Consider the following 57,157-nt stretch of genomic DNA (forward strand, 5'->3'; position numbering starts at 1 on the left):
CAGTGATCCTCAGCTGCTAGGGCAGTGCTGCATTAAAACAGGCTTCTGGAATGGGAATCATTGCATGGAAACCGGTTCAGCTACCCAGAAATGCAGGTGAGAGCTCTGCCATACTGTATGTGAGCGTCATCCAGAAACGCTGCCATCTTCACCAGACCAAAGGATGGTTGGAGTGTAAAAACCGCCCTGTGGTCTGAGGAATCCATATTTTAAACTCCTTTTGGGAACATCCTCTAGACTAAAGGTAGTCCAGTTTGTTGTCAGAGCTCAGTTCAAACGCCTGCGTCTGTGGTTGTATGGTGGTGTCTCCGTTTTTATGGACTGGGCAGTTTGGACACCTGGAAAAGGAAGCATCAATATAGAGGGTATGCATTGACGTCACTTCCCCACTGGACCAGACCCCTTACTCGCACTGAGTGGCAAAACATCAGGAAAAATGGCTGCAACTAGTGGAGAAGACGGGATAACAGCTGATTATGGGCTTAAATTAAAGGCATTTGGACTTGACAGTGACCCGTACAGTTACCCCAAGAACCAGTGGTCCATGGACATTAATATTTGGTACAGTTACCAAGAACCAGTGGTCCATGGACATTAATATTTGGTACAGTTACCAAGAACCAGTGGTCCATGGACATTAATATTTGGTACAGTTACCAAGAACCAGTGGTCCATGGACATTAATATTTGGTACAGTTACCAAGAACCAGTGGTCCATGGACATTAATATTTGGCCACGAATCCAGTTTCCTGATATTTATATGTACTTAATTTCTACGCCGGGGAAATACACGAAGCAAAACTTGAAGGCTTACAAAAGTCTTGACGCTTGGTCCGACTTCAAGGCAGGATTTGTTGGCGAAATTAAAGTGATGAGGACACCGAACTTTATGATTTGACCGTTTAACGTTAGCTACCCAAAAATCCAACATTACCTGATACCAAATGGGAACCGCAAATCCACGTTTCGGTGGCTGGAATCCAGTTGTTTCTGTGAATTGCAGGGATCCATTTATCTCTCTTAAGCTTATTTTTCAGCAGTCTGTAAAACGATAACTCTGATTTCTTGCTAAATCTATGAGTAAAGTCGATCCCACAACAGCTCTTTCCCATTTTAGATGTTTTTAAGTGCTCAAACTGAAAGTCTACGCTGTCACTCAGTCTTTCTGACACTCAGTCTTTCTGACACTCAGTGGGCGTAACCCGCTGTGACGTCATGCGCATTCCCTCTATTGAAAGGTATTTAGAGGTTTTAGGGGAAACAAATGCCCATCCAATCCCATCCAGAAAATGCCTTCTTAAGGGAAGGCCTTGCATCATTCAGCAAGACAATGCTATGCAGCCTTATGCTGCCATTAGAAAAGCCAGGCTTTATTCTATTCTCTATATCAGTCCTGTCCCCTGAGTCCAGCAGCTGGTCTCCTCCATTCCCAGATGTGCATGAACTCTTGTTAAATGAAGAGCAGATGCTACACAGTGGTGATCATCGCGCTGTCCATTTTTAAGATGATTTTCTTGGCATCAAATTCAAAATAACCTGAAGTTAGTAAGTTTTTGTCTCAGTGTTATAATGTTACTTCTCTGTGTTGACAGAGGGGTAACATTCAACCGTTGAGCTCAGCATAATAGATAGTCATGAAGCTGGGGGTTGCCGTTTTATTGTGAATAAAAATGTATCTACCGGTAAAACTTTCTAATTACTGTATTTTACGTTCTGTTCAAGTACTTTTTTAAATTTTATATATAGATTAAAAAAATTAAAATACAAAAGAAATAGAAACGTGGTGTTTGGGATCAGCAGTAATTCCATGTCTTCCCCGTTACAGATGCCTGCGCCACCAAGCCAGCCAGAGACATTAGTCTGTTTCTCCAAATAATGAGAGCAATTTGTGTCCAGTGAGCTTGTAATGGACGTAGACGGAACCAGCGTCGCCTGTAAGTTAAATGGCGACCATTAGAAGTGACCTTCCTCAGGCGATACGTCCACTCATAATCAACACTCATTTAGAGTAAACTAAAGACAGCTTGTGGCTCCATTTCCCCCCAAAAGACAAAGATTTGGATGAGATTAAGGTAGGGTTGGCATTGCAGCCATTTCACAAGCTCTCTGCAGCATTTCAGTGGACGGCAGGGACGGCGAGGAAGCAGAGGAGGTCAGAGTCCCTTCCTCTAAAAGCAGGCAAGGTAAATCAACGCTTCAGTGTGCTATTTAAGCAATATTGAGCAATTCCTCTTCCTCTGCCTCAGAGCTGCTGTCACACACGACAGAGGGGTAACAGTCAAGCGTTGAGCTCAGCATAATAGATACAGTCATGAAGCTGGGGGTCAGTTCCTCTCCCCGTCACATACGCCCACACACAGAATGGTCGCAGAAGGACAGCTGCTCTTCCTGTCCATGTGCAGACACTGCGCATCTATATATCTATGGGGTTTGATAATGTTTCACAGACTCAGCGATTGCACACAAAGACACATTTGCTCTCAAACTACTTCTCACACCCCAAAACTATCTGTCCACCCCTCTGTCACTTTTATGGTCTGCCACAAGGTGTATTTTAAGATACACAGGAAATGGCACTGTCATAGCAAGTAAGAAGTCAGGCGGTATTTCTGGTAGGGGCCTCAATCCCACCAGAACAGTGTGTTCAGTGGGTTACGAGACAAGCAAATGCACTGCGTCTTGTAAACGAGTGCACCAGTTTTATATTTGCACTGTTGGCTAAAAGAGGAAGTAAGGTTTAAATGCACAATACTATAGGAATATCTTTTCTTAGCATACTTCCCTTTTGCGTTAACTGAAGGGCGAGGGTTGACTGGGTTAAAATAGCTCAAGCTAAAACCTACGTGCTCTGTTTTATGCAGCGTCCAGATTAGTTTCTCCTCTGAATCCCAGTGCAGATGTCTGGCTCTTCTGCCTTTTTAGCCGCCTGCTTTCTGTCTCCTCAGAGACGGATGGACAGAGACAACTGAAACTGGATCATACGTCGCTAAAGTCGCAGTCAATGACCTTTGATGTACTGGTTTACTGTAACGCATGTGACACAAGTCCTCAGACGAGTCAGGCACAGACTTAGATATAAATCATAAAAATCAGTTCCAGCCAACTAATGAATAATTAACATCACAGTAACCCTCACCCCTTATGCCCAGACATATTAATAATGTATTCAGCAGAAGACTTATTTTCAATTTGTCCGCTAGAGACCGGAGGAAGCCTTGACCTCCACATATATCCATAATAAGTGTGCCATGTATCACAGCCGATGTAGACGCGTGACCATCTTCACAATGTTTTCCTCTGTGGAAAATGCTCGTTTTGGGTTTATCTCACCGTCCTTTGAACTGGGAGAAGGAAATGTTGGGCGGTATGTTGGGCTGGAAATGGTCTTTCACTGACGTCTTCTGATGTCTGCCAACGTCACTTTGCAAAGCTGTAGAAAGAAAAAAAAAAGGTCACATTCACACCAATACTGAAATGTGAGAAATCATGGCCTGTCAAACTGGACATACTTGTTGGATTTGAGCCTTAGTTTCTCACTGTCATATTTGCAAGACCTGATAGTGCCTTATGTTCCTGGCGGAGCTCTCCGCTCTCAGAGTGCAGGTTTACTCGTAGTTCCTAGAGTATCCAAATGTAGATTTGGAGGGAGGGTGTTCTGCTATCAGGCACCATTACTATGGAACCAACTTCCAATCTGGGTTAAGGAGGCTGAGGCTGGACCTTTAAAACCAAAATTTTTAAGGTTTAACCCCTTCTGGCCACCTCAGTGTCTGCTGTTTACAGTATATAGTCGTCCCTGTAGTTCACCAGTTAGCCATTGTGGCTGTGTCTCTCCTTTCTCTATTCTTCATTCTCTCTGTCTGTTTTCTCTTTTCATGCTCTGTCCATCTGATCTTCAGCAGGAGGGTCCCCCCTTATGATCCAGGTCCTGGTCCAGGTTTCTTCCCCCCTTATGACCCAGGTCCAGGTCCAGGTTTCTTCCTTCCTAAAGGGGAGTTTTTCTTGCCACTGTTTGGCTTAAGGTTCTCTCCGACTATGGGAGTTTTTGCTCGGGGGTCATGTTCTGGGTCTCTGGAAAGCGCCTAGAGACAACTTCTGCTGAATTGAATTGAATTGAATTGTCTTTGGGGATCAATAGCTGAGACTGACATCCACCAAAACGTTGGAATAAAAAAATAGCTAAACCCTTCACTAAAATTAAAAAAAAAAAAAGGAGAGTGCAGCACTCAGGAACCCTTGGACTTGGCCCAATTCTCTGTCCGCAGTGTGGCGGTGGGGGAGAGGGGGTGTTCAGCAGCGTAGATGCAGAGAGAAGGTATTAGGCATTAAAGTGAACTCATTTTCTGAACCAGATCCAGGCACATTAATACACATTTACTCACTAAAAGCACTGCATCTGCTGCAGTTCAGTGTCATATATTCAGGAGCAAAGCAGGATTGCAACCTGATCTCAAGTGTAGCAGAGTTAGGCACGATCAATAATGAGCGTGAGACTGAGCCTGGCTTTAAATTTCCCCAAATCAATCACTATTAGAAGTTGATTCAGACCTTGTGGTTAAGAATCAGCAAGGCAGCTTTTAACTATACAGATAGACAGTGACGCAAGAGCAGCTGCCAGAACTGTGGAACAAGTCGACAACAAGCTGGCTTTTTATGGTAAATACAGTTTCATTTCATTTTTTAATGTGCATCCAACTGACATTTAAGAGCTGCAAAACCATATCTTCCCATAATAGCAAGAATATCAAGTCAGGGAAATGATTCAGTTGTTATTCTTCCCTTTTCTAAACAGTTCAGAGTTGTGGCTGTCTCATTTACTTTGTCTCCACAAACTCTTTATCGGGGACAGGTCAGTACCACAATCAGGTCATTTCAGTACCTGCACACTGCACACTCTCAAAGTCATGCCTTTGTAATGTGTGCAGAGTGGGGTTTTGCATTGTCTTGAAAATGCATGGGGGTCCATGGAAAATGTGGTCTTGAGGACAGAATCACAGACAGTACGCACGTAATACTGTCTGTAATGATGTTAACAGAAAGTTTAAGTGTACTGCATTTATTTTTTTAATTTACAGTCTTCATAATGCTCTTTTTTCTGATTTGGAATTGTAAATGAAGCCTTAGTAAAAACAAAAGTGTAGTAATGAGCATATTTCCAGAATTCAGTGTTAGATCTGGTTTTTCTCACTGCTTTCATGCATTATTTAATTCCACATGTCAAAACACTTCTGGGCTACGAAAGACTTCATCTTACAGTCATCGTGCAGTGTGGAGGCAACTAATCTACTTTACAACACAACAATTCAGCAAACTGAAGCAGCTCCCACGGCCTGACATGATAGAGGTGATAATGTTGCAGTTAAAGGAGCACAACTTCTGTCACAGTGGAGCTCTAATTGCTGCTAAGCAGCTAAACTGATTTTTGCAGCTTCACCTAAAGGAAAAAGATATCAAATCTCAGTTGTCTATCTGCTCACCATCTTTTTCCTCCCACCATCAAACGCTTCAAATGACGGTGCCGTCAGCAGTAATTTTGATTAAAGCAAACGAGCTGAAGGTTGAGCTGGCTTCATTAGGAGGCAGGGAGTGAAAATGTGCTCATTCATGCTGCAGTGTGGCAGAAGGTCCCCTGGAGGTGTGGAAGTGTTGGTAAAGGGGATGACGACATCCATCCTTTCAGAGTTCAAAAGTCAGTCATGTCTTCCTGTTTCACAGGAACCAGGCTTGCACGAGCGGGCACAGAGTAAGTCAAGCGGCCGTGACTTCCACAAAAACGATGCATGTTTGATTTGACTCTCCTCTGACTTCCGCTTGTGTTCGTGGTACACCAGAGCCTCATTAACCTTGTCCTGTGCTTAACATGGAAGCAGCAGTCGCTGTCATCCGTTAAAATAAGTCTCTGCCATGGCTATGAATGGCCCTTCAAAGTCAATCTGGCACTAAAGGGAACATGAGAGTTTTTTTTTTAAATGTTGTAAAAAGATAGATAATACAGATTGATAGAAGTAAAACTGATGCGGAAGACAAAAGTCCCATTGGAAACTAGGTAAACACAGATTAAAGGACACTAAATTTTACTCAAAACTACTGTATTTCCCACACTATAAGGCGCGCCGCATTATAAGGCGCACCTTCAATGAATGACGCATTTTAAAAATTTTTCCATATATAAGGCGCACCGCATTAAAAGGCGCACTAAATATATGGTAAAATACCATCCTATAGTGGCTGGGGTTGAGTTACGTATCTACCTGATGGAGCTGCGCTACAGGAAATGCTACAAAAAAACAAGAAAAGTACTGTATGTCAAACTTTATTAACAAAATAAAAACCAGCTTTGCTCCGTCTCGTCAAAGTCGCCATTATGGGAGTCAGCGTCACTGCTGTTGTCTTGAACGTCTGTGACGATTCCTGACATTTTCAGCGCCGTTACTTCGGCCAGAGCCGTCTGGGAGATTTGCGAGGCCCTGTGCGAAATGACTTGGGGGGGCCCTTGCGCGTGAGCGTAGCGATTCATACATTTAGGTCTGTAATGGAACGTGACTGTTGATATTTATAAGGGAAAAAACGAAAAAAAAAACGAAAAAAAAAATATATTTTTTTTTTTTTTTTTTTTTTTTTTAAACGGCCCATAGCGCGAGGCCCCTTGGGGCGCGAGGCCCCGTGCGGCCGCACGGTTCGCACACCCCTTGCGGCGGCTCTGACTTCGGCAACACCAACTAGATACAACCCCCCTGACTACAGTAACATAAATTACCGTAATGATCATATATAAGGCGCACTGCATTATAAGGCGCACTGCCGGTTTTTGAGAAAATTAAAGGCTTTTAGGTGCGCCTTATAGTGCGGAAAATACGGTAAGTTGAGTTAAGTAGGCACATAAAATGTGATGTATACTGTCCTCAGGGTTTTAATTTCTCCCCTGTGGGACTAAAGACTGCTGTCTGGTACCTAAAGGGAACCAGGAGAGGGCTGCAAACCGCAGCTTCCCAGTCATAGATGATGTTTCAGATCTTTCAAAAGAATCAGGGACAGGATCAGCTGTCGTGAAGCTTTGGAAGAAGAAAAACCTGCACTGTTCTGTTTATCATCTAAATCAGACTAAATTTTGAAACGCACCACTGGACTGACACCAAGTGCATAATCTGACATTATCATCCATTATTAATTTCATGTAAAATTTAAATGAGGATGAAGCAGATGCTGAGACACATAGCATATGGAAATATCAGTCATTATTTCAGAACATCCAGACCATGGAGATAGAAGTCATAATTAGTTAAAAAAATCTAATTAGGCTATGTCCTCTTCAAAGCCTGTAATTTAAAGTTTTAAAGTACTTTCTTTGAAATGCAGTGCGGGGTCAAGTGTCTGGGGATGTGGTTGGATAAACTGTGGCTCATAGGTTCCATGAACTGTTACTCACATCTTCATGCCAGTCTGGCAGGAAGAAAGCAATACTGTACGTCCATGCATGAGTCCATACTATTAGTTTGCGATATATTTGTGTCTTTGTAGAAGAGAAAGGGAGCTGATGAGAGCGGTTCAGTGGCAGCTGTCTGCAGGACTGTCTGCATGGACAATAGTTGGCTGTTTTATGATTCAGCATACTTACATCAGAAGAGACTGAAGTTTGCCATAATGATGGCGTAAGCCGTGCTCGGTTTCCGCCTGCAACTGTATTCAAAGAGCAAATGAGCAACTAGATTGTGCACATTCTCATTTGAGTCCAGTACACAAATGTCAAAGGTAAATGATGATTTCAAGAATGATCAAGAGCAAAAAGTTTATGAACGAGGCATCTGACGTGTTGTTTTGTTGTTTAAAGGTTAGGCCAACATTTTGGGAATTATACCATTTCCATTGAGCCCAGAGTTTGACAAGAGGGTAATAACGCTCTTTTCTCTGTGCGTCCAATAGCCCAGTCGCTAGTCTAGCTTAGGATAGTGACTGGAAGTGGGTGGCTACTCCTAGCCTAAGTAGCCTAATTAAATCAACTTCCAAACAACTCCAGAATGTTTATTTATATGTTGTTACTTTTACATTTACTTGATTGTAAATTTAGTCTATCATTATTTAGATTAATATCTTACTAACCCCTATTTTCTTACTTGCTTCTGTGCAATAAATATGTGCAGAAGTCCATTCGTTCCTGTTGGATCATGTTTTGGGTCTCTGGAATGATCCTGGAGACAACTTCTGTTGTAATAGACGCTATAGAAATAAAATTGAATTGAACATTTTATTGAATTGGGAACCTCTTGTTATCTCTGATGTAATTGCGAACCCCCTCCTTCTGGTGTTTTTTGGAACATCATTTATCTTATGTACTTCAAATTTCAACCCATGTAGGAGATTTTGGTGAGAACACAATGTGCTAGCATCCAGTCCTAGCTAACACAACATGAATAGCTACCTGGTATCTTTTAATACAAAACGTGTTTTGACTGTAGTGAAATTGTTTAGGCTGGAAGTGCATGCTGTTAAAGAAAGAAAAAAAAGTTTCTCCCATGGAAGCAATGAGTCAGTGACATTAGCATGATCAGCATTGTGTGCAGAAAATCCATTTGTAAAGTATGTGCTGTCACTGCACACCAGTGGGCTCCGTATTCATATGGATGACTGAAGGCAAGTTGAAACATGGCATTAGGTTGGGCAAGGCAAGTTTATTTGTAAAGCACAATTCAACACAAGGTAATTCAAAGTGCTTTACATCAACATTAAAAGCAGCAAGACGCAATTGAAATAAAATGATAAGAAAAGAGGTAAAATAATAAAAAGCACAAGTTGTTAAAAAGTAAGGGCAGTAGAGTACAGCAGGTACATCTCATTCTTACAATGGCAAGAATTACGTTTCTATACGGTCAAAATGTACAAAGACCGGGTCAGATACAGTATTATAAAAGTAATGTGCCGATTTGTGCGGTGAATTAAACCAATTTGACAATTCTACGTCACAATGCCTGGATTCAAGGCTTATCCATCACTAGTGTAACTTTGCACGGTTTTCAAAAATCATAAGTATTTAATTTAAGAGTACGCTTAAATAACAAATAAAATGAAATAAAATGATAATGGTTAGATGTAGCACTCGCCTTCCAGTGTTAAACCAGGCTAGCAGAGGCTTTTTCAGAGTGAGAAGAGAACATATATCCTCTCATCTCATGATATCTTGTCTTATCTTGACAGCAAATAAGCTATTCCCAGTAAATTACAGAGATTACATATCTGAAGCTGCTTCAGTTGTGCAGGAAAAAAAGGAATCAGTGATTTTTTTCTGATTATACACGAAGGGTTTAAAAGTAAATGTATGTTCCAAAGATGGTTTATTCTATTTTTCCACCTCTTTTTCGTGGATCAAGGTGCAGTTGTTTACTGTAAGCTTGATTGAGTTTGTGTTGGGAGGAAATACCCTTTAATAATATGTCGGTTATTATGCTGCATGTGCCAGGAAACCTGCGGGAATTGCATTGGTCTTCTAGATAAGCTGAGCAGAAGTGCGAGAGGTTAATGACAAAACCCCTCAGTTCCTCTTCACTTAACTTCTTTAAAGGTACATCCTCAAGCGGTAGGAACAGGTTCCACTCAGTCAGAGGTTCCGGTTAAACGAGACAGTAATAATCACATGACACACTACTCTGAATCATGAAGATCTGATTGAGGACATCTCATGACGCTAATGGTGAGAAAATTACTTAACTGCTGTTCTAACATTTTGCTGCTTTTCATGAATGGCACTTGCAGGAAGCAAAGATAGAAAACACTGTCTGAGTGCCGCACAGATGCTGAAGCACTTGACAGATCATAAATCTGACTCATACAAGTACTTGATTATAGGTTTGCATAGTAACTTTTCTGGGAACTGAAAAAAAAAAAAAAAAATCATAAATCTACAAATATCTTAGATATCAGGTTTTGAGGCAGGTAATAAATGTCACTGATGTCAAATAAATCCTGGTGAACTATTGCAGTGTTTGATCATATTTCACAGGTTCCTCGAGACATTTTGCATTTGGCCCAGATTATACATGAAGAATATATTACCACAAACGTAAAATCTTTTGGAAAGAAAAGTCAGTTTTGCACTCATTTATTTCACTGATGTCAAGCAGATATGATATTTTTCTCATACAGCATTGTAGTTTTTAAATTTGCAGCATCTCAAGTAACCTTTTCTCAGATGAATTTATGCATATTTACAAAATTCAGAGAGCTGGTTTGGAGTGTGATAGTTTTTAAAATTATTAACTTGTTTTTATTTATTTATTTAATTTATTTTTATTTCAACATCCATCTATCCATGCATCCATCTATCCATCCATGCATCCTGCTGGAGCCTCTACTCTCTGGAAAAGCAGATGTACACACTAGACAGATTGCATTCGATTGAAGGAGTTTCACATTTGTTATTTAGATTACATTTTTACAATAAATTAATTACTGACGAGGGTGGAAGTATGGCTATACATACTGTATTGGGACTATATGGTGATCTTTTATAATGAATTCGATAAATAAAAGTGTCAGAATGCAGCAATAAGCTTTCATACTCTGTTCAGTTTTGAAATGGACTGAGTTGTCCTCTGGTCCAGTGGAAGCTGATTGGGGTCCAGCCCTCCTGCAACCTTCACCACGATTAAGCATGGAAGGAAAGTGGATGGATTAAACCTCCTACTGGTCTTAAACCTAAAGTAAGAGAACAAATGCGATATGGATATTCTTCAGTGGTGTTTTGAAAACTGAAAAAATATTAGTTGTTGCTTTATACAATGTTATGACCATATTTTGATTCTTACATTTCCAAAAATGTCCTGCTCTATCCAGCTGGTCTTCAGCAGGAGTTTCCCCCCTTATGATCCAGGTCCTGGTCCAGGTTTCTTTCCTCCTAAAGGGGAGTTTTTCTTGCCACTGTTTGGCTGAAGGTTTTTCTCCCACTAGGGGTGTTTTTACCTGCCATTGTTTACGTTATATTTATGTAATAATTGCTCGGGGGTTTATGTTCTGGTCTCTGGAAAGATCCTAGAGACAACTTCTGTTGTAATAGACGCTATATAAATAAAATTTAATTGAATTGAATTGAAAAACTGCACATGATGTGCCAAAGCGTCCTTTAAGACTGCATAAAATCAGGTAAAACAGAAAGTACACATTCTTGCAATTCTCAGGTTAGTATTATAATAAAATAATAATAATTAAAACAATCGGATAGTTATCAGGTCCTAAAATTAGACAAACACTGCCTGAGATGAACATGTGTCATACTACACTGTGAGTGTATATTTAAAGGGGACCTATTATGAAAAACACGTTTTCTCTTGCTTTAACATATATAAAGTGGTCTCCCCTCAGCCTGACAACTCAGAGAAGGAGGAAAGCAACCAAATTCTGCAGTGTCTGTACAGCCGCCCGGATGAGCCGTCCAGTGTGGATCTACGAGCCGTTCAGATTCTGTGTAACCGATGTAAATGCGATTTACATCGGTTGGCCTCCGATGCGTGAAACCACGCCCACAACTAACTCCACCGGCCGGAGCTTCCGCCATTTTTTCGTAGCGGTGTATCGCGTCATTCAGGCAGCCAATCAGCACAGAGCCTCATTATCATAGCCCCGCCCACTCAGAATCCTGCATAGATAATGAGGTTAGAGAATGGGAAGATTAAGACATGGTTTAGAGGCTGAATTTCTCATTTATTTAGCAAAAACAATCAAAAGCTTGTTTTTAAGACATTCAAGGCCTGTTTAAAATAGGTATTAGATGCCATAATAGGTCCCCTTTAACAAAAAAACAGTTGAAATGCAGAAGTAAAGCTTTGCTCAAAAGCAGAAGCGGCCTACGTATGCTCCATGATTTATCAGATTGTGGAACCAACATTATAGGTTTTTTCACGTCATTGTGTAAACAATTGGCTCCACTCTTCTATACGTCGTTGCGGCCGTTCAGTGCGGTTTGCCGATATTAAGCTACGCAAAGATTTCTTAAGTTCTCGCCACAGTATTTCATTTTTTTTTTTTATTATTCAGAATCACACGAGCATTACAGCAGCACAACACAAGCATACCAACATTATATCTCTACTGCCATCCATTTTTCTTTTTTTTTTCTTTTTCTTGCAAACAGAAAAAAGAACAAAAACTTAAACATGGGGGGGGGGTTCATTAAGATAAAGAAAAAAAAAAACTTTATATAAAGACACATAGGTATTTCTTTGGTTGAATTTGCGATTGCTGCTGTGGGATGGATGACTGTACATCTCTGAATACCAGCTCATCCTCCTTCCGGCACCTTGTTTAACAGCGTGTAGGAGGTGTTTGGGGTGATATGATCACCAAATGTGGTGCTGTATTTTTTTTTTCTATTTTTCTTTTTTCACATGCTGCATTTTTGCTTATGTTTTGTTTACATAAGTAATGAGGCTGTGCCCCCTATAAACAAAGAGAAACGCCATATGTACTAACCCAACCCAACCCAAAATGTTGAAAGAGCCATATTGGACCAAAAACACAAAAAAACAAATATGTCTGGAGCCGCAAAAAATGAAAAGTCTTGTATCAGCCTTAGAATGAAAGCAAATGGGGAAAGGCGAAATGTCGAGGAAATAGTCAAAATTTTGAGAAAAAAGTTGAAATGTCAAGATTAATGTTAAAGTACAAATCTCGAGAAAAAAGTCGAAATGTCGAGAAAAAAGTCAAAATGTCGAGATTAAAATGAGAGAAAAAGGGAAAAAAAGAAGAAAAAAGAAAAAAAGAAGAAAAAAAAGAAAAAAAAAGAAAAAAAGGAAAAAAAAGGAAAAAAGAGAAAAAAAGAGAAAAAAAGAAGAAAAAAAGGAAATAAAAGTTCAAACATTTTCTAAAAATCTCCAGCAGCCACTAGGGAGGCGCTAAAGAGCCGTATGTGGCTCTAGAGCCGCGGGTTGCCGACCCCAGTACTAACTGATAGTTCTAGGAAGAATCTTTGAGGCCTGTGCTCATTCATGAGAGGTGGGATTTTCTTGTCGCTTCAACATGGAAGGAGGTTTGTTTGTTTGAGTGACAGTTTTCCTCTTCCTTATTTGTCCTTGTCCTTGTCTTGTTTGTGCAGTTTGTTGATGGGCAGGATTGAGGTCACTGACTCAACCATTATGTGTTGGCATCACAGTCGAGTAAAACAGGCTCATTGTAAAGCTGTGATGCCCTGGAGACCCGAAAACAGGCTACTATGGGAACAAGGAGTGTTTTCATGGGTTTGGGGATCGAAGAAGCTCCGGGAATATGTGAGTTTTACAAAGGCCATATGTGATGAATGTCCAAGTTCAGGCCTTGCTCTCTGTCCATGCAGTGGTTCTGGACATCCTCAGAAGTTGTTTTTGTCTTCGGAACAACGTGAAGGCGACCTGTGATTGTCAAAGAGACCCTGCCACCAATAATCTTTGTCCTCTGAGACAGCGGAGAAAATTGATTGCTCACACCTTAATGGCATTGTAAAGCATGTGGATTATGCGTCAGCTAATGATTGCACATTGGCAGAAATGATATGCGCCCTCGTGGGCATTGTCTTGTGGGAACATCTGAACGCTCCTAGGGAAACATGAGCAGGTTTTCAATGTCAGAAGCCTTGGCAACATATAGACACAGCGCACAGTGGCTGCTCTGTGTGCACCAGCGTTTGTGTATCAGACGGGGAAACCACACAAGGCCGGAAATGTCTTAGATTGTCAGGGAGAGAGAAGGCTGGACCAATCCGAGCGGCTAAATAATGTCTTTGCATGTAATTAAACCCTTTACTGCAGTAAAGTCTTCCCTTTATGATTTGATCCATGCATCATCAATTTAACTGTAGATTAGAGAGGTTTTAACTTGAACTGGGATCCAGTATCAAATCATTTCATCACATGGAAACCATGGCCTTTATATTTAAGCATAAGTATAGTGTTAAGCATTTTCATACACTCAGGTCTGGAGTTGAGTGAGCTGAGCAGAAACACTGATACCCCAGATTATTATTTTAAAGTTGTATTATTGTGATTTACGTAGGGTAGTTTTTGTTATTCATACTGAAGATCTTGACATGATTTGCCAAAAATGAGGGTCAGTCAACAAAATGATCTGAACTACCCTTTTAAAATGTTATCATTCAATTCATTACAAAAGTAATATTATTGAGATCTAAATATGTTGTTATATCGTTATTGAACGCACTGTATTTTTTATTTGTTGCATTGATTGACTGAATGTGCCTATATTTTCAACACTGTGCCTAGTTTTATGTTTTACACTATGTAATACCTTTTACACTGTACAATATGTTTTTATACAGAACTTTGTATTTTTTTCTTTATCCTTTTGAAGAAAAAAAAAAGTCTTTGACAGATCACCTGTTTTGGCGTATTTGTTACAAGGTGGTGGTGGTGTGTGAGGGGGTATATGTGAGGGGGTGTGTGTGAGGGGGTATATGTGAGGGGGTGTGTGTGAGGGGGTATATGTGAGGGGGTGTGGTCCAACTTTCTAATTGCGGGGTAAAGGGGAGGTAATTATCAAATGTTTTGTCAAATCTTTATAATTATAATCTAAAATTACCAGGTAATATTATGGAAACAACACACGCTTTCTTTTACAGTCCAGTTTCACTTTAATTAATGGGTAAATATCAGGTAATTATTTCTGTACTTAATGAGGAAGTACCAGGTAATATTATAGAAACAACACACGCTTTCTTTTACAGTCCAGTTTCACTTTAATAACTGAGTAAAAGCCAGGTAAAAATGTCTGTACTTATTGGGTAAATACTTAGGAAATAGAATTACTGGGCAAGTAACTACAAGGTAAGTACCTGCCAATTGCCAGGTAAAACACGGTAACTATCAGGTTAATTACAAGGTCAATAGAGTCATTTACACCCTCGGGGGTACATGCACCAATCCATTGATAATACATAAATCAATAATGAATGGGTAAATACCCGGTAGTTATCCATGAAATGTATAGTAAATACAAGGTAACTACATGGTCATTGAAGTGTAATTAGCTGGTAACTACCTCAAATATAGGTTATAATTTCCTGGTAGTTTGCAGAAAAATACTTAGTAATTACCTGGTACTTACTTAGAAATAATTCATGTAATTTCAGAGTAATTACATGGTAAATTGACTGGTAGTTACCAATATTAACCTAGTAAATACCTGTAATTTCCCTCATAGTTCCCATCTAATGTCTTTATAATTACCTAGTAATGTTTAGTTTAAACAACCAGGTATTTACCATGTAATTACATGGTAAATACACATAATTACATGGTACAAGAAAATACGTAATAATTACCTAGTACTTACTGGGTAAATTACCCGGTAGTTGCCATGTAATTACCTTGCAAATACAAAGTACTACTAGGTAATTACAGTGTAATTACCATGGTATTACCTGGTTATTACTGTACTGTAAAAGAAAGGGTTACCAAAGTAAGAAATTAAACGTAATTATTTACATCGGTTACAAAACACAGGCTCCAACAAAACCGAACCTCTGATGTCTTTTTGACAACAACTCATTGTTATTTTAACCCTGTAATGTCAGATTTCTTGTGTTGGATCCGTTCATTTCTGAGACCTTTGAACAACTCTCCTACAAAAAAATGAATGAATAAAAATGGCTTTAAATTGCTTTATATATATATATATATATATATATACATAGTATGTATTACTGTAATTATGATGCAAAAAGCTATTAACTAATACTGACTGACAAAAGTGGGGGTGTTTTAAATTCAAATACATAGAGAGACGTTAAAGAACTTCAACAGTCCCAAACCGCTGAAAGTGATCCAGCGCAGAGTCGGCTCCAGAACAATACCAGACAGGTCTGACACAGGCTTGCTTCCTCTTTTTTTGTTTCTATTTTTTTTTTTTACTTGACTTCCTGTTGAAAAAAGCACAAAGTGTCTTTGCAGGACTTATGTTTGATTTGTTTGTACACTTTGCCGCTCTTTATCATATTCAGTGATTCCAGTACAAGCAGCCGTCACTTGTCGGGTTAACTTGAGAACTTTATGAAGAAAAATGAGGATGTGTTGACGCCGTCTGTCCATGTGACCAAATCTGACTAGAGCAATAGCAGGGGGAAAGTACGTGTGTGTGTGTGTGTGTGTGTGTGTGTGTGTGTGTGTGTGCGTGTGTGCGTGCGTGTGTGTGCGTGTGTGTGTGTGTGTGTGTGTGTGCTTGTGTGTGCGTGTGCTTACGTGTGCGTGTGCGTGTGTGTGTGCGTGTGCGTGTGCATGTGTATGTGTGTATGTGTGCATGTGTGTGTGCGTGTGCATGTGCGTGTGCATGTGTATGTGTGTGTATGTGTGCATGTGTGTGTGCGTGTGCGTGTGCATGTGTATGTGTGTATGTGTGTATGTGTGCGTGTGTGTGTGTGCGTGTGTATGTGTGTGTGTGCGTGTGTGTGTATGTGTGTATGTGTGCGCGTGTGTGTGTATGTGTGTATGTGTGCGTGTGTGTGTGTGTGTGCGTGTGTGTGCATGTGCATGTGTGTGTCTGTGTGTGTGTATGTGTGTGTGTGTTTGTACTACTCATGTTATAATAATAACGCGCTTTTAAAAGATCTCAAAGACGCTTATGACGACATTGTTCTATTTATGCCGTCACATTGACGCGGTCCGGCCTCCTTGTGGTTCCACCAGGAACCGTCACCGGACCCCCTGTGAGCCGGTCCAGGTCCGGTGGAGCGTCAGTCAGTCAGACTGCTGCAGTGCTGTGTGTGTGTGTATGTGAGAGTGTGAGTGTGTGAGTGTGTGTGCGTGGCTCTGTCTGGAGCTGCTCTGCACCCATGCACCTGCTCTGTAGGCTGCAAACACAAGACGAGTGATGCATGTGAAGAAGAAAAAAGAGAAAAAGAAAGTCAGACAGGAAGAAGCCTGAGAGATCACTGACAGCGGTGAAAGAGTTGAGTTTGAGCTAGTTGCCACAGGTTTGCTCAGCGCGAGGGCACGGGTGACAGATGGTGATGAGCACACGCTGAGCTTTATCTCATGCACACTTTATTTCTGGGGTAAGTTGCTGTTTAAAATATGAATACTGTTTGTAGGTTTAAAAAAAAACAAAAACAAAAGGGAAGCTTGCGGTTTCATAACCTTGAGCACAAAGCTAAATGACTCTTAAGATCCTAAGATAGCGAAAATACTTTGTTTGCAAAGTTTTCTCTTTTGTTATACTTTATCCTTTGAGCACAGCAATAAAACTGCTTGTCAAGAGCGTGTGTACGTGTGTTGTATTTCTCTTTCTTGTACACCGCTATATTGTCAGCTATTCAGGAAGCCCCCTCCCCTGTGTTCGTACTGTCCATTGTGAGCGTGTGTAGGGGGGATGTGCTGAGAATTACGTTTGATATGAAACTATTTAGGGAAACATGGGAGCGGAAAGTGTGTAAAGGAAAGAATAATACAGAGAAAACCGAGGTACGAGGCATTACTCAACAATACAACACACGTCAGACCTGCTTGCTGCTTTAATGCTGAAACCCAATAACTTGTTTATCGCAGCCGTCCGGACTCTGACAAGCTGCAGCGGGGCTGCGTGGAGAGCTGTCAATGAAGATAAAGTCAATTCTTTTTGTCTTCTCTACTCAGGTGGCCAGTGGATGAAGTCTGCAGGCACTGAGGAGTGGAAACCAATGGATGCCATGTTGTACGGGTCGATGCAGGCAGGACCTCTCCTACGTAGAGGGCAGAGAGTCGGGCCCCGGAGTTGATCCTCTCACTCTCACCCCACTGGAAAAGAGCAACCTGCAACTGGACCTAAACACACATGTGCACAGCTGGATGGACCTGTGCAGCGAGCGACAGCGGCGCTTTCTCTTCTGTCTCCATCATTCACTCTCCACAACAGATTGTAATATCTGGCCGCGGCTCCTATGAGAGCCAAAGGCTTGGGAAGGTTTGGCCACCCCAACTGTTGGGACTGAGAATGACATTTGTTGCTTCCACCTAGCTGGATTTCTTTCACCGTTGTGCACAGCAGAAGCGTTTCCCACCAGCATACATACACCAGGAACTGGGACAGCACTCAACAGGAACTCTCGGCACCATGCAGTCCGACGACCTCTTCATCCGCAAGTTTCGCCGTCAGAATGTGCGGCCGCCCGTCGCCACCGTCAACTTTGACAAGCGGGAGGCGGGCGTTGTGGAGTGGCCCCCCAGGAGGGAGGGCAACGCCACAGAGGCCGACAGCCTGACGCCCAGCCGCGCGGGGCTGACCCTGCGCTCCGTGGGCCGGGGCCACATCATGCAGAGGAGTAACAGCGACGTCACCTTGGGAGACTTGGACTCCTCGGCCAAGGCGGGGGGAAAGGTGGTCCGAGCGGCGGGGGAAAAGGCTGGCGCGGGGGGGCAGGGGGAGCCCGGCGTGCTGCTACACAGGGAGTACGGCAGCCTGTCGTCGCTGGAGAGGCAGAGCCAGGCCCAGGAGCCCGGCGCGGAGCACCCGGGACCCCTGAGTCCCAACGCCCTGCGCTTCAAAGACCCTTTCCTGCTCCTAGGACTCCGGGACAACCCTCCGGAGCCCGAGGGCTTCTTCCGAGGTCTGTCCACTTCCACGGTGGACTCCCCAAAACCTGCAAAGCCACCCAAGCCTGAAGGTCTTGGTAAAAAATCCAAAAGTACCCCTCCTCAGATCCCCCAACAAGGTCCCTATGACAACCTGGGAGGCGGCGCCTGGGTGAGGAACTTCGCCCACTACGATGTTCAGAGCTTCCTGTTTGACCTCACCGAGGCGGCCACAAACAGAGACAGCATCGGACGCAAAAAGAACATCACCTCGGGGGCTTCGGCCGCCTCCCAGCTGCGGCCCCTCTCCCAGGCCAGCCCGGCTTCCCCCGCGCAGGGCGGGGGGGCCAACGGGGGCAACGGGGACGACTTGGAACAGTCGCTGCTGGACGAGGGAGACGGCAACGACAACGAGCTCCTGCTCAGCTGCCCCCACTTCCGCAACGAGACGGGGGGAGAGGAGCAGGTGGGTCTGGGTGGGTCCCCGGCCAGGCGGGGGCTCTGGTCCAGCCTGCGGACCCCCAACGATGCCGTCTCTGTCCTGGAGGAGCCCAGGGAGAGCCACGTGCAGCCGCAGGGCAAGAGCAACTACTTCATAGAGCACGCCGACCTGGGCGCCCATTACTATCGCAAGTACTTCTACATGAAAGGTGGGTGGTGCACCACAGCAGTGCAGCTGCTTCTGTTTGTGTTTAGTTTATTTGTATAGCACAATTCAACACAAGGTAATTCAAAGTGCTTTACATCAACATTAAAAGCGGCAAGACACAATTAAACAGTAAATAACAAATAAAATGAAATAAAATTATAAGAAAAGAGGTAAAATAATAAAAAGCACAAGTTATTAAAAATAAGGGCAGTAAAGTACAGCAGGTAAGTATTTAAATTAGGAGTACACTTCAGTAAACAGTAATGTTTTTAGGCCTGATCTAAAGGAGCTGACAGTTGGAGCAGACCTCAGGTCTACAGGAAGTTTTTTTTTTTTTTTAATCACAGTCTTTTTATTAAAGGTTTTGTATATCACACAAAAAAAAGACAAAACAAGTAGAACACGAAACCCACTACCCACCCCAGCTCATAATAACACATTAATCTTGTACAAGAGAATATGCATTGTTCCAGGTTGTAGCAGCTTGCTATTTTCCACCTGTAGTCCCTGGGCAGGTTGATGGAATAGTGCATAAAAATGAGTATAGAAAAAAGAAAAAATAGGTAAAAGAGCAGAACAAAGCAAAGAGACAATAGATAAAATAGATAAATAAAAACATGGAAGCAGATTCAATAGAGCATGGGATCTGTCAGATGTTGGCAGCTAAGATTTAAAGCTAGGCTGCCCCCCCAACACACACACACACACAACACACTCATAAATGTACACACACTTGTCTTGACAGTAACCAACACTTGGCCAGATGTGAGAAGGTGTGGGGACTTGTACATGAAATAATGTCGGTTGGCAGAGTTTTCCATTGAGTCATTGCAATACAGGAGAATAATGACTTCCCAAATGCAGTTTAGCGTTGGGGTCCACGACACTCCCCCCTGGTAACAGATCTGGTTGTTCGTGTAGACTTCTCAGAGAGTAACACATTTTTTCAAGTGGGGAGCTGCAGCAATATGGATAATTTTAAAAAGTAAGCAGACATTTGAGTGCTTTATCAGATTCTCAAAGTTTTAAATTTCATATTTGTTGAGTATACAGGACTGTCTCAGAAAATTAGAATATTGTGATTTTCTGTAATTCAATTACAAAAACAAAAATGTCATACATTCTGGATTCATTACAAATCAACTGAAATATTGCAAGCCTTTTATTATTTTAATATTGCTGATCATGGCTTACAGTTTAAGAAAACTCAAATATCCTATCTCAAAAAATTTGAATATTCTGGGAATCTTAATCTTAAACTGTAAGCCATAATCAGCAATATTAAAATAATAAAAGGCTTGCAATATTTCAGTTGATTTGTAATGAATCCAGAATGTATGACATTTTTTTTTTTTATTGCATTACAGAAAATAAAGAACTTTATCACAATATTCTAATTTTCTGAGACAGTTCTGTATGACAGTGATGGTAGCGACGTGGTTTTTTATCATGGATTTTTAGGGCACCTTTTAGGGCACTTGTGTATTTTGACAGTTTATCCACTACACTTCAAGAACTTATCTTTTCGTAGACATGTTATTCACTGCAGGTATTAAAACATATAAGATGTGGTAATGCTCCGATATCATGTAATAGATCTTATTTCAGTGTTTCAGGCTGTTGTGTCATGTGCGTGTGTGCGATCGTGACTAAAAGGCCTACTATTGTTTGTGTGTTTGCATATCAGGTCTATGTCAGGAATCAAATGCAATCTCATATTCTTCACATTTCACATTAATCAAGTTCAATGTGAGTTAATAGTGAAGTCTGAAAGAAAGTCAGTAAAAATGTTGAATTTAGTTAAGCGGGACAAACTTCAAAACTCCATCAAAAGCTTCGTAAATATGTTTATACAATAAATAAATCTTCTTCTAAAATAAGGTATCAGCTTTATAATTTTACTTTAGAGTGGGTGTATTTTCCATTTCTTTAGTATAAATGCACCGGAGTCGATATGACGGTTTTACGGAAGGGCCGGCTTGAAGAAAATGTTATTAACTCTGGGGAGGGCTTTGCTTTGAGCAGTAATAGAAATCGCTCTCTGGGTCAGAAAACTGGGACTGAGTCAGGATTTAACTCTGAGGGATTTCCATTTCTGTTTCACGCAGAACACCAGAACTTTTTCGGAATGGATGATCGTCTCGGCCCGGTGGCCATCAGCTTCCGACGAGACGAGAAAGAAGGATCCAGTGGAGCTCAGTACAATTACAGAATCATCTTTCGCACCACAGAGGTAAACCTGACGGCCTTGAACATGACTTGATACCCACATCAAATTGGTGGCGGTGTAAGTCTGAGGAAGGTAGTTTAGTTCACGTTTTATGGTCATGGGAAAAGTCCAACAATTCTGGACTAATATTTATGATAATCTGTGTGAGAAATGCAGAGATACAAATGCCATTTAGCCCTAGATTATTTATTTTGAGTGATCATTCATTCCTGACAGGACAGGATAAACATATTAAAAGTTATGTCCAAACTAGTATCATGATTGGCAGACAAATAGAGGGTCTGCATTGACGTCACTTCCCCACTGGACCAGCCCCCTTACTAACACTGAGTGGCAAAAACAGCTGCAACTAGTGGAGAAGACGGGATAACAGCTGATTATTGGCTTAAATTAAAGGCAGTTGGACTTGACAGTGACCCGTACAGTTACCCCAAGAACCATGGACATTAATATTACCGTTTAACGTTAGCTACCCAAAAATCCAACATTACCTGATACAAAATAGGAACCGCAAATCCACGTTTTGGTGCCTGGAATCCAGTTGTTTCTGTGAATTGCAGCGATCCATTTGTCTCTCTTAAGCTTATTTTTCAGCAGTCTGTAAAATGATAACTCGGATTTCTTGCTAAATATATGAGTACAGTCGATCCCACAACAGCTCTTTCCCATTTTAGATGTTTTCCAGTTGCTCAAACTGAAAGTTTACGCTGCCATTCAGTCTTTCTGCCACTCAGTCTTTCTGACACTCAGTCTTTCTGCCACTCAGTCTTTCTGACACTCAGTCTTTCTGCCACTTAGTGGGCGTAACCCTCTGTGAAGTCGCATCTGTGACGTCATGCATATTCCCTCTATACTTATCAGGGGATGGAAGACGGAGAGAGTGCCCTCTCCTCAAGAGTGGGGCACGAGTTGCAGCATTCGAAAAAATTTCATATAAATGTCTGGGAAGACTGGATCTATATGAAGCAAAGTGGGGCAAATACGTCAACCTTTTAAAGGGCTCCTGAAGGGGAATATATAGTGGAGAGATGCAAGTTTTAAGTTGTACATAACGGTGCTCCTTCCTATTCTTATTTTTTTTTTTTTATTTATTTATTTTCTGTGAACCAATTATCTCTTTGATACGGAAGAGAATTAGGGCCAGGCAGGAGAAAAAATAATTGAGAGGGGAAGATTTTTTTTTATTGCGCACTTTGAGAAAAAAGTCGAAATGTCAAGATTAATGTTGAAATATAATTTCAAGAATAAAATCGAAATTTCATGAATAAAGTCGAAATTTCAAGAATAAAGTAGAAATTTTGAGAATAAAGTTGAAATACAATTTTGTGAATAAAGTCGAAATTGTACTTCAACATTATTTCGACTTTCTTCTCGACATTTTGATTTTCTTCTCGACATTTCAACTTTTTTCTCCACATTTTGACTTTTTTCTCCAAATGCATAATGAAAAAAAAATCTTCCTCCTCTAAAATATTATTTTTATTTTTCTCCTGCCTGGCCCTAATACTCTTCCGTACTTTGATGTATTGGTTACTTTACTTATTTGATGTATTTACTTTCATAGGAGTTATTTTCTGTGTCTATCGTTGTTCTAGTTATGTTGTTATGTCTACATTGATACAACAGTGTAATAGCTGTACATGACGGTACACAGTGGCAGATGTTGGTAACCAGCAAGGCTTGGGAGGGGTTTGTTTGTTGGGGGGAGGAGGGGATTACTGTTGTTATTGTATTGTTGGAATAATGAAAATAAAAAAAGCTAATCACAAAAGACAAGAACATGACATGATGAGATGTGTTAATGACTACTACCGTCTCCAGATGAAAACGCTGCGAGGATCCATCCTGGAGGAGTCGGTGCCGTCGGCGGCGCGTCACACCACCCCCAGGGGCTTGTCTCCCAAGAGGCTGCTGGAGTTCATCATGCCAGAGCTCAACCTGCAGTGCCTTCGCCTGGCGTCCAACTCCCCGAAGGTCCGCGACACCCTGCTCAAGCTGGACGAACAGGGGGTGAGTCGCTCGGCATCACAACACATGTACTCAGTACTCGAGTTGTAAAAAGAAATCGGGGGGGTGGTGGATTTTATCATATGGGGACAGATAATTTGTGCTGATTACAAATAATATAATATATTACAAATAATAGCACTGACCAAAACACCTGCAGAAATACTGCAGGAATGACATAGCAGCAGTTAAATGCAGCCTTCTGTAAGCTTTAAATATCCACTGGGCTTACATCAAATACATCAAAACACAACAATAAAAAACAGTTTTCTGATCTTATCAATATGACTCTGTCCTTCACAGGATAAGTAAAATGATCACTGCAAAAACTCACAATCTTAACAAGAATATTTGTCTTATTTCTAGTTAAAATGTCTCATTTTAGTAAAAAAAATCTCATTACACTTAAAACAAGACTTATCACTGGAAAAAACAACAATGTTCACCTGTTTCAAGTAGATTTTCACTTGAAATAAGTAGAAAAATCTGCCAGTGGAACAGGATTTTTTTGCTTGTAATGAGAAGATAAATCTTGTCCCACTGGCAGATTTTTCTACTTATTTCAAGTGAAAATTTACCTGAAAAAGGTGAAAATTGTCAAATAAGTTGTTTTTCTGGTGATGACTCTAAATGTTGAAATAGCAGTAAAACCACATTCATTGATGAAATGACATAAGGGATGGAAAGGAGGGATGGCAGTTTTACAGGGGGGATGATTTGGACTGTTTTTATTTCAGGGGGAGATGCCATCCCCCTCATCCCCCCTCAACTCCAGTACTGCATGTACTAATATCATCAGTTTCTTCCCCCAAGCTGTTCTGATCAACTCTCACAATTAATAGAGTCTCAGAGAAACCAACCAATCACGTGCAATAACAACAATAGCACTTACATGCTGTAACAATGCACCTTCCGGCAATAATCATGTCTGCCTCACTCTGCTGCACCTCTCACTTTTTTGTATTTTTGTATAATTTGTTTTGTATAATTGTATTTTGTTATTTTATTCAGAGCCGTCATTTTTCTCTACCTCATACTGCTGCACCTTCAGTTCTTTAATTGTATATATGTCAATAAGTGCCACATTTGTTTATTTACTGTTTGATATTCTAAATCTAAAGAGCAAAATAACCGGAGTCAAATTCCTTGTTGGACAATGTTCGAACCTGGAAACCAATAAAGATGATTCTGATTCTGATTCTGATTCTGATTCTGAATCTGATTCTGATCAGAATGTCAACAAATGTAATCTGTAGTAAAAACTTAAATTGAATCTTTTTCTTCCTCTTTTTACTATTCTTATTATAAAAGTGAGTTTACATGAATAAAACCTTCTATTAAAGAAAAAAAAATACATTAGATAGAAGCATAAATTTGGATTAGGAAGGCACAATATTCTAATTCTGTACTCTATGTTACTCCACGTCCCAAACTGGCTTAACAGTGAACTCTCCAACAGACTCAACTCGGATATAATTTCTTCATCTATCTCTGCTATGAGCCTTTTGAATTAAATTAAACACTTAAAAACACTTAAATACACAACAACAAACAAACATCACTGCAAACAGCATTTCTTGTGATAATTGGCATCATTTTACTGCAGATGATGAAGTAACGGGACCATAATTTACAAAATCTTGAGCTTCAATATTTCATTCTGCACAATTATTGCTCAGCTTTAATGAAGTTGAAAGAGTTCAGCACCAAGCTTAATTTACACCTGCATTACAACCACATGAACCTTTCCTAGGAAGGTCTTTTCAAGGCTTGAAATCCAGAGCAGAATCGCAGATATCGTGTATAATTTCACAGAATCCTGCAAATGTACAAGTCCAAATGTGAGAAAGTCAAGCACACATTTGTAGCGATGTAATTTAACAATGTTTTATAACAATGAGAAACACAGTCCATGGTTGGGAATGCAGATTCACAGAAACCTGCATGGTGGATGAACCTGAGCAATTATGGAAACATTCAATCAAGAGGAAAAAAAACAAAGAGAGCGTATTAAGAATAATCATAATTAGTACTTTGTTGAACCTAATTCGTCAGTTGAATTCCACGTTCCCTTTCCTATGCATTCTTAATCCTCTCATTTGACTGACTGTTTAGTGCCAGAAGGAAGTTGAAACTTTTGTAAAAACATTTTTGAACTATCAGCTGTGGATTCCAAACGGGGATCCTCTATTACAACAGTCTGAGTGGTTAACCAAAAAAAACAGACTAAATTCTAAAAGCGTATTCAACTGTGCTTTTCTGTCTTCCAATGTAGCTGAATTTCCAGCGAAAGGTTGGCGTGATGTACTGCCGGGCCGGGCAGAGCTCCGAGGAGGACATGTACAACAACGAGAGCTCCGGGCCAGCGTTCGAGGAGTTTCTGGACCTGCTTGGGGAGCGGGTGCGGCTGAAGGGCTGGGAGAAATACAGAGCTCAGCTGGATAACAAGAGTGAGCCCAACACATGCACATCACCCTGATCTATTCATCATACTCCGCTTTGTCACGGCGCGGTGATCAGAAGGACATCGGTGTCCTGCTCAAAGCTGGAGATAAGTCCCATTTAGCCCAATCTGAGTAATGTCTGCAAAATCACATTATCACTGATTATCAGGGCTGGGGATCCATTCAAATGTCAAGAATCGTTTCGATTCCGATTCTTAAGATTCAGAATCGATTATCAAGATTTGATTCGATCCGATCCAATTCGATTTCATCCGATTCGATAAAACAGTTTTTTGAGCTGTTGCTTGAATTATATGACTGTAGTTATGCAACATATTAATACTAGTATTATACTAATCAGCTCCCAGAATGCTGATAGAACTGCTTTCAGAAACATCGTGTGGCAGAATTATCAAACAGATCCAGGGAGGAAACAGAGACGTATGAAATCGCTTTTATGTTTTCCATTTTCTGTGTTTTTCGGGTTTTTAATTTTTGAGAATTTGGTCTTTAGCATTTTATGCAAAGTTAACCCCAAATCAGTATATAAAGTAATGAAATATAGACAATTCATGCAATTTTAAGAGAAAACTTTAATGCTTTCATACTTTTAAACATATTTAAAGGCAAAAACATTGTGTCCAACAAAACATCCTTTTTTTGGGCATAAACAAAAAAATACCAAAAGTTGTAGGCCTAATGTAATGATGAAAAAAAATCGATCTTTAGACGTACAAATCGATTTTTAGGAATTAATATGAGAATCGATTTAGAATCAGAAAATCGATTTTTTCAACACAGGCCTACTGATGATGTCATGGCTGTTGTCCCGTCAGCAGGACAGACGTCAGGACGTAGGCCCGGCCGCGACGCTCGTGTCGGTCCTCAGTTCAGGGACCATGACTGACCTCTGTACCATGTGTGTGTCTTCATGGTGTGTGTTTGTGTGTGTTTGTGTGTGTTGCGGATATGCAGCTGACTCCACCGGGACGCATTCCCTCTACACGCGCTACCAGGACTATGAGATCATGTTCCACGTGTCCACTATGCTCCCCTACACAGCCAACAACACCCAACAGGTAAAACGAGCCCCAATGAAACAGAGAACAGACAAATGGTGTTCTTACATCGCAGAAACGTTCCTTTTTGAACATGTCTAAGGGTGCTTTCTCACTTCCGAAACAGGGGGCGTTTCCCCCTAAAGATCGGTTGGTTTGGTACATGTGAACACAGCAATCGCGCTCGGATGTGGGACAAAACAAGCGAGCCAAGATCTCCTAGGAGAGGTGGTCTCGGCTCGCTTCCATTCCAGACCTGGAGCGGTTTGTTTGCAGTGAGAACAGAATCCACACAGCAACCCACACAACTCCATTCATGTGTATGTGCGACCGCGGCGCAAGGAGAAGAGTCGGTGCAGCCTCCACCCCTTTCTCTCCTATTGGACACAACTTTCTCTATTCCCCCTTTTCTCTCTTCTCCTTTTGGACGTGCCGAGATGTCGTCACAGCGCGGTACGGTGAAATTAAAAAAAATTCAATTCGGGCAGGCAGGCAGGCATAAACGCCGCGGCAGGTGCCGCCAAGCTAGGCGGCAGAGCGGTCCGCTCCTGCGGCGCGGTAGCACATACACAATGAATGGGAAAGCCAGCGGTGGTCTGCGCTTTGCGCCCTCTATGTGAAAGGGGTTATAACCATTGTGATTTTTCCCGGGGTACGGAAGGGGAAACTCCTTCTGCGTTAATTTCTGACCAATGAGAGAACAGTTGGTTCGCGCATGGCATTTGTTAACAGCTTTGAACCGCTACAGACGGTTGCCTTGTGAACACAAACGCCTCAAACTAAAAACAAAACAACTGTATCGATTTAGCCCCTGAATCGGAACAAAACAAACGGGCCACAGCTCTGAAAGCACCCCTAAGTCTTCTCTCTCTTGTTTGTCCTGTTCTTGTAAAGACTGCTGTTTCTGAACCACCTGTCCTCACCCATTTCTGTTTATGCTGTGAAAACGCTTTAGAAAAGGCCTCTGTGCCCCGATCCAAGTGTGACATCAAAATCCTGCCCCCCAGTGTTCACTCCCGGCAGAAAAGGGTTTCAGCACGTATTTGAGTTTTGTGACATTTGTTCAGTTATTCAGTTGCTTGGCATGATTGGTCATTTGAAAGATTTGTTAATAGTAAAGCCATAATGGTCTCCTAAAGTAAAAATGTTCAACTTTAAGTTGATAATTAACTTATTATTATTTTGCATAGTATTAGGTACTTGATTTCAGCTTGAATCAATTAACAAATATCATTCATTTTTATCAGTTTGTTAACAGTCTATCATTTATTTAAATCTAGGGGTGACAACTCCCTCCTATCTGTCACATAACTGTAACCATAAACATAATTACATTTTCACAACAGTGTTAAAGAACCCAATGAAATAACCAGTATAAAATATGAAACTGGCCACTTATTCGGAGAAAATAATTCAATTATATGAATCCTTACATATCATAAATATTTGAACATTTCCCTCCTTTACTGCAACCTCTTGTGCAGAAACAACTGAATCACAATACTTCCTGCAACCATGAAAAAGTGCATCAACTTACAAAATTCAATTTAATTCAATCTATATAGCGTCTATTACAACACAAGTTGTCTCTAGGATCTTTCCAGAGACCCAGAACTTAAACCCCCCGAGCAATTATTACATAAACAATGGCAGGTAAAAACGACCCTATGGGGAGAAAAACTCTTAAGCCCAAAAGTTATATTCCTGAATTATATTCCTGTTCTACTGTGGTAGAATGACATGTTCTGTTCTGTTAGGTTCTGTCCTTGCAGTATGACCCAGTTTATAGCAAATCAGTGAACAACAATGTCCTGACAGTTTTCTTTAGAAATGACTGGCCCATCAGTGATGGAAAATATTCTGACCCAAATGCAGCTGACCAGGTCAAAACCATAATAATACCACATTCACTAGCAAGGACCACGCCATCAACAGGATACGTTTAAATGATTTATTGATACGAAGATGATAACGATGACGATGGTGATGATAATGGCGATGACGATGACAATGGCGATGATGATGATCTATGGATCAGTCGATGCGTTGTGGGGAAGCTGGTAGGGAATCCGCCACAGCGCCCGGTCAACGACGAACCCCCTAGGAATCTATGAGGTAGAGAAAGAGAGGGAAGAAGGAGAAGAGAAAAGGGGTGGGGGGGAGGGGTGCATAGAACGAGGGCGAAGAGGAAGTGAAGGTTAGGCTGGTATTTGAAGGTTTGCCGGAAGAGGCGTGGTGCCGGAGGAGGCGTGGTTGAGGCGTGGTCCTGCTCCCGAAATTCGCTTGTTAAGCTCCAAATAATACCATAATAATACCATAATAAAACCATAATAATACCACCTCCTTGTTTCACAGATAGGATTAGACCCTCATACTGGAATGCTGAGTCGTCATTTGTCCAAGCATATGGCATATGAAAGTTCAGATTGGTTTCATTCATTCCCAAAACTTCAAAAACACTTTTTCTGAGGTCTTCTACAGTCTATTTGGTTCTTGCCATATTACCTTTAATATATTTCAAACACTAGATTATCATGTATCACCCTATTTCACCTATGAAGTAGATGACAGGACACCCGCTCACCCGCTTTGACTAAAAACACTGTTGAATAAAATAATGCTCCCAGATGTTCACATCCTTTTGTCACTATGTTGTATGTGTATGTGGCTCAATACATTAAATGTCCAAGTACAGCATATTTTATGTCTGATATTGCAAGAATGATAACATTTCTAAGATAAGAGATAAGATAAGATAAGATAAGATAAGATAAGATAAGATAAGATAAGATAAGATAAGATAAGATTATCCTTTATTTCTCCCTCAATGGGGAAATTCACTTAGTGCAGCAGCAGTACACTTAACACACACATGCAGGGAAAGGGTAAAAAAAGGTAAAAAATATATAATTACAAAATATAAACAGTATATACATTCGAATGAAAAATAAAAAAGTAGTGCAGTACAGGAAAGAAAGAAAAACAGTGCAAAAAAAGCAGGTAGGATGTGTGTGAGGTAGACAGATATTGCACAGATATTGCACATCTTGTTATTGCACATGTTATTATTGTCCATTTGCTACTGCGAGCAGGCCTGGTTGTACTTTGTGCCTGGATTGGTTTAAATAATCTATTACAATATCAACATGATACCTCTGGGCGAATAAGCATGCGGTTTAAAGTTGGCCGTCTGGTCAGATGTGGCTCTGATGAGCCGGCTGAATGAATGGCTCTGTGCTTCTGTCCTCTCATCAGCTGCTGAGGAAGCGACACATCGGTAATGACATCGTGACGATCGTGTTCCAGGAGCCGGGTGCCCTGCCCTTCACCCCAAAGTCCATCCGCTCCCATTTCCAGCACGTCTTCATCATCGTTCAGGTCCACGAGGCCTGCACTGAAAACACCTACTACAGGTCCCACTCTACTCTCTTTGCTGCACGGACACACGGGGATTTGGTGACGACAAGATTTTTAGAGTTTTAGGGAAAAGAAACCAAGTTAATTCACACTTTTATCACCCTACACGTGTTGTAAAGTGGTGTAAATTGATGTGAAGATGGGTGTTGCGATGGGTGCGACAGCCACATCATGCTGGGTGTGTGACAGCTAGAGAAAACTAATCTGTTGCACTTCAGCAGCACACAGCAGCCTCCTGCACGGAGAACAAGAGCATTTATTTATTCTTTTGTTTTTTAATTCAAAAAGAAATCCTGTACAGCATTGCTCACAGTAGAGTACAATACAAATATCTTTTTATTTTTTATAACCCAAACAAAATGTAACATATACCGTATTTTCTGGACTATAAACCGCCACTTTTTCCATAAGTTTTCAACCATGCAGCTTATACAAAGGTGCAGCTAATCTGTGGATTTTTCTTCCACCGCTCGGGGCGCTCTAACCGGAATTAGAATCAAAACTAAGACTAAATAAATGCAAAGAAGAATACACTACTTCTTCTTTAGCAGATAGAAGTAGGTAGAAGCAGATTTCAAACAGATAAATAGATAAATTAATAGCGGTTATTTTATCTTGGTTCTGTCCCGTTTTAATCAGCAAAGTTGCTGCCGTGTTAAAAGACACTGTTAGGAAAGGATCTATTTAGGTACAAACATGTACATCATTTACAGTTCAAAATCCTTCTGTACATGTAGTAAATATCTAATCTAACAACATAAATATCTGCAGCTTGCATATCTTTTTTTTTTTTTAAATAGAGCGGATGCGGCTTATATGCAGGTGCAGCTTATAGTCCAGAAAATATGGTATATGTAAATAAAATAGTAACATATTACAATAATAACATATTATAAAGTAAAAAAAAAAACTGTAATAAACAAAATTACCCCAAAAGAAATAAAATAAAATAATTGAAAAACTAGAAAAAAGAGCCCCTCCCTCCCCTACATACCCACATTCTCCATTTTCAAAAAAACACGACATCCTTAAGCCATTGGGCTATGGAGGGGCTCTTGGTGGACTTCCAGTGTAGTAGTATTACACGTCTGGCTAACAGAGAAGTAAATGCAATGATTTGTTTTTGTTTAAGGTTAAGAGCTAACTTAATAGAAGGGGTCCCAAATATTGCTATAAGTGGACATGGTTGCAAAACGAAATCAAGAACTGAGGACAGAGTGGAAAAAAAACTGCCCCAGTACATTTGGAGTGCCGGACACGTATAAAACATATGGCAAGGAGTTTGCTGGCATCTGCTGCATTTATCCTCCACCTCCAGGTTGATTTCAGAAAGCCTGGATTTGGAGAAATGGGCTCTGTGCAGTTCTTTAAGTTGTAAAGCGAGTGCAGGACGTGGTAGAGTGTATTCTATCTATTGCCTTGTCTCACCAAGCTTCATTGAATTCCATTCTCAACTCCCGTTCCCATTTGGTAAGAACAAGAGCATTTCTGCTGCAGCACTCCCTCACACTGCCTCTCCTCTCCTCCTCTCTCCCTCCAGAGTGGCTGTGACACGCTCTAAAGACATCCCGTTGTTCGGCCCCCTGTTCCCCAGGGGTGCGCGGTTCCCTCGCTCGCCTGCCTTCAGAGACTTCCTCCTGGCAAAGGCAGTCAATGCTGAAAACGCTGCGGAGAAGTCAGAGAAGTTCCGCTCCATGGCCACCCGCACGCGGCAGGAGTACCTGAAGGACCTGGCGGAGAATTACGTGACCACCACCCCCATCGACTCCTCCACCAAGTTCCCCCTGCTCTCTCTGGGAGGGAAGCGCAAGGACAAGCTGAAGGGCGCTAAAGGCGCGGAGCTGCACAGCGCCGGGGCGCTGGTGTGGGCCGGGATGGTCAGCGGCCGGGGGGACTGGGACGCAGACGAGCAGAGGCTCCCCTGCCTGCTGGGGGTGTCGGCGGAGTCGGTGGTGCTCATCGAGAGGTACACCCGCAGGGTGGTGTTCAACTGCTCCTGCAGGGACGTCATCGGCTGGAAAGCCGTGACAGAGACTAAGGAAGGGGGGCCGTGTCTGGATATCTTCTACGAGCGAGGAGAGTCTGTGTCCATCAGTGTGTTGGAGAATCAGTCAGAGGACATAAAAGAGGTGGTGCAAAGGCTCGAGGTGAGTTGTTGTAGCCACTACTACTACTACTACTACTACTTCTACTAGTACTACTACTACTACTGCTACTGTCATTTAGCAGACGCTTTTATCCAAAGCGACTTACATCTGAGAGAACAACACAAGCAAGAAATCACACAGGAGGGTCCAGCATGGATACGTGCTGGTCAGTAGGCTTGGGCGGTATCCAAATTTTGATACCGTCAAACTTCCTCCACATTTTACCCCGGTATACGGTATTACCGTGACTAATTAAAAATGATGACGTAAGCCTCAAGTGGTATTACCAAACTGTTGGCTTGAGCCTTTACCGTTCAGAAACTGAATACCAAACACTATTACTGAACAATAACAACATAACATTTAATATTAATATTAACAACTTTTATTAATAACAAATGCAGCTTATAAAAAAAGTGCAAATACAACAGTCGCGCACAAATCAATTAAGATCATGTCGCCGCCGACAGGATTTGGCAGGCGCACTTCACATTACCGTAAAGCCTGATTTATGGTTCCGCGTTAAATCGACGGCGTAGCCTACGGCGTAGCCTACGGCGTAGGCTCTGCGTTGGTGTAACGCGGAACCATAAATGAGGCCCTACTCCTAGACCGTTTAAAAGTAGACCTGCCACAGCAGCGGGTCTTTTTTGCAGGAGGTTCCCAGAGACATCTTTTTTCGTGGGGGTTCGGGTTGTGCCTTTGTCTCTTCGATTCTGATTCCACTGCTGCTGGTGCTTGCCTCTCTAAGCTCACGATCTCAGCTTGTAATTCCACCTTGATTTCTCCTTAAAGAGCTGAGTCTTTAGCTTGCTCTTAAAAGTAGGTCCAGACCTGCTCTCTTGGGTCGGTTGAAGACCAGACGTGCTGTAGCGTTATATGAAACCTTTCCCCGGATGGCTTGGTGTGTGTCCTTCCAGCTGGTGACGAGGGGGTGCGAGGCGCTGGAGGTCACCCCCCTGCGGGACGGAGTGGGCCAGCCGGGCTTCCTGATGAACGAGGAGGGCTTCGTGACGGACCTGCAGCGGTTCTGCTACGCCGAGAGCGGAGGCCTGCAGCTCTGGGCTCGCGTGGTGCGGCTGTGCGGACACTCGCTCGTCCACCTCACTCCCGACGAGAGGACCAAGCTGCTGCGCACCGCGCACAAGATCCACATCACCGTCATCCCCCCGGACGAGAACGGCAAACCTCGCAGGTGAGTGTCCCGCAGGTCAGGGAGTAGGAACAAAAGGTACGTGGTCGCTGAGCGGGATGGGAATCCAGAACCGGTTCTTGTTCAGAATCGGTCCGCAGTGTTTCCATTCCTTGGAATCGTTTGCAAATTTTGTAAATGATTCGCTTTTCGAATCCAGTGGGCACGAATGACGTCAGCACACACGTTACTAAGCAATGTGCGTAAGCCAACAGTCAATAGTAAACGAAAGCGATACAGATGCTCAAAAGTCTGGTTACATTTGAGTAAAAAAGATGACAACAGGGAAACTTGCAATACTAGCCAAGTGGTTATATCGTCGAAGGGAAAAAATACTATCAACATGCTAAAACATTTGTACACACAGCAACCAATAACAATCAATGATTGTCGTGTTTTCGATCCGCTCCAGACCAACATCATTAATTCTCAGTCCTTGGCTAATAATACTTCAGGTAACTAGTTAACAAACAAACACTGCCTATCATATTAGTACCATTTGCCTCATTGCCACAAATTCAATTGAAGCATATATTTTATTATGAAAAAACTCCAGCAGGGAGCTGTTTTGGGCCAGGTTCCACCATCACACGTCCCCGTCTTCAGCAGACAGGTGGCCTCATTGTTCACCACCTCTCTTCCTCCACCTGTCTGCTGTCCTCAATCAAGTCCAGTTGTTTCTGTTTTCACTGCTCCAGCTGCCGTGTTCCTTATATTTCACCCGACACCTTCTTATATGTATTCTGGGTTTGTTGGACCAAACTCCTCCGCAGCTAACCTTTCTGTGACCAGTGTTTCTGTGTCTCCAAACCTCCTCCTCCTCACTGTGCCGTTACGGTCTGTTTGCTCCTCTTCCTCCCCAGCCACCTCTTTCTTTGCTTTATAAAAACAATCTGGGTCCTGGACCAATCATCACTTATATTTTCTATTGACCCTCTTTTTTTGTGTGTGCATGACATTTTTTTCAACCAATAAATGAACATTTCCACTTTAAACGTGCCATACCATTTTAAGTAGTAACATAATAAAATACCTTATAAGTAAAGCCTCTAGTTAGTGTTAGTAACCTCTAGTTAGTGTTAGTAAACCTCTAGTTAGTGTTAGTAAACCTAGTTAGTTATTAAAACTCTAGTTAGTGTTAGTAACCTCTAGTTAGTGTTTAGTAAACCTCTAGTTAGTGTTAGTAAACCTCTAGTTAGTGTTAGTAACCTCTAGTTAGTGTTAGTAAACCTCTAGTTAGTGTTAGTAAACCTCTAGTTGATGTTAGTAAACCTCTAGTTGATGTTAGTAAACCTCTAGTTAGTGTTAATAAACCTCTAGTTAGTGTCTAGTAAACCTCTAGTTAGTGTTAATAAACCTCTAGTTAGTGTTAGTAAACCTCTAGTTAGTGTCAGTAAACCTCTAGTTAGTGTTAGTAAACCTCTAGTTAGTGTTAATAAACCTCTAGTTAGTGTTAGTAAACCTCTAGTTAGTGTTTAGTAAGTAAACCTCTAGTTAGTGTTAGTAAACCTCTAGTTAGTGTCAGTAAACCTCTAGTTAGTGTTCAGTAAACCTCTAGTTAGTGTTAGTAAACCTCTAGTTAGTGTTAGTAACCTCTAGTTAGTGTTAGTAAACCTCTAGTTAGTGTTAGTAAACCTCTAGTTAGTGTTAGTAACCTCTAGTTAGTGTTTAGTAAACCTCTAGTTAGTGTTAGTAAACCTCTAGTTAGTGTTAGTAACCTCTAGTTAGTGTTAGTAAACCTCTAGTTAGTGTTAGTAACCTCTAGTTAGTGTTAGTAAACCTCTAGTTAGTGTTAGTAAACCTCTAGTTGATGTTAGTAAACCTCTAGTTGATGTTAGTAAACCTCTAGTTAGTGTTAATAAACCTCTAGTTAGTGTCTAGTAAACCTCTAGTTAGTGTTAATAAACCTCTAGTTAGTGTTAGTAAACCTCTAGTTAGTGTCAGTAAACCTCTAGTTAGTGTTAGTAAACCTCTAGTTAGTGTTAATAAACCTCTAGTTAGTGTTAGTAAACCTCTAGTTAGTGTTTAGTAAGTAAACCTCTAGTTAGTGTTAGTAAACCTCTAGTTAGTGTCAGTAAACCTCTAGTTAGTGTTCAGTAAACCTCTAGTTAGTGTTAGTAAACCTCTAGTTAGTGTTCAGTAAACCTCTAGTTAGTGTTAGTAAACCTCTAGTTAGTGTTTAGTTAACCTCTAGTTAGTGTTAGTAAACCTCTAGTTAGTGTTAGTAAACCTCTAGTTATTGTTTAGTTATACTCTAGTTAGTGTTAGTAAACCTCTAGTTAGTGTTAATAAACCTCTAGTTAGTGTTAGTAAACCTCTAGTTAGTGTTAGTAAACCTCTAGTTAGTGTTAGTAAACCTAGTTAGTGTTAGTAAACCTCTAGTTAGTGTTAGTAAACCTCTAGTTAGTGTTAGTAAACCTCTAGTTAGTGTTAGTAAACCTCTAGTTATTGTTAGTAAAATTCTAGTTAGTGTTTAGTAAACCTCTAGTTAGTGTTTAGTAAACCTAGTTAGTGTTAGTAAACCTCTAGTTAGTGTTTAGTAAACCTAGTTAGTGTTAGTAAACCTCTAGTTGGTGTTAGTAAACCTCTAGTTGGTGTTTAGTAAACATCTAGTTAGTGTTAGTAAACCTCTAGTTAGTGTTAGTAAACCTCTAGTTAGTGTTAGTAAACCTGTAGTTGGTGTTTAGTAAACCTCTAGTTAGTGTTAGTAAACCTAGTTAGTGTTAGTAAACCTCTAGTTAGTGTTAGTAAACCTCTAGTTAGTGTTAGTAAACCTCTAGTTAGTGTTAGTAAACCTCTAGTTATTGTTAGTAAAATTCTAGTTAGTGTTTAGTAAACCTCTAGTTAGTGTTTAGTAAACCTAGTTAGTGTTAGTAAACCTCTAGTTAGTGTTTAGTAAACCTAGTTAGTGTTAGTAAACCTCTAGTTGGTGTTAGTAAACCTCTAGTTGGTGTTTAGTAAACATCTAGTTAGTGTTAGTAAACCTCTAGTTAGTGTTAGTAAACCTCTAGTTAGTGTTAGTAAACCTGTAGTTGGTGTTTAGTAAACCTCTAGTTAGTGTTAGTAAACCTAGTTAGTGTTAGTAAACCTCTAGTTAGTTCAATTCAATTCAGTTTTATTTATATAGCATCTATTACAACAGTTATCTCCAGGATCTTTCCAGAGACCAGAACATAAACCCCTGAGCAATTATTACATAAACACTGGCAGGCAGGGGGACTGCAGGTCAGCATGCAGCTCCTGAAGCTCCGGCCTGCAAACATGCACAAAAGAGAAAAAAGGGGGCCAGCACAAGAAACTACAGGATCGATGGACAAAAATGATGGCTATGAGATTAGTTAGTTAGTGTTAGTAAACTAAAACATTTGTGTACACAGCAGCAATAACAATCAATGAATGTCACGTTTTTGATCCACTCCAGACTAATGTCAGTAATTCTCAGCCCAGCAGCAGCAGCAACGTTAGCTAGTCCTTAGCTAATAATATTGCTGGTAACTAATTAACTAACGAACGGGGTCTATCATATTAACGCCATTTGCCTCATTGTTGTGCTTTTTTTCCAAATGATAATCGATAAGGGAATCGATAAAGAACCGAATCGTTAAGCACAGCAGAATCGAAAATGGAATTGGAATCGTAAAAATCTTATCAATTCCCATCCCTATCCTTGCCACTGTTTGGCTTAAGGTTTTTCTCCCACTAGGGGAGTTTTTACCTGCCATTGTTTATGTAATAATTGCTCGGGGTTTATGTTCTGGTCTCTGGAAAGATCCTAGAGACAACTTCTGTTGTAATAGACGCTATATAAATAGAATTGAATTGAATTGAATTGAATTGAATTGAATTGAATTGAATTGAATTGAATTGAATTGAATTGAATTGCCTAAAGTGTGGCCAGAGCAGGGACCTGTTGTTAACAAATAAGCAGCAGAAAATAGACAACCAGTGCAAGAGGGGAGGTGAGACAGTTAACAAGGAAGAGAGGTTTTAGTGGGACGAGTCCATTCAGAACCGCTCAAGAGCCACTCAAGGGTCACAGCGCTTTCTGCTGTTAATGACAGCCTGCAGTCAGCTGGCTAACAACCCATAAATCCCTCTAATGATGTTTAATCACGGTGACTCTGGCTTCCCTGCTGGAACCAGCGCCTTTCCACTCAACTGCAGTCTCTGTAGATAAACATCTGTGGATATAAACTAAGGCAATATTAAGGCAGACATTTCTGCAGCTCTCAGGTACAAATAACATTGGCAGAAGAAGAATTCTCAGAAAACCTCTCTGATAAATGTATATTTCAGCCCTAAAATGCTTGCTCTGTGACAACAAATCCTGGCTGAGAAATGTCTCCTAATTCCTGGCAGGAAGTGAAACATTGAAAGGTTTTCACTGTTGCTTTTTAGCTTCACTGCAAATAAACTCAAAATCTTACCAGAAATATTTGTCTTATTTCTAGTTAAAATGTCTAATTTTTAGTCAAAAAATCTCATTACACTTAAAACAAGAGTCATTACCAGAAAAATAAGTTGTTATTTGACAATGTTCACCTGTTTCAAGTAAATTTTCACTTGAAATAAGTAGAAAAATCTGCCAGTGGGACAAGTTTTATCTTCTCATTACAAGCGAAAAAATCTTGTTCCACTGGCAGATTTTTCTACTTATTTTAAGTGAAAATCTACTTGAAACAGGTGAAAATTGTTGTTTTTTCCAGTGATGAGTCTTGTTTTAAGTGTAATGAGATTTTCTTTGACTAAAAATGAGACATTTTAACTAGAAATAAGACAAATATTCAGATTTTAAGTTTTTGCAGTGTTCTTTTTGATTAATTTATGATTCATACTGGAAGAAGGTGTGGAGCTTTTATTCATACAAAGTCTGTTTTTGTTTGATGTTTCGCAGAAGTTTCTCTGAACTGTACCAGAAAGCCATCAAGGATGCCGAGTGCAAGCCTGGCGAGAACCAGTCGGGAGAGGCCTGGGTGCTGGACGAGAGGGAAGACGAGGACGAGGAGCAGCAGGCCGGAGAAGACGAGCTGAAGGCGGCCGGTGTCGGCGAGGTGGAGAGGACGGAGGTGATTGCAGAACCCGACAGGGGCGACACACAGCCCTGCGATAAAGGCCAGGGTGATGGAAGTCAGGGCGCGCTGGTCCCGCCGCCCAGCTTACCTCTGCTGAGGGCCACGTCTCTGCAGGAGCACGCAGGTGACCAGAGCCAGGAGGGAAGCTCCTCCAAACTCACACGCAGCCTCTCGCTGGAAAAGCAGATGTGCAACACGGATACGTGTGACGGGTATGTGTTCAAAACCCTCAGACCATTGTTCTTACAACCTTACATGAGTGGGAGGAAGAAGAAGTGAAACCTACCAACTGAAAAACTCAACCTTAGGTTTGGAGCCACTTACTGAAAATGTTCCATCCTTCACAGACAGGTTATTAATAGCCTTTGTGTCAACAAAAACAAAAATATTGTATTGTATCTCCTTTAAAGGTAGGGTATGCGATTCTACAGTTTAAGATTAAGATTCCCAGAATATTCAAATTTTTTGAGATAGGATATTTGAGTTTTCTTAAGCTGTAAGCCATGATCAGCAATATTAAAATAATAAAAGGCTTGCAATATTTCAGTTGATTGTAATGAATCCAGAATGTATGACATTTTTGTTTTTGTAATTGCATTACAGAAAATCACAATATTCTAATTTTCTGAGACAGTCCTGTATATTAGAAGACTTCACGTGAAACATCTAAATAAACATTAGCTGTAATGGATATATGATGGTCTGCACTGTGGTCCAGCTCTCCTCACCTGACAGGCCTTCCAAGCAGCGTCTGCCATTTCCTGTTCAGTTACTTAAATCAGCTCAAACTAGAAACTTTGCATGAAGCACATACTCAGTCAGACAATATTGATATCTGCCGCTCACCAAAATGGAATTTCTCTGAGTTTAATCATCACAAAGAGCAAGAACAAGCAGTTGGTCAAGCTCAGATCTAATCCATCCAGAGATATTTGTCTAAGATGAATTTTGATTCAGTTTCTGTTTACACATTTGGATTGAATCAGGTTTTGTTTGGTGTTCCCCCCCTCTCTCCCCCTGGTGGACAGGCATGTGTATGACAACACCAGGTTGAAGGCAGAGCAGCACATTTATGAGAACGTGGGGGAGCTGAGGGACGCCACGCCTGACCTGATCCTGGCCGTCAAACCCAAGCTTCCCCTGGAAGACGAGCAGGTGACTAATCCAGACGAGAGGACGTCCAAACGTTGTGTTGCTGTCTCTGGCAGTATTATCATCCTCTCATCATGACCTGTCTTGTCTTTAGTTCCTGGGTGCAGACTTTGGCGATGACAGGGCGTCAGCGAGCGACTCCTCCCTCTCGTCTTCCCGGCTGGCATGTTTAGACCGAGCTGAGAGAAACTCACGAGCCCTAAGTCTTCATAACTCCATCTCCAAGAGTAAGTTATGCCCACATTCAGATCAATTCTTCATTCTTTTCTTTCTTTCTTTTTTTATTTCATTCATTAAAAGAAAAACAAAACAGTTCAATATCATGACTACAAATCTCTTTCCTTGAATGAAAGGGAACAGAAAGACTAAGCTTATTTTATCCGTCCCTTTTTCCTAAGAAATCAAATTTCAGTTAATGTAATAATAAAAAAAAAACAAAAAAAAAATAAATACGCAATTTAAAAAAAACAACAAACAAACAAAACGAAAACTACAACAAAGTTATAAAATAACACAAAATAGATGTCGTCAAACACAGATAGTCGCATTCTGAAAATAAATATGACAATGGTGCTAAAAAGAGAGAGAGAAAAAAAGAAAACCCACCTAACTTAACAATTATCATGATATTTTTTCATCAAACTGGTTTTTATTATTCTTTTAAATGTAATGTTTGATTTGCATTCTTTGGCTGCTGTATTTAGATTGTTCCAGATTCTATTTTGGAATGCATTCATATCAACACATCAATATATGAATGTTGAATGTAAATGTTGAATGTTGAATGTAAATGTAAGAATGTCTAAAACCCTAGCAATAGTAAATAGCAATAGTAAATAAAACGAATTATTTTTTCTGTCAAAGAGCACAGTTTTTAATGTATAACTCACTCATAGTTCCATACATGACTTATTGTGTGGAGATATGGGGTAACACCTATAAAACAAATACAAACCTTATTTTTCTATTACAGAAAAGAGCTTTAAGGATAATTAATAGATCTGACTATTATAAACCAACAAATAATCTTTTTATTAAATATAATACCTTAAAATTCCATGATACAGTAGAGCAGAAAACTGTTTTATTTGCCTTTTAAAGCCCAGCAGAAACTGCTTCCAAACTGCATTCAGGACCTGTTCCAGATAAAAGAAACCGCTCTGACCTGAGGGGGAAACTCATGTTTGAGATGACGACAGCAAGAACTAATATTAAAAAGAGATGTACATCAGTTAAGGCTAGAGAAATTTGGAATAGTTGTAATAACAACCTAAAAATGTGCAGTTCTATCCTCAAGTTTAAAGGCGCTTGAGGCTCCTTTTAAGAAATGAGACTCTCTAGCGCCACCCTTCACCACGACGGCCGTTGGTGGTACTGCATCCAACAGTGAAGCCGGCACGGGAGAACGGGGAGAACGCACATGCAGCGTCATGTGACGTCACATCCGCAGCCCAGCGCGGGAAATTCGGGACCGAATTGTAGCACATTTTGCAGCACACAGCCTGTTCAAGGCAACGGAGAGATACGGTAGAGGGCTCATTCTTTTGGGTTTGGAACGCTTCATCTGACATTATTACTAGAAAACTTAAAATGTATACGGATTTTTTTCATAAATCTTGCCACAATCCGGCCTCAGAAATTGTTTAAAGAAAATACTGTAAATAAATACAAAACACTATAATTTTAAAGTATACTATCAAAAACATTATAGGATGTGAAACGTCAATTTTATATTTTGTCTTACTTATTTTTTTTCTTCTTTATGTATTGTTTGTTTCCACCGAGTAAAAGCTAATGTCTCATATTTTTGCTGATCATAAGAAAAAAGGGTATGCACTATAAGCTACGGCTTCAGCCTACACCTTTTCGGCAAAATCATTTTTTTTTTTTTTCCTTTTCATCTTGTTCTGTACAAGCCGAAATAAAGATTCATAACAATAACATAAATACCGTTTTCTCTCCAACAAAGGAGTATTAGAAGTGAGTGCATTTAAAAGAGAAAAGTAGGAAATCTATTAGGAGGTCACAGAGATATTCTGACCTTGATTAAGACCTCAAAACAAAGTCCCACTATGAGACCTACCAGCTGGCACAATTGCTCAAATGATGCCAGAATGACACGATTACGAATGTTTCCAAATCACCTCTGCCTGGTTTGAACCACAGATTTCTTTTTCCAGGTTTTATCTGCCATAAATCCCTCTCTCCATTATCCTCCCTCGAGTGCCCACTGCTTCCCCTTTGTTCCCCCTGTTTTCTACACACGGCCCCTGTTCCACTAATCTAATATGAGCCCTGCGCTGCTGCCCCCCTGCCAGGACACAGATAAAAGCAGGACAGATGGGTGGTGGGGGGGGTGGAGTGTTAGGCGGCCCCAAATCAAGGAACCCCTCTCCTCTCCCACCATCTGCTCGGCCTCACCCAGTCTATGAGACTCATCGTTTGACCCCCCAAGTGCACACTTGGTCATCTTCTCATCAGATTCCTCTGATTTTTGTGTGGGTGGTTTCTAACGCCACTGATTTTTTTTCCACTGCATTCTGTTAGGGGTTTAGGGGGTCCGCAGGAACCCCGGCAACTGAACCAAACGGAAATATACATATCTATATATATATATGGGTCAATGACGAATAAGGATTTTCAACAGGTCAATTTTAAAATAATAAAAAAAAGAATATCTATTGCAGTAGTTCAAACATTAAGAATGTTGTGTACACATAAATTCATATAAAACTTTTAAATTAAGTGATTTTTGTCAAGATGAATTGGCACTAGCCTTAAAAAAAGTCATGTGGTGCAACCATGATTCAGTATTATAAAAAAATGGTTATTTTAATGGTCGCGTCACATGATATTTCATAAAATGGACATCATCAGTCAAACTTTGTTTGTATATTATGATGGAAATATATAAATATATACACTACAAGACATTTAGGAAATCATGCCAGATAGGGCAGAAGATTGATTTAAATACATTTAGAGTGATTTCAAAAATAGTTTTCAAAACAAGAGTCCTGGTCGGACGGTCGCACCACATTACATTTTGACACTTAAAACAACAACAAAATCCCAAATAGCTAGTATTTTTTGTAAAATTCAAGTGAGTCCATATGTGGGACAGGTAGTTCATATATATGGTATTTTTTTATCCATTTAAACCTTTTTTGAATTGAAAAAAAATCTGTTTTTCGGAAAATATAGGCGTCACGTCATTGACCCACACATATATATATATATTTATTTATTTATTCATTCTGTTGCACAAAGAATGTACAGATCAAGGCAGGGTGAAAAAGGTATAAAATTAGGAAATAATTGCAGCAACAATGGTGAAGATAACACATTCACACAAGAAACAAAAACAAACAAAACAAACAAAAAGCACAAGGACAGCAAGGTACAATAAAATCAAAAGAGCAAGGACTGAGTTATGGATGAGTACAGTTTCTTGCCAACCCTATTCATATTATCAATCTTTTTCATAGATTTAAAGTAGTTGGTAAATGTAATGAGTAATGAGTATTTTCACTCCACTTACAAGTGTGAATATGATATTTACCCAAAATAAACACCAGGTGGATAATGTTTGAATATTTAGGATCCAAGTTATCCATATAATAAATAACAGGGACTGGTGACATGCGCAGTTACAAAAAAAAAAAAAAAGGCACAAAGCTTCCACACGTGACGTCTCTACCCAGAATCTGCCCGGCGTCAGCACCACAGCACCCCCTAGTGGGAGGTTTGTGTTAGTGCAGGGACAGTTTACAATGGCTGCTGTCCCATCTATTATTCACATTACTGCCAACACCGTAAGGCTCAGGTGGCAGGTGGCTGATTATGAATCGTTTCCTCTTTTTCCTAGTTCTCTCGGAGACCACAGATACGACCGAAGAGGAGTGGCAGTCAATCGCTGACCTGGCAACAGCCTGCCGCAGCATCCTGGAGGCCTTGTCCCGAGAGGGTGAGGAGCACGCACCTCTGCTTGGCTGTTATCATGGAAATGCAGATGCAAAAAATGCAAAAAAAAAAAAAAAATATATATATATATATATATATATATATATATATATAAATATATATGATATATATTATATGCTAAAAATGCATATATATATATATATATGCCTTAGGTTTTTACCAACATATTTTACCAACCATTAATATATATGCAGACAGAAAAATAATGGAAAGTGCAGTACACATTCTGAATTTTCTTACTGACACTGCAGTTCATCAGGGAAGGAGATGGACCCCCCCCCACACATTTTTATCCTGATTTTTCCCATCCAGTGGGATGTCTTTGTCTACGGAAGAGTATTAAGGCCAGGCAGGAGAAAGATAAAAATAATATTTTAGAGGACGATTTTTTTTCATTATGCACTTCGAGAAAAAAGTCAAAATGTTGAGAAAAAAGTCAAAATTTCAGTTGTGTTGACTATTTGAATTATGTTAGGTTGGTAACAAGGTTCAGAATACAATAATTGGCTTTACGATATTGATTTGAAACACGTATCACACATATGCAGTTGCATAACCTCAGAAACGTAACCTTAACGTTCCACTCTGAGGATGCAAGTTAGTTAAATGTAGTTAGTTAGTTACGGCTGCTGCTGCAGAGCTGTCAGTCGCTCTGCTGACTGGACTAGATGGGCCAGAGAAGATATTTCCACTTTATTCACCAAATTGTATTTCAACAATTATCTCGACATTTCAACTTTTTTCTCAAAGTGCACAATAAAAAAAAATCTTCCCCTCTCAAATGTTTTTTTCTCCTGCATGGCCCTAATACTCTTCCGTACTTTGTGTGTATTTTTGTGTAAAAAAAATAAATAATAATAATTAAAAAAATAAAACGTAGCTTGTGGGCATTGTTGTAAATTGCAGTTCTGATCTTCAGCAATAATGTTCGCGGCCTCTATTTTGAATATTTACATGAGTCAGCTGAGCTGTACCTGCTCCGTGCAGACGGTGTCGGTATCTGGCTGGAAATGGGTGACAGGACTCGCCAAATGTCCAGACCTCAGCCCGACTGCAATGCTTTGCATAAATAAACAGATGCCTAGAGCCAGTCACCGCACTCACGACCAAAATATGCCAAGGTGCCAGAAAACCATGTGTAAACTATGTAAAAAAGAGGATCTGCACACTTGGATCAATGCAAGAATCTTTAATAAATCAACCAAGCTTTCAGTCAGAAGACCTTCATCAGGGTAATAGTCAGCACATGAGTTCAGTGAACAATCTTATGTGGTTCATCAAGGCAATCAGCAGCACCTGCTGCACCACTCCCACCAAGATGGGAGATGTAGTTCAGAAGCAGGAAATGTAGTCCTCTCTACAAAGCAATAGAGTACAAGTAAAAGGAACATTGCACAAGAACCATAGGCTGACAACAACAACTAGACAAAAGAGAAAAAGACTAAACCATAGAGAAAGAAAAATTAAAATATATATACACATCAATAATAATAATTTATGCAGTGTCTTCACTCAATAAAGAGTGAAGACACTGCATAAACATCAGGCAAATCGTCATAAAATGCAGTGCCCTTAGCCCTACCATAATAGGTCCACGACAGATCTACAAAAATCCATATTAGGGCTGTTCGATTAATCGATTTTAAATCGTAATCGCGATTATGTAATTAGAACGATGTTAAAACGTGAAAATCGTAAAATCGATTTTTCACTTTTTTTTTTTTTTTTTAACCTTGTCTGCACACATTAATGATTGATACCATATTAATGATTGATGGAAATACCTCTCAATACCTGCGACAAGTGCCCCATCGGAGAGGCTCTTTAGTGTAGGAGGGGGCGTTGTAACATGCCACCGGGCATCCCTCAAGCCAGATGTGGTAGACCGGCTCGTGTTCCTTGCAAATGTGAACAGCAAATGTAATGACTGACATTACACACCTCTACCTCCTTCATGGGTTGCATTATTATTTAGCATGCAAAGACCCAGTTTAGTTTAATTAGAAAATGTCTTGTTTTATTTAATTGGAAATATAACTTACTGTATGTTTGCAAGTGCTGATTTGCTGATTTTTTTTTCAGAGATAAAACTATATTTTATTATATTTTTTAAAACTTTTTTTCAACTTATTTTACAGAGTTTTGCACTTTATTCATTCATTTTTGGTTTAATAAGAGCAAAGTTTGCACTTAAAGCCCAATGGGGCAAATGTTCAATAAAAAAACAGCATATTTGAAATCATTTCTTTGCCTTTTGTCAATTCACAAAATAATCGTAATCGTAATCGAAAATCGGATTTTGAGAGAAAAAAAATCGAGATTTTATTTTTGGGCAAAATCGAACAGCCCTAATCCATATTATAGCAAAACTCACCTTTTTTCAGATCTGTCGTGGACCTATTATGGTAGGGCTAAGGGCACTGCATTTTATGACGAAAGCGAGTGGTGCAGCACAGGTGCTGCTGATTGCCTTGATGAACCACATAAGATTGTTCACTGAACTCATGTGCTGACTATTACCCTGATGAATGTCTTCTGACCGAAAGCTTGGTTGATTTATTAAACATTATTGCATTGATCCAAGTGTGCAGATCCTCTTTTTTACATAAACAGATGCCTAAAAACCCCAATCAGCTGAAGCAAAACTGGAGAAACAAATGAGCCAAAATGTCTCCACATTGATGTGAGAAACTGATGAACTCATACGGGAACTGATTACTTCACCTTGCTAAAGTTTCTTTAAGTGGATGCACATGCTGTTGAATCATGGGGATACTTAGTATCTGTCACATTGTTTTTTTTAACTGCACTTGTATGAAAAACATGCAGTGAATGATGAAAAACGGTAGATGTTCTACTATTTACCTAATATTAGACACTATGACCCAAGTGAACTTCTGAGGCCTGGATGTGCAATAGCACGTTAATTAAAAAGGGGCTTTATTGCAGCAGTTTGAGCAGGACTTTATACTTATTTAGATCTGAAAATGTCCCAGTGCTCAAGGCCAGAATCTGACAAATGAAGACCATGACGGTCCTGCAATTAAACTTCCAGCACCTTTAGGATGAAATGGGAAAATGACAACAAGCAGTGTCTGCTTTCATTCATGCTGAATCAAGGGTAATCTTTGAAACACCTTCAGAGAAAAGAAGGTTGTTATAGCATGGATTTGAAACAAGCTGTTTAGGTGTCTCCGTTTTTCTAGACATGTAGGCGTGTTTGACATAGAAAGGACATTTTTGCACAAAGGATCTGCACTCTACACCATTGTGTTGCTTTATGGAGTAAATAGATAGCTTCATGTTCTCCTCTGAAGATAAGCTCCCTGTTTGATGAAAATGTATAACCGTATTATTGGATAATGTTCCTTATTACAGACCGCAAAGCTGGAGACTCTTCTCAAGCCGGAGCAGACCAGACTGACGGGAGACTGAGGGACTCAAAGGACAGGTGGGTCGTCCGGAACATACTGTACCTAAAGATGAAGCTTTATTGTTCTACAGCTTTGTAGTCAGCCTGCCGTGTCTGGGTCCGTTCCCTCGACTGTAAGACTCACTGCCACGAGCATCTATCTGTAAACCCACGGCTCAGATCCATTTTAGCTTTCTTTTGTACTTTACTCGCCTCACTCTTCTCTTCCAAGATATGCATCATTTTATTTTTATTTATATATATATATCTATATATATATATATATCTATATCTATATCTATATATATATCTATATCTATATCTATCTATATATATATATATATATATATATATATATATATATATATATATATATATATATATATATATATATATATATATATATACATACAGGACTGTCTCAGAAAATTTGAATATTGTGATAAAGTCCTTTATTTTCTGTAATGCAAAAATGTCATACATTGTGGATTCATTACAAATCAACTGAAATATTGCAAGCCTTTTATTATTTTAATATTGCTGATCATGGCTTACAGCTTAAGAAAACTCAAATATACTATCTCAAAAAATTAGAATATTCTGGGAATCTTAATCTTAAGCTGTAAGCCATAATCAGCAATATTAAAATAATAAAAGGCTTGCAATATTTCAGTTGATTTGTAATGAATCCAGAATGTATGACATTTTTGCATTACAGAAAATAAAGGACTTTATCACAATATTCTAATTTTCTGAGACAGTCCTGTATGTATGTATATATATATATATATATATATATATATATATATATATATATATATATATATATATATATATATATATATATATATATATATATATATATATAAATGCCACTGCATCCCTGAAATGTTAACCTTAACCAAGCTTTTGTCAAGCACCCCTTCACCCTTCGATCTTCCATCTGCAACATCTTTGGGCTCAGAGGTAATAAAGAACATTTGCACAGTGAAACACAGAGACTCCCCAGTGTTTCAGATGTTTCTGGAAGAAGGCTCCACACCAAAGAGCACAGAGGAGCTTCCAGACTGTTATCAGGTCCAGAAAGCAGTGGCAGTGATGGTACAGGGTTAGACCAGGGTTAGTGTTAGGGTTACCAGTGATGGTACAGGGTTAGACCAGGGTTAGGGTTTAGGGTTAGGGTGAAGGGTTACCAGTGATGGTACAGGGTTAGACCAGGGTTAGGGTTAGGGTTAGGGTTAGGGTTACCAGTGATGGTAGAGGGTTAGACCAGGGTTAGGGTTAGGGTTAGGGTTACCAGTGACGGTACAGGGTTAGACCAGGGTTAGGGTTAGGGTTACCAGTGATGGTAGAGGGTTAGACCAGGGTTAGGGTTAGGGTTAGGGTTACCAGTGATGGTACAGGGTTAGACCAGGGTTAGGGTTTAGGGTTAGGGTGAAGGGTTACCAGTGATGGTACAGGGTTAGGGTTAGGGTTAGGGTTAGACCAGGGTTAGGGTTAGGGTTACCAGTGATGGTAGAGGGTTAGACCAGGGTTAGGGTTAGGGTTAGGGTTACCAGTGATGGTAGAGGGTTAGACCAGGGTTAGGGTTAGGGTTACCAGTGATGGTAGAGGGTTAGACCAGGGTTAGGGTTAGGGTTAGGGTTACCAGTGATGGTAGAGGGTTAGACCAGGGTTAGGGTTAGGGTTACCAGTGATGGTAGAGGGTTAGACCAGGGTTAGGGTTAGGGTTACCAGTGATGGTACAGGGTTAGACCAGGGTTAGGGTTAGGGTTACCAGTGATGGTAGAGGGTTAGACCAGGGTTAGGGTTAGGGTTACCAGTGATGGTAGAGGGTTAGACCAGGGTTAGGGTTAGGGTTACCAGTGATGGTAGAGGGTTAGACCAGGGTTAGGGTTAGGGTTACCAGTGATGGTAGAGGGTTAGACCAGGGTTAGGGTTAGGGTTACCAGTGATGGTAGAGGGTTAGACCAGGGTTAGGGTTAGGGTTACCAGTGATGGTAGAGGGTTTGACCAGGGTTAGGGTTAGGGTTAGGGTTACCAGTGATGGTAGAGGGTTAGACCAGGGTTAGGGTTAGGGTTACCAGTGATGGTAGAGGGTTAGACCAGGGTTAGGGTTAGGGTTAGGGTTACCAGTGATGGTAGAGGGTTAGACCAGGGTTAGGGTTAGGGTTACCAGTGATGGTACTGGGTTAGACCAGGGTTAGACCAGGGTTAGACCTGCGCCCGTTCTAACATGCAGCACTAGCAAGACTTTACAAACAATGCCATGTTGTTCTATATCAGGGGACATCTGCCCCGTGTTCCACAGGGTGTAGTCATTATTTGTATGTGTATTGATTTCAGATGCGTGCAGCCCTCTCCTGTAAGTAAAGTGATTGAGGGTGAAGAAGTTGAAATTGTTGAGTCCTATAAATATTTAGGCACTATTATTGACAACAAACTGTCATTTGGAAAAAATTCAGACTCAATACATAAGAAAAGCAGCAGCAGCGCCTTTTTTGTCTTCGAAAACTTTCTAAATTCCAGGGGGATTCTTCCCTGATGACTATGTTTTATCGTTCTTTCATTGAATCTGTTATCACTTTTTCTTTCATTTGTTGGTTTCGATCCTTGAAGGTCAAAGACAGAAACTTGCTCAATAAGGTTGTCAGTCTAAGCAGTAAAATCATTGGGTCGGCTCAACAAACTTTACAAGAACTTTATAACAAACAGCTGATCAAGAACTCCATGTTGTCTGATTCTCACATCCCTTAATAAACAGTTTCAGTTTCTACCATCAGTTACTGCTTACACTCCCTTTTGCAAAGACTAACAGATACAAACACTCCTTTGTTCCTCCGCTATTGTTCTTTTAAATGCCGGAAGGAAAAGGTTGTGGGTGAAAAAGCCTTCCCTCTTAAGCTTAGGTCTGTACTATGATGTGTAACCTATTGTAACTTATTATGTATATTTTATGTATATTTACCATTGTGTGCTTCTCCTGTCGCGAAACTAATCGCCCCCTTGGGGACAAATAAAGTGATTGATTGATTGATTGATTGATTGATTGATTGATTGATTGATCACTGCAGTGAGATGAAATGCATCATGGGATGACTGCGCTCACTCCGAGTGACTTTCCTGAATACCGTATTTTCTGGACTATAAGCCGCTACTTTTTTCATAGGTTTTCAACCGTGCAGCTTATACAAAGGTGCTGCTATTCTGTGGATTTTTCTTCCACCGCTCGGGCCGCTCTAACTTAGAATCAAATCAAAATCAAAATTAGAATCAAAACTAAGACAAAATAAATGCAAAGAGGAATACGCTACTTCTTCTTTAGCAGATAGAAGTATGTAGAAGGAGATTTCAAACAGATAAACAGATAAATAAATACTGGTTATTTTCTCTTGGTTCTGTCCCGTTTTAATCAGCAAAGTTGCTGCCGTGTTAAAAGACACTGTTAGAAAAGGATCTATTTAGGTACAAACATGTACATCATTTACAGTTCAAAATCCTTCTGTACAGGTAGTAAATATCTAATCTAACAACATAAATATCTGCAGCTTGCATATCTTTTTTTTTTTTTTAAATAGAGCGGATGCGGCTTGTATGCAGGTGCGGCTTATAGTCCAGAAAATACGGTAGTTTAGCAATTGAACTTTTAAATAGCTAAACTAATAGTAGGTGTACTCCGGCCTTTTGCTCAATGAGAGATGAGCTCCGGCAGATCCTTGAGATCCTGAATAGAAAGAAGTGGCTTATAGTCCAGAAAATATGAATGTGTACGGTATATATTTACCTGTGAGGATGACAGGTTTCATTAGAGGGAACCTAAACAACGTCCAGTGCTCTACGGCCACCAGGGCCACAGCCTGGGAAAACATTTGTTGATTTAGTTGTTTGGAAACTAAACGGACCCAAACGGCACTTTAGTTTCTATTTATGCATCTGTGATTCCAAGCCCCACAGGTCTGCAGCTGCTTTTGACATGTTGCCATTGCTTCTCTCTGCTGCAGCGACTCTCCCGGCCACCTAGAGGAGAAGGTATCGCAGCTGGAGGCCATGCTGAAGAAGCTGCAGGATGACCTGCAAAAGGTGCTTTGACTTCCATGAATGTTATTCCCTGTGATAAAATGTTATCAAGCTGCACTAAAGAGTCAGCAGGTAGAAATTAAGTCTTTACTTTGCTCAGCTTCTGTCTCTGGAGCAAGAAGATTTCTATTTGGCGATTGCAGCTGTGTGTTTACAAATCTTTGCCATTCGTGCAAACAAACTTCAAGCCACTGCTGACTCAGTAAAAAGATGTATGAAAGACAAAAACACTTTTAAATGCATTTATTTATTTATAATTTTGTGTACAGACACATTCTCAGATTGTTTTTTTTTAATACTCCAGTATGTTACATTTTTATATTTATTTATGAGAACTTCTTTAATGCTGTCATCAATACTTTTTTCTGCACATTTCCACCAGACGTAAGTCTGCGTTGCAATGCTTACCTGTCCTGTTCATGCCTCAGATTTTACTGTATGTGATGACTCAAGCTCTTCTTTTGTACCTGGATCGCAGCTGCCTTACGAAACAATTCTCAACACAAAGTCCACTTACATTTTCCACTTCTTTCATACACGATAAACTCGACTTTACGCAGCAGATGGAGTTGCTCGTTCTGCTGCAGACAAGTGGACCTTATGTTGAAAATCTTTTTTTTTTTCTCCCAATACTGTCTCTGTGTATGTCTATGTATGTACAAAGCATGATGTTTCTCTCAGTTCTATGACACATTTTCAACCGTGAAGTCCTCGAGTTACGACTGCAACTATAACTGTTTTCACCACTGATTAATGTGATGGATATTTTTCCACTTAGCAAATCATTTAACGGAGTTGATTAAACGGCAAATGAATCAGCTCTTTTTGACAATTCAATCAGTTATTCATTTAAAACTCAATTTCCAAAAAAGTTTGGATTCTGTGCAAATGTAAATGCTAATAAAACATGATGCAATGATTTACTGAAAGTAGTAATGAAAATACTATTTTCAGTCTCTCATATCGTTGTTTAGGAACTTTGGCCTCGTTTATGACTTTTCATTGAAAACTAAGAGAAAAGACGGCTCTTGGACCAACCTAAATGAACAGTTTTGGTTGGTAACAAGCAAACAAAAGCTGGCAGGTTTCTGGGATGTGAAAAATGAATATGTCCAACTACAGATCAAATGCCGTTTTTACATGAAACATTTTGAGTTCATGCTTAAATGCAGTTCCTGCGGCCACGAAACCAGCCCCAACTATCACATCACCGCCACTCTTAGTATGAGACGTTTGTGTTGATGGGCTGTTTGATTTACACCACACGTGGTGCTCTGCATTATAAGCAAACATCCAGATTTTGGTTTCATATGTGCACATTACATTGTTTCAGAAGTGTTGTGATTTTCTCACATGCACCTTTTCAAACTTCAACTTTGCTGCTATTTCATTTTTTTTATAGAGAAAAGGGTTTCTCCTGGGATCATTCCAAATTAAAATTGAGTTTATAGTTTAAAAAACATCTTAACTGTGAATTATAATTAATACAATTTTAAGAAATATAGAAAAACTACCATCCATTTCCTTGTGCTTGTCTGGGTTTGGGTCCTGGGTGGAGCAGCTACCTCCCCCCGCCCAGCCGCCTCCTCCAGCTCCTCTGGGAGGAGACCGAGGCATTTTATAAAAACATCAAATCATTTTTTTATTTAAAAAAAAATTAATACATTTTATAAAAAAAAATATGTTTTTTTTTTTTTTTTACTAATCTCTTTTTATTTCTTTTAAATAAAGTCCAAACTTTCTTGGAAATAGCACTCTAGGATCCAACTAAATCTGATGTTTTGCTACTTTTTTTTCTGTTTTATGCCATTAAAAAAAAATAAAAAATCAACTTAATGATGTCACCCTGGACATAAAAACTTGTGATTGTGTTTCCCATCAGCTTTGCCATTCTTTCAATGAAAAGTAATTATAAGACTGTACAGTCACAAAAGTAATGGTTAGTTGCAGCCCCTCTACACACTGTAAGCGATAAGGTGCTGAGCAGCAGCCCTTAAAGCACTGATCTTAATAAACGATATGCAACCGTGAAGAATCCTCAAATGTTTGGTTGTGTTCACCTGATAAATGACTAAAACAAAGCAAATTTATCCTGTCTATCATATGATCCGTTCATTGACTCAATGTTTCTGCAGAGTTTTTGGATTGTGAATTCGTTTTTTTTTTTTTCCTCACTGCTGTCTGACGTGCTGCCGGTTGTGTTTGTCTTCTCTCACGTTTACTCTCTGTTTACACGCACCCACACACGTTTCCCTCAGCGCCAGCACTGTACCTGTCGCCCTCTCCGCGCGTGCCTGCCACAGCCATCTGAGCGACAGCTTTTTGTTTTGTTGTGTGCCGATGTCTTCCAGGAGCAAGAGGACAAGGCGGTGCTGCAGGCCGAGGTGCAGAGCCTCCGGCAGAACAACCAGCGGCTGCAGGAGGAGTCGCAGACCACAGTGGCCCGCCTCATCAAAGTCACCGAGCTGCTGTGCAACGTCAACAAGCCCTGTTAGCTTCACGGCTTCATGCACGCACCCTAAAAACTGGCTTCTCCTGCTCAGCACCCTTCTCTAAATCCATGTATAGCTACAAAAGTAAAAACACACAGCACGGCCTGTGTCCTGAAAGTGTGGACCGCCTGCTGGTGACGGGGTGTGAAAATCAGCACCTAAAAGAAAAAAAAAGAGAATAAGACATTATCAGCACCCCGTGATGACATTCACAACTGACCAGAGCAAGCTGCTGTGTGTGTGTGTGTGTGCGTGTGTGTGTGTGCGTGTGTGTGTGTGTGTGTGTGTGTGTGTTGGGATGCTGTGATCCTTGTCTGAAATAATTGACAAGCTTGGCTTTGTAGCACTTAAGTATAAGAAGTGGCAATTAGGAGTGGGAGACACGGTATAGCATGCGTGGCAGTGTCTTGTGTGATATACAGGACTGTCTCAGAAAATAAGAATATTGTGATACAGTTCTTTATTTTCTGTAATGCAATTAAAAAAACAAAAATGTCAAACATTCGGGATTCATTACAAATCAACTGAAATATTGCAAGCCTTTTATTATTTTAATATTGCTGATCATGGCTTACAGTTTAAGATTAAGATTCACAGAATATTCAAATTTTTTGAGATAGGATAGGATGCTGCAACCTCTTAACTCCATGGAAGCGCTACTAAAGTACTTAACATTGTTCACATTATTATTTTCTTTTTGTTAAAAAAAGATCATTCATGTGTAAAAAAAAAATGCACAATTATCTTCTTCTGAAATTGTATTAGCCTAAGTCCCACAATAAACATATATGTTTTACTGAGTTTAAAAAAAAAAAAAAGGAGGAAAAAAATCAGGATTAAAATGTGTGGGAGTTTAAGATTAAGATTCATAGAATATTCTAATTTTTTGAGATAGGATATTTGAGTTTTCTCAAACTGTAAGCCATGATCAGCAATATTAAAATAATAAAAGGCTTGCAATATTTCAGTTGATTTGTAATGAATCTAGAATGTATGACATTTTTGCATTACAGAAAATAAAGGACTTTATCACAATATTCTAATTTTCAGAGACAGTCCTGTAGAGTCACCACCAATATATGTGATCAATAATTATCAGTATCCTCTCTGGCAGTCTGGTCTGGCTCTGCCCGGCACCGACACGCTGTGGAAGGTCGGGATTTAAAACAGCAGGAAAACAAAAAAAAAAAGGAACGTGACAGTTTCAAAGCCTGCAGGCGGCCTCCTACTTCAAAACATGCAATGATGCTAACTGACTCGGCTCAGAGCAGCCCGTTACGTAAGGACATTGTTCTCTGCTCTCTTCACCTCTCTGTGAAGCTGTATTTAAAAAAAATTTCTTTAGAGAGAGAGACGAAAAAAATGAGCAAATGGGACCTAAACTGGAAAAAAAAAAAAAAAAAAAGAAGCGCTTGTCCCTCCTGGAGGAATGAAAGGCTCGTAGCTCTTGTGAAGAGAAACTCGGGCAGGAGAGAACGGCTGCAGCTTCCCTTCCACGACTGTAGCTCTTCTAACCTCACCGTTGTAGCAGCCAACCCTGGAAAGATCTGCTCCCGCCGGCCAACGCACGCACGCACGCGCCACCGGGCAGCTTCTCTCTTCAGCCGGCGAAATAGCTTTAGCTGTGCCAATAAACCACCTTGTTTCCCGATAGTGAAATAAGGATTATTGTATTTAAAAGATGTTTTAGTGAATGGCAGAAATATTCTGCAGGTTACTGTTTCCGGGTTGATTGTTTGCGTTGACGGTAGGGCTGGGCGATATGGACCAAAAGTCATATCTCGATATTTTCTAGCTGAATGGCGATACTCGATATATATCGATATTTTTTCTGTGCCATAATTGGGGTTTCCCCCAAAGCATTATAGCATAGCATCTCTGTTAGCATCTCTGTTAGCTTCTCTGTTAGCTTCATTTTTTCTGAGGCAAACCCTTAAAAAAACAGTCAGTTTTAATACAAAGCCTCGTGCCAAATGTCACACAGGTACCTTTATTAACAGAGGTCTGCACAATATCAAAATGTATAAAACAAATGAAATAAAAATAAACTATAGAATAGAAATGCTTCTTGAATAAAATAAAACAAATATCCCTTTCCTGCATAACAATTAAATTCAAATACACTGTGCAATTAATACAATATAGACAGTAACAGGCAGACTTTTCCACTGAGGTTGTGCAAAAAAACAAAACATTTGTGCAAATCTCAAATAAAACATTCAAGTCAATTTGTCACAAAATAAGCTATATCAAAATCATAAAAAAAAAAAAAAAAAAATTAATAATCGATATAAACGATATTGTCTCGTACCATATCCCGTTTGAAAATATATCGATATATATTAAAATCTCGATATATCGCCCAGCCCTAGTTGACGGCCTCAGTGTGGTAGAGGTAGATGAAATCTTACCATTCCACTCTGATGTGTTTGTGTGTTTCTGTGCCGTCCTTGCAGCTTTTTTTGATTGGTAAACTCAACACTGGACATGGCACATACTGTATCCCACTAGGCCTGCCCAGCTTGTGTGTCCCTCAACATAAGGAGGTGAATCAGAGCCCTCCCTCCTCCCCCAACCCCGACACGGCCTTACCTCACCTCGCCAGTGATGGGTCGTGCTCCAAGGATACAAACGCTTCCTTCTCAGTGCCAACGAAAAGCCCGGCAGCTCTTCCTGAATCTCCAAACCACAAACTAAACTCAAACTAAACCGGATGCCAAATGTCTCTCAGACTCTTCTGTTTTCTTGTATAAACTTCCTCTTGTAATTTTATTTTAGAGTCACTGTGAATACCTGGTACCAGCATATTAAGATACGGTATATTCAGATTAAATTATGACTTCAACTTTACCGGTATGTGAAGATACTGTATGTACAGTTCAACTGTTCCATGTTAGTGCACTGGACATGCCCTGGTCGGACGGACGGACGGACGTTGACCGCTGACTGATAGACAGGGAGACGTTGGTGTGAGAGTTTTACTCTGTCTTGTATATTGCTGTAGATTGTAGGAGGTCGGTTGAGCCTGGTGATGTGGTGAAGAACTTTCTCGCTCCCTTCCTCTGTGTGTGTGTACGTAGGAAAAAAAAAAAAAGTAATTTATTAATCCTGCAAATGTGGACTTTCTTGTAGCTGTTCAATCTGGATGGAAGGTGTAAAAATCCATGCATCCATCCATCCTTCATCTCTTCCCACTTCTTCTTCCTATTCAGGGTCACAGGGATCTGCTGGAGCAGAAGAAAAGCCCACATGGGCTCGGTTATGAATTTAACCTTTTTCTTTTGTAGACAACCAAACAATATGATCGG

General features: G+C 40.3%; 1 protein-coding gene across 1 annotated transcript; it reads left to right on the top strand.

The window, feature by feature from the left end:
* The first annotated feature begins 16,972 nt into the window (after nt 1-16,972).
* LOC133460166 (signal-induced proliferation-associated 1-like protein 2) lies at nt 16,973-54,294 on the top strand. Its single transcript, XM_061740728.1, has 16 exons — nt 16,973-17,024; nt 17,602-19,166; nt 21,274-21,398; nt 23,217-23,405; nt 25,678-25,852; nt 26,822-26,925; nt 30,160-30,317; nt 31,862-32,468; nt 33,389-33,663; nt 38,555-38,944; nt 39,761-39,887; nt 39,979-40,111; nt 43,753-43,851; nt 47,247-47,319; nt 51,282-51,360; nt 53,709-54,294. The coding sequence occupies exons 2-16, from the start codon at nt 18,059-18,061 to the stop codon at nt 53,850-53,852; spliced, it is 3,786 nt and encodes a 1,261-aa protein (XP_061596712.1). The 5' UTR covers nt 16,973-17,024; nt 17,602-18,058; the 3' UTR covers nt 53,853-54,294.
* The last annotated feature ends 2,863 nt before the right edge of the window (nt 54,295-57,157 follow it).

The sequence above is a fragment of the Cololabis saira genome, chromosome 14 (assembly GCF_033807715.1).
Source record: "Cololabis saira isolate AMF1-May2022 chromosome 14, fColSai1.1, whole genome shotgun sequence".
NCBI classification, from domain to species: Eukaryota; Metazoa; Chordata; class Actinopteri; order Beloniformes; family Belonidae; genus Cololabis; species Cololabis saira.

Coding starts and splice junctions, on each gene's coding strand:
- LOC133460166 (XM_061740728.1), top strand. CDS start 18,059: ATGCAGTCCGACGACCTCTTCATCCGCAAGTTTCGCCGTCAGAATGTG. Junction 32,469..33,388: donor AGGTGGTGCAAAGGCTCGAG/GTGAGTTGTTGT, acceptor GTGTCCTTCCAG/CTGGTGACGAGGGGGTGCGA. Junction 51,361..53,708: donor TGCAGGATGACCTGCAAAAG/GTGCTTTGACTT, acceptor GATGTCTTCCAG/GAGCAAGAGGACAAGGCGGT.